At 40.1% G+C, this 72,089-nt stretch overlaps 1 protein-coding gene across 1 annotated transcript; it reads left to right on the top strand.

The window, feature by feature from the left end:
- The first annotated feature begins 11,632 nt into the window (after window positions 1–11,632).
- lingo1a (leucine rich repeat and Ig domain containing 1a) lies at window positions 11,633–64,786 on the top strand. The gene is made up of 2 exons (XM_041796487.1): window positions 11,633–12,134; window positions 58,586–64,786. Exon 2 carries the CDS (start codon window positions 58,598–58,600, stop codon window positions 60,443–60,445), a length of 1,848 nt encoding a protein of 615 aa, XP_041652421.1. The 5' UTR covers window positions 11,633–12,134; window positions 58,586–58,597; the 3' UTR covers window positions 60,446–64,786.
- Window positions 64,787–72,089: the final 7,303 nt, after the last annotated feature.

The raw sequence follows: 72,089 nt of genomic DNA, 5'->3' as shown, positions 1-72,089 counted from the left end.
CTTAAAAAAGACCAAAATTAAGGCTTAATATAATACTAACAGAAAGTAATTTCCGATAAGAGACCTTGTGCAGCTTCACTGTGAAGTGAAAAAGAAAGTAAGACATTCACCCGCGCTGGAAAATAGTATGTATTAGCAGGCTCTGTACTCAACACCTTCTAACCTAATTTCTGCTGTTGATATAGATCAGCTCACCTTTAGAGTGTCTTTTTCTGTCCTCAGCCTTTTATTATATAGATGCATCGTAAACTATTGTGCTATAAAGTAGTCTAGTGCAGCCATGTGTTAAATCCTCACTGGCTGATGTACTATGAACACAATGCAGCTTACAGGCCTTTTTTATGCACCGAAGACCTTCATTTTTACATTAACCATTCCTATAACAGTTCCCTGATTACCAATTAGTATTTACTACATTACTAGGTAAATACCACCTTATTCTTAAGAAATAACTGGATTTTTACACTTGTTACAGTATCATAAGTTATTACAAGGTAGTTAATCCTTAGAGTTCACGCAGGCACATTTCTCTATAAATCATTTGGTAACGTTTGAACAGTAAGTCATAGGTGCTAACATGTTTTTTCCTATGAAAGCTCTGTTGTGCCTTTCTAATCATGTCTTCTATGCATACTTAGCTCTAACAGAACATTTTCTAGTGAACCCAAAACTTGGCTGACTTTCCAGAGTCTCTGAGGACAGCGTTGACGTATATAACAATATATGACACAGTTTATAAAAATGTTGATAACTTTTGAACCATAAGTCATAGAAACTTACTCTTTATTTCCTCTGAAAGCTGACCATTTTGCAGTTCATGTTTTACCATCGATATCTCCGTAGTCCTAAAGGACGCCGTTGTAGCAAGCCTGGAACCTCTGTGACTTTTCAGGGTCTTTGGAGATTAAATCCACAGCATTACATCCAATAATAAGCATCTTTTTATCCATTTTTTTTATCCATTTTTGATCATGTACTTTGGCTTTCTTCAGTGGGCAGCACCATGTTTGTTGACATGCAATGCATTGTGGGAGGGGCAGTCGACCCTACTGCTTAGAGGAATGGCACAAATGAATCTTACTGCAAAAAAGCGCATGGACATTTTCTTTGCATATATGTAGATATTTTTAAAACTGTTCGTCACAGAATGTTTTTTTTCCCTGTTTTGTCCCAAAGAGATGGGAGGACAAGTCCATGCAAAGAAAAGTCTTAGTCACTATTGTTAACTGGGTTATCAATAAGAATCTGTGAGTTTCAAATTCTGATTTGTTTTTTCTTTTGTCTTTAGAGTCCTATAACTTTTTTAAAAATTCAAGTGACATTACTGCATTATATATATTCTTAAAGCCCAGGTTGTCCTGAAAAAAGGATGTATGGAGCTTGACTGTGCACCTCAGGGTTGATGTTTTACCAGCTTTTTAAGACAAAAAGTCTAGATGAGACATGATGGTGAAAAAAATATCAGTGAGCTCTAAGGGTTAATTAGGGCCCACTAAAATAAAGTGGGAAGAAGAAAAACGCTAGCGTTTCAATAGGATCGTCCAGAGGTTGGTGCTTGGATCCTATAGGTGGTTGCTAAGGTTGCTAACTCTTCTTGGCAGATTTGCAAACTAACTATGTTTACTGAGACACCTAGAGTACATTAACAGGTGTGCTTAGATGTGAAATCAGACCAGTGGGAGAGCATGAAGTGGTCAAGGAATGACATGAAACAATCATGCTCTTGTGACAAACCCTTATTTCTCAACATGTAGAAAATGCAAAATATCAGTAGGGTGTTTGTAATTGCCTCTAATTTTATTAAAGCCTTGTCAGTCCTGTCCTATTCCAAAGGTTATCACAGGGACAAGCAATGGTAAAAAAAAAAAAAAAAAAAAAAAAAAAAAAAAAGCAGCATACCTCTAGTGAATCCTGCTTTCACCTCACGTGAAACACCATTAGAAATTCACTCTTACATTTCCATACTGAGAGGTGAAAACTCATTCCGAACACCAGAATTTAATTTGGCTGAGAGAAAATGAATTAAGGTGGAGTGGAAGCTCCTCTCAGTCACAGGCACATTTCAAGATTTCGTTTAAAACATGTCTGTTCTTCAATACAAGGATGGCAACTCTATTATAATAATGCTGTGCAGAGTATTAGTATCTAAGTAGGAGTGATGCTCATTAGAATGTGGAGCTTATCAATACAGTTCAACTGCAAAATGAGTGACAGCCTTGCAGGTTGGTATGCAAACCCATTTACCCACAGAATAAAAGGGGGAAATGATTCTGTGGTGACAGGAGAATGGTTATTTTATCATCTCATCATGGAGCCATCTATCTTATTGAGGCACGAGTGGTCATGTGACAGACACCCCTCACACCCAGTAGAACAAAAGATTAAGGACAAGCATGCGTGCCGGTGTTGAGAAACACAGCAGAACAAATTAATTATTGATGGGATGCTTTCAAAGCCCGTGGCATCACTAGGTATCCGTTGTTACCTCTGTTGTTGTTTGCAGCTCTTAGCAGGGTGGAGAGGATGGAGAGGAGGCAGGCGGGGATAAAGACCATGAACTTAGCCTCTCTTCTCCCTCCCATGAAGTGCATGCTGCCAACGCTAATTTTCTCTTTTTTCATCTCATTTGTTCCGGGTTTTATTCATCCAGTAGGCACATTTGTGCTGCTAAAATGCAGTTAATGGTTGGTTTATTTGTTTTAAACCATTAAAGGAGCAGCAGATGTAGGGCTCACATGTGCTCAGATGACAAATGTTGCATCATAATTTGGAAAATATTTATATCACTCATTACTGTGTGGTTGATAACACGGGGAAATATGCTGCAGCAGGCTAGCAGTCTGAAACATGCATTGTCAAGAAATGTGAATAAAAAAAGCATTAACACCAAATGAGGGGAAGAAAATATGAAACAAATCCACTCATCACAATTTAAGTGCTACAGCCTTTAAGGATATTTAAGAATATCTTCATTTTTGCTGAGGAGAAAGTGAGACCAGATTTATAGATAACTACACCACAGAATGGTAGACTCCGGCTGTCTCGTTCATGGTTCCTTACTTTTGCCTTTTACCCTATGTTGGGGTGTAGACCATCATTGAGAGCCCTCCAGTGTCAGCTGTTCTGAGTTTTTTGGTTCCAGGTAAGGCTCATCCTTTCTGAGGTTTCGACGCCTGGTGTTTTTTGGGCGGCCTCGTTTTCTCCTTCTTTGTGGATTCCAGGAAAGGAATGTCTGGTGGTGCTTGTTGCTGGTTTTCTGATAATATGCCCTCTCCATACCCATCTTCTTCTCATGATCTCATTTTCTTCTGGCAGTTGGGCTCCATCCAGAGATCTGAGAGGCTAAACAATGTGCTGACCTTCTCTCCTTTTTTCCTACCAGTTTGATCATTGGCACGTAGCTGCTTACCAGCAGAAGGTAAACACAGCTGTGTCAGTGTGCGTGCATAGCCAGCTGATTATGCCAGTGAGTTGGCAGAGGAAGGCTTTATGCTATGGAATTCTCTCCATTATGTTGAGTTTGGACAAAAGGGTTCGCATTGAATTGTCTGTGCAGCTGTTTCAGTGAGGCATACTGTATTACACACAGGCTGTGAGTAAAACTGTATGACTCACTCTGTATGAGCATAACCCCACAGGATCAATGGAAATCTGAAGCAGCAGCTCATGCATTGTTTACTATATCTCAGGAACGTCCATGGAACAAATCGTGATTTTGCCGATCTACTGGCAGATTTTGGCTTCTACATACCTACCAGAACATTTTTAATCCGGGCAATAAGTGTGGTGTGTATTTATAGCTTTGATACTACAAATCCACATCACTTAATCAGTGCTAATATGACTTTATATTATGCTTTTTCAATATAAAACTTAGCAGTCTTCCTAGCTGTCCTCCACTGTGACACCGGAAGTAAAAGACAACAACTTCCTGTTAGCCTGCCGACTTACCACCATGCTCCAATTCTGTCCTCTATGGCAGCGTTTCCCTACTATTTTTCCTCAGAGCCCCCCTCAGCATAGATTGCATAGATCCATGCATGCTTCCCTTATCAAAAGACCTTTGTATAAACTTCTTAATAACTGATTTGTCATGGTTGAAGTCATTATTTACAAACTAATTTTGTCAGCCTCAGAGCAGACAAAGCCTCGGGCCCCCCCTAAGATCATTAGCGCCCCCCATTGGGGATCCTGGACCCCAGATTTGGAACCAATGCTCTATTGTGATAGTGACCAATCAGAGCCAACCAAAGATAAAAATGAAGCAAGATTGTTACCTGCAGTTGGAAAGTTAAGAAAAGTAGTTCTTTATAGCCCAAATAAAGAAAAAAATGATGTTTGGGCTGCTAAAATTCAATTAATGTGCATTTTACATACTGGAATACTAAATGAGTGCAAAGTGTAACTTGGTTTTATGGAGATAAATGATAGTGACTATTTCTGTTGTAGATTTATTATAAAGTTATTTATTCTCCAGATAGGCAAGGCCTGCAGGAACTAAATAAAGATGTATAAAGGTTTGTTCGTTGAACTGAGTGTGATTTGCATAAAGTTCTATGAGATTCAACCTCTGTTTTGTCCTTCAACTTGGTCTTTCTGGGCATATAATGTCTGATATATTCATCTGGTGTCTTTGCAGCACACATATTCTGATAGCCTGTGTTTTTCTGCATAAATCGGTGTTTTTAACTTGGTTGTGCTTAAAAGGGGTGAGATTTTTCAGGCATTTTAGCATAGAAAATGCAGGCGGATTATAAAGGCTGCAGAGTTACAGACCATGGGCCCTAAACTAGGCTGTAAAATAATAATAAAGTCTCCACATTCAAGCCAGATGTAGAGTATGCTACATGCTAACTGTCATGTGGAAGTAGTAGTTTTAGTAAGGCAACAGTACCCTGTACTTTTCTTGTAATATCATTGTGTTATGCAGTAATGTAAGGTTACTTTTAAAAGTTAAGCAACCCAACACTGTTGCATGTGTAATCCTCCAGATGGATCCTTCATTACACGAGAAAAGAAGGATGCATTTGTTGGAGCTGTTGAAATGGGACAGCCTTCAACACTGCTGTGATATCAATCAGTCTTCAAATGTCACCTTCTGAGGATGCAGCCCCTGAAATGGGACAGAGTATCACCATTATATCAATCAAAACCCAGACAAATTTAGCACAGGTTTTGGATTATGTTTTATCTAAAAACTGACTTCTTGCAGCAGATAACTTTGCTAAAGTAACCCCTGCTAGGTGTGTGTACATACCTCAGCTGTAATTCTCACAGTAGTGTTAGCTGACTTTGCAGGACTGTTGGTGTTTTCTATTCTTGGAATATTCAGAGAGCAGTGAGGAGTTTTAGCATAGAGAAATGGGGAGTGGATGCAGCATGATCTTTCTTCAGCAGAATATTTTCATGTCTTCATTGTTTTTTTACTTTTATCGGTATCTTTTAGAATTTCCATTGTTACTGAATTTGTAGAATTCAGTGGAATTCTTGTGGAGGCTTTTAGGGCATTTGCCCTTTTTAGCCTTCATATTAATGTCATATCCATAGGGAAGTATAGTTGCATCCTACTTTTAGACTAAAGTAGCTGTAAGTTACTTCTGCAGCTAACTTTCTATCTTGTCAGGTCCTGTGTACTGAACTGAAAAAGAAAGAAGCCTGTGTCCCCCCCTTAAGGAATGGTTTCACAGCCCGACACTGGGAAACAGCTCTAAAATACAGAGAAAAAGCCCTGCACTCATAGCCAGGGTGCCTTGGCCATGCGTGAACTGATGCTGATGACATTCACATGTAGCTGGGATGCCTGAATGGCTTAAGATGCTCTGAGGGTCTGTGCAGAAAAGCTGGAGGATGCAAGAGGGACAGAGACACATTTCTACACTGACGAACAAATACTTCAGTGGTTTTTTCTCTCTGCTCACGGCGTTGAGTGAAAACTTGACAGGAATATGCACGCAATGAGTGCGTTTGATAATGCAGGGTGGGTTAGGCGCAAAGGTTTTGTTATCCGAGATCTCTTTCAACCACTTGAAAACACTGCCGTTGTATAATTTTCATGTCATGATAAATAGACAAAGGAGGTTGTTGAATGCATTCCATAAAGTATGTTTTTCAGTTAAAAAGAAGTAACTGATCCCAGGATGAATTAAAGCACATCAGACTGTCTCAGACATCAGCAATGGCAAAAACAAAGCTAGGACTGAATGCCTGAATGACGGCAGCAGTGGTCACACTTAAAATGTTTACACCCTTTGCTTTTAGAGCGGCCTCCCACATTATCTGTTTCCCACAGTTAAAATTAAACGACTTTTGGAGCACAAATTTGAATGAGCATTGAGAGACATCTGCAATCAGTATAATTAACCTCTTGTACTGATATTGAAATTGATTTTATATCATAACGCTGATTTGCAAATGCATTATTCACAGCAACCATGGATATACATTTAATTTAAAAAAGAGTCAAGCAAGATGTTGAAGGACTTGGGGATGTGAAAGTCTGTGTGGAGATTCAAAAACATCCTGTTGCAACAAGCCCAGAAGTCCAATTGGTACCAACGCTAACAGCCTGGCTACAAAAATGGCTTTGTGTTGAATGGATCATGTCTTTATTGGCACATAACGTTTTTTTTTTTTCAATACTTATCGATTAGGATGATATAAAGGTTAAGGAAAGAGATGTACCTGCTGTCTGGCTGCATTATGAGATGAGTTGTATACATACACAACCATAAAAAATGCTTATTTCTGGAGGATAAATCCAGAGGCCATATGAGATAATATACTTCTTGACATGTGGGATGTAAACAACATGGCAACTCTTCTAAGATTAGAAGCTACCGCAATGATCATCAGTCACTAACAGCGACATCATGACCCATGAACATAACACTGTCCGCACATTATTCACTCAGTTTGATGAACATTCTCCTCTGTGCATGGATATAGCTGTCCCCCGTTACAGTTGACCACCACTGAGTGACCATGTTAACCCTCTGAGTCTGAACTTGTCCCATGCAACAAGTGACATAGTTTATAAAAACGTGTATAACTTTTGAACCATAGATTGTAGCCTTTTACTTTTTCTTCCCTCTTGGAGGTTGCTGTTTTGCCATCCCAATGACGCTATCTATGCCTTCATAGCCCTCACAGAAGATTCACTAGCAAGCTTGAAACTTCAGTGATTTTCCATGGTCTTGAAGATTAAATCCACACCAATCAATCCAATACAGAAGGACCTTTTATCCGTTTTTATCCAGTCTTTGATCTTTTCTGCCACTAGTGGCAATGCTATGCACTATTTTATGTATTTGTCTCCAACAATGCTTTGTGAAAACTGTAAAAGTCCTTGTGGAGGCTCCTAACTTACTGAGCGAGGAGGCTGAAACAGTGGAAATGTACGACATTTTGGGATGCCTTGGAGGCTGCCATCGAATCTGTATATGTGAGTGGTGAGAGCATGGAAGTTGTAGACCAGTTCACCTGCCTTGGCAGCATAATCCGTTGATCCATTGACTACAAGGCTGAGCTCAACTGCAGATTTGGACTCGAACTCGGGGAAATGGGTTTGCTGAGGAGGACAGTGTGACATTCCTGGTATCTGAGCATGCGCAGTAAAGTCAGTCTTTAGGTCCTTCAGCTCTTAGAATACTCTTGTGAGGCCTGGATGTTGACTGATGGCCAGAGATGCTGCCTGGACTCCTGGTGTCTCATGCAAACTTGCTCAGGAGAGCTAGGATGGAAACGGCAGCTGCACTTTTACAGGCACCAGGCACGCTTTGGCGGTGGGCTGGTCCAGATGCCAGGGGTGACCACAAGTGTCATGTTGCGGATACCTGGAGAGATGGAGCCATCAGGAGAACAGAGCAGTACAAGACCAGTGTTTATGTAGTGAAGTGTCGATCCGGCATATGCTTCCATACCTGACCTGGCCTGACCTAAATGCCCTGTTAATGGGCTGTGACAACCAATGGCAGGCTGTTCTGTTGTCACATCATAGTTTGTCAAACTGTGCAGTGAAGAGCTGCACAGGTCATGCAGGAATAGCTCATTATGGAGAGAAAGAGAGATAGAGAGCCTGTGATGTGGCCTTCTATGTCACTGTAGACAGGAACTGCTGTGAATAGTGGCAAAAACAGAGCCAATTCAAAAAAGCGCAAGGACTTTTATAAATAGAAGTGATACTACTGCAGCCCACATGTTCTTATAGCCCGGGCTGTACTGATGAAAAGGATTTTTAGAACCTGACTGTGCACCACAGGGTTGATGTTTTACAAAAAGTCCAGGTGAGACAAATTTGTTAAAAAAGCAAAAGGCTCCAAGGATTTACTGGTAACATTCAGTTGTTCAGTGACAATAACACATCATCATCACCATGGATAAGAATAGCCTTAGATTTAATCCAAATAAACCCCAGGCCAAAAGTTCTTAGCCTTACCCTTGACAGGAAGTTAGTGTGAGACAGAATTTTCAATATTGGAACCACCATCCATGGGCTTCAGAAATCCATTTGAGAAACCAGTCGTTGACATCACTCAAATTTTGTCCATGTACATTATTTGGCAAGGAAGCAAAATTTAAATTCATTTAAAGGAAATGAGCCTCAACTAAGTGACCAATGATGTGACTAGGGAACCACATTATGGTGCACCATAGTTAATCTCAGACATTTCAAATGGCTGCACAAATTTCCATCTTAGATCTGTTAACCATATAATGTCAATAGAAATCTGACACTGGACTCAAATCCACCATAGCACTAGTTATTCTAAAATAATGCAGCATAATTAAAGATATATAATGAGCTATACTATGTAATATCTGTAGTTGGTGGTGAAAAACAACAACCGTGATTGTCTGGGATCTGAGTTCAATAAGTTTGGCTCATTATTAAGGGGAACTCAATGTTTATTTCTTCTCTTTGCAACACTGAATGAGAGAAGTGGGAAAGGATTTCAGACTGCCACAGGCAACAGCTGATACTCCACCAGCTCTTTGTTAAATTCTGCTGTCTCTGTTGCTAGGCTTAGCACTCCATTGACAATTATATTCACTGTGCTGTCTGTTGCTACATCTTTGTAGGACCAATACCAAATACCTCTGTTGACTTTTTTTTGCAACAATATTTAAACAAGTCACTGCTTGACAGCTGTTTAGAGTGGCCTACAATGCTTTAAATCAATTCTGATTAGATCTGATTTATATTGTCTTATCATACAATAAACCAGGACCTGAGTTGGGTGCATATCCATTAATCCATTAATTGTGTATTATTGATGCTGATTTTTTTTTTCCATTAAAACATTGGCAATACAATTTAACCATGCTAAAGTACTTGAGTCCTGTTGTGTCATGTGTAATGCTGGACATGGAGGGGAGAAAGAAGTCTGCAATAAAAGGTTGAAACTTCTTTACACTATGAGGCGCCAGAATGATATTGACTTGCATTGTAAGTGACAATGAATGTGCACAGGGTTTATCTACGGTCTAGTCTACTCCAATGCTAGAAAATGGATCAAAATACTACAGCTTGGCACACGATTAATCCATTAGTCATTAGTTATCTGTGTTCATTTCCTAATGATTATCATGTTTACTAACTTCTGGTATATTTGATTTAGATTAGCATTGTTACTTGAATTCACTTCTGCCAACTCAAGTTGTTAGCCTAATTAGCACCTGACTCTCTAAAGAGACATGAAAAAAAAAAACATTTTTCAAACCCTAAACTCAGAGGTTGTAGCATAAGTGGCACATCTATGTCATATAAAAAGCCAGACATGGAGGGTAGAGAAAGAAGGACTAAAAAATTTTAAACCTTCTCATCACTGTGGGTGTATCAGTCCAAAGAGGTCATGGTTTGGTTTGTACCTCAGTTTTTGGAGTCACTATTCAGTATGGATTTGGTTTGTGCATTAATCTGTTAATTGTATGTCATTGATGCTGATTTTTCATTAGCTATTGAGGCATTCCCAGTCCACATGGGATATATAATTCCTTCAGCAAGGTCTGGGTCTACCCAGGGGTCCTCAGCCATTTTGAAGTGCCTGGAAAACCTCCACATGGAGGCGACTAGGAGGCATCCTGATCAGATGCCCCGATCACATCAACTAGCTCCTTTCGAGACAAAGGAGCAGTGCCTCTACTTCGAGCTCCTCCGCATGCTTAAGTGCCCCCCTGGTTGGCAAAACACACTAAACTGCCCTCTTGGCTGGTTAAAACATGATAAACTGCCCACTTGGGTGGCAAAAAGGCGTGTTTAAGTACCCTCCTCATTGAATTAAATGAGCCAAAATGCCCATCTCTGCCAATTCATTGTGAAATTCTACTTGGGCTTACTTCCAGATCACCTCTAAAGTAAAGAAAGAGTGAAAAACTTCTTTATTTGTAGATTTTCAATACAGACAAACATGTAACTGAAGTTTTCAAAGGGATAAAATCTAGTATGACATTGTGAAAAGTGGATCAACAGCTGCTATGAATGGTATTAACCCTTTAACAGCTATTGAATTGAACGTCTTTGTTAAAAGGATTAATGATCAATGAAGATAAATTTTTGATTAACTGTGCCCACCTCTGACCAGGATCTGCTCATGCCTCAGCAGAAGAAAGTGTAAAGGAATCCATCCAATTTGCTGTCCTTCTATAAACCTTAGCTCTAATCAATACACCAAGGACATTACATTTACAAATGAGCCCTATCACTCAGCCGCTTAAACTGACTTAAAATGCATCAAAAACTGACTTTATTCATCATATATTGATCCAGGGAAAGCCAAAGCAAGTCCAATGATGCTGATCTTCCCTCATTATCATATACTTAGGAACTATCTGATCTCCTTCCACTTTGGCATGACATTAAAGAGGCTGAAACGAGAGCAGCAGATAGGACAAGATAAGAATTTGCTCCTATAAAACATTCAATCCTGCTGCTTTTTAAGAAACCCTTCTCAATCTTTGCCTGATTGTGCATGAGATCCTCTTTTTTTTTCCAGAATCACAGGAGACAGACAAAGGATCAGATATGTATGAGACAACACACTCCAGGGCCCTTCCTCCTGCAGAAAGAAAGCTTGTGTTGTGCATGTGTTTGTGTTGCACTATCTGAAGCCCACAGTGCCATCAGGCTCTCAAAAGAGGAACTGCTACCTTAGATCCACTCCAGAATCTGATTCTGATTTTATTTATGTTTGCAAGCAGGTTGCTGGGGGGAAATATTTGCAAGTAGCAAGGGTAATTCGAGCAGTTTTGTTTTAATCTAACCCCGGAGGATGTATGGAGATGCGTCCTTTGCGCATGTGTCCTTGCGCGTAAATGTTTTGCGCACAGGAGGAGGATGAAATCTGGATAGACGAATTCTGACAGATAAGGCTGGTTAACAAAACAGCAGCAGAGTCTAAATAAATGAACAGAGTGCATGCGTGCTGTGATCAAGCACATACAGGCGAACACCCCCACGCAGACACGCATACTTCTACCACGCACTCACACTTGAGTAGGACACCGGGCAGAGTGCGTTCCGCCGATCATCTCCGTCCCTCCCTCCCTCCAGCAGGCGGATTGCCTGTGCCACTGACGACAGCCAGCAGTCACACACACAGACACACACTGCTGTGCTGTGTTGGTGAGACTGCATCAAGGAGAGAGAACTGTGCGAGCTTGCATCGGGAGCGGTGCGTGGGAGTTGTTCTCTCTCTCTCTCTCTCTCTCTCTCTTTCTCTACCTGCCATTTGCATTCCTTCTTTATTCTCCACACTCATCCACGGACGAGTTCGGGCGCACAGGGAGTCCCATTAAACCCAGGGAGGATCGCGCTGTGTCTCTGCTCGTCGCGCGTGCGTGCATGTGTGCGCATGTATGTGTGTGGGTTGCCTGTTTTTTAACTACAGCTGTCATCTTTAAAGCATCGGTGCTGCCGCTGTGGAGAAACTCATTGGGAATCTGCAAAGGAAACGACTGGCTGCTGTCTTTTTTTTTCCCACCCTGCCTCTTCTTCGTTCGCTCTTTTTTTTCCCTGAGAGCTGTCTTTCAAGGCGATGGACTTGAGATAGTGCGTCTCAATTTGAGTGTTGGTGGCTGGGAGTTGCCGTCGGGGAGAAATGCGAAAGGATGCTTGGATTCAGTGAAGCCTACAGCAGGTGAGTATCCCATGAAAAGGCGAGAAAATGGGGCTTCTATTGCGCATTTTTTGGGGGGGAATATTTTCAGCGCTCTTGTGCCGATGCAGTTAAATACGAGCTCAGGCCAAGATTTTAGAGGTGGATTTCCAGAATGCAGCTAAATCGGGGCTCTCTGGGCTACTTTGAAGAAAACATCCCTCAAATATGTGGATTCTAGTGCGCCAGTGGCGACATCAGCGCACACTGGAGGCTCTCCTGAAACTCCTCGGATCTTATTCTCGATGTCAAATCGGTTAAAATATCCTGATGATTATCGGGCAGAAGCGGTTGACAGGACAGAAAAGAAGGAGAAGGAGAATGAGGAGGAGGAGGGAGGGGGGTCTTGAGTGTGGTTAGGCGCGTCCTCTGCAGGTAAAAACGCGTCTAATCCACTCAGAATGAAAATTAATTTATAGATTTGTTATCCGCGCAACATTTCGACAGTGTAATCTGCTTTTCTGGTCATTTCTCTGCGTATGTGTGCCTGTCTGGGAGGACGGAGGCTTAAGCCATTAATCAAATGTAATTGTCCCGCGAATGTGTGTTTGTGAGTGCGTGAGAGAGAGAGAGAGAGAGAGAGAGAGAGAGAGTGGTGAGTGTGTGTGGGAAAGGGGAAGGGGAAGAGAGAGGGGGGGTTGAATTGCAAAAATGTGATCTTAATCTCGCCTTTCTTTGCCCATAGCTGGGATAACATTTCAACATTTCTCTATGTGGGCAAGTGAAGCAGTCGTGATCCTGCCCATATGCCATTTAATTCATCTGCAAAAGATGGCTATCTGTTAAATGGGCAAGAGCAAGCTCCTGCTGCAATGGACTCCTGCGTTTTTATTGATCCTCAAGAGCCACTTTTGGATATTTTTTGGAGTGGTCCTTTAACAACACAACAGTCCTGGGATCTATATATAGCTCTAAGTGCGACTACACAGGACGCAGGATGGAAGTTGTGTGTTCATGCTGCCACACGCCTTCTGTTATTTGTTATTCGAGGCAGCATATGCAGAGAATATAGGCTAAGACAGGAGCCCTCCCCTGAAATTGTCACCCTCCTGCACTGCCTCTTCTAATGACACACCAAAAAACAGTGTGCGGCAGAGTATCAGAAGACTGTGTGATGCTGAGCCTGCGGACATTCATAAAGTGCTGTAGCTCTATTGGTTATAAATAGCCGGAGGGAGCGGACTGCCAGATAGAAACAGGAGCAAGCCTCAGCACAGCCTTTATCTGGGCTCGCAATCCGGCATGATAGATGGCTGATACACTCTGAGATATCACACAGACACACGGGCAAAGGGTGTGGCAGAAAAGGTCTTCATAGGTGCATTATCAGAGTTCATCTGAAATACCTCTACTTCTCTTTCTCTCTTTCTTGCTGTGCTTCAGGCACTCTAGTGACTCCAGAGTGACCTTGTCACACGTAATGTTTTCCTTTCATCCCTTAAACGACACTTAAAAGCGTGAAAAATCCAGTTTTCAGGGGGTTTTTAGTCATGATTCTGCTCCACGATTGGTAAGGGATACTGCTGACTCAATCATGGCTGCCTCACAACAGCTAAGACGCTACCCAAGTGTGTGATCGGCTTTGTCCAGACGCCCTGGCTGCCTTCATTAAACAAATGTGCAGGCCGCTGACCTTGGCAATCTCCCAGAAGTCGATAGGATTCACCTCCCCAACACTGCAAAAGGCTTTAGGGCACGTAACAAAGACCATCCTTTTCAAGATTATGCTGCTGTTGACATACTATCAAATTGCAAGATGCTGATCAATGTTTGCAATAAGCTCAGCCTCTATGTGCTGTGAAACAGAGTGTCAGATGTCAGAAGAGAAGAGCGCTCCTCATATCTTTGTGAAGTCTCATTTCAGTGTTTGTAATCAACTTTAAAGGAGGAGAGTGCGTGCATCATTTGAATCATTCGTGAAAGGGGATCATCTCCAGCACTGATTCATCAGCAGAGCGAGGCAAGAGGAGCAGTCGAGACGGCGTGGGTGTCGAAGGTGTGGACCCGTGATGTCAGCAGCGTGATGACTGACCCGCCTTCTCACAACACGCTAAATGACCAACAGTGTCAGTGAGCGGGCTAATGCTGGCTTATGACGTGCTGCCGTGTCTCTTGGAGACATTCATCCTGGGTGTAAAGCTGACACCTCCGCCATCGACAAGGTGTTTATTAGCTCCCAGTTGTGAGGCTTTCGTGCCTTCTCCGAGCTACGATGACACAGTGAGGAGTTTTCACCCGGGATGGCAATTATGTTGTTTTCATAAGACCAGGCCTGCCAGTCCACTTTATGCCAGTGCCTTGATACGACGACGCCTGAGGCTCCGTGGCGTGTTTATAAAAGGCCTGCGGTGGTATCATAGTAGCGGTCTGATGAGTGGGGGAGGGGGGGCGTCTTGTTCACAAGTCGCTGTTGTCCTTGGTGGTTGTCTTTTGAGGAGGATAAGCAGAAAGAGAAGCTGCACACACTCTTTGAAAGTCAGCAGAATTTCTTTTTGTCTTTTTTAGCAAAGTCTCAGCAGAGCAGGCCTTTATACTGAAGAGTCTGTGTCCAAGACAGTGTAGAGCACATGACTGATCAACATGAGTCTGGTTCTTCTCAGGCTCTGCCTGTGCAACTACTAAATGTTGGCAGCTAGGGCTGGGTAACTGAGAGCAAATTAGATTGAATTGCAATATGGTATGCTGCAAATAACAAATCACAGAAGTAGTAATATTTCCTCTAACTTGAAATTTGTCAAAATACCAGTTTATCACGTTTTTTTTGCAGCAGAGATTTTGTGCACAATTTCTTGTTAAAGTATGTTTTTTCTCAATCATAACAAGAATGACATAAAAAGACCTTTCCCTTTAATATAGCGATTGATATGGATCTTGCAATATGAGCCAACTTAATGGTAGATAGTTTTTTAATCATTCTTCCCTAGTTTATTCCATCTAATATTGTGTTGGTTATAATATAGAGTGATTTATTTCCTGTCATTGTTGAAAAGTACATACCATAAGGAACTTAAAACTGATCAAATATTAAATTGTGATTGCAATATTAGGGGAAAAAAACACAATTAGATGTTCAGCCCTACTCCCAACTGCTTTGCTCATGTTAGACTAATGTTGGCTCTCTTCATAATATTATTCTCACTCATTTCCGCTTTGACCAAACTGCCAAATGTAACTCAAGTCACACCATGTTATTTTATTTTTCTTTAACACTGCAGCTGCAGGGTATCATTCATAAAATATACCTGCACAATTGTAGCATACTGTGCCAACATACTGCATAAAAGAAGTGGACCTGGCCAGTGGATTTAAAAGGAACCCCAATGCAAAAGCACTTACAGCTGCACTCTTGTATGAGGCAGGATGGGGGGCTCCTTTTGAAACCAAGAGAAATCAAAACTAAGCGGACGTAGGTGGAAAAATGTGTGCTTTAATTATCTAATTTGTCTAAACATCTAAAATTGTCCTAAATGGTCTCAAGAGTCTACTTTGTGATGCCATTATGTTTTTGTTTGATCTGTTTTTAAATAAAAAACAGGGTCCTGTTTAAATGCAAATCAATGCATTGATTATGCATAGTGTGTTTAAGGGCATTGATTCACAACCTTGGGTCCAAGTCCCCCTTTAGAGGCTCGGTCCACTCAGAGATTGGCACAGTTAGATTTGCATATATTAGAAGATTCATAATTGATGGTTTATGCACAGATCTTGCAAGAACAAGTATGTGTGGGCCAACTCTTACGGGATTTTATCAATAAGAACACTTAAGATTGATGTTTAATTTTTCTGTCTGAGTCCTGGGGGGGCTTAGTTCTTCTTACATACAAGCTGAGTTGAGTGGTACCTAAGGGAAAAAGGGAACCACTGATTTAAGGCAGTGTTGCAGTCTTGCTCCCAAGGAACCACCAAAATTGCAAAAAAAAAAAAATATATATATATATAATAATAATAGGCCCAGACAAAAGAGATGCCGTTGAGCTTGACCTTGACTGCTGAGAGACACATGTATGTTGACGTGCTGAGTTTGACTCTGGCCACCCTCCTCCCCTTTTCCAGCTCTGGGTTGTGGCACATTAGGCCCTATGATGAATCCTTAGGGCCCTACTTGCCTAAAGCTTAATACCAGGTGCAAGGCCCAGACAAAACAGATGCCGTTGAGCTTGACCTTGTGACAATGTGTCAACATGTGTCAAGCTTGATCCTTGTTGCCCTCCTCCCCCTCTCCCTCCTTAGCGTGCCTAAAACTTTTGCATATGACTGTATGCATAGTAAGTATAAGAAAACATAGTTTAAGAACCTCAGAGTAGACAATGCCATGATGAGGCTCTTTAGCATGCCCTCTCTCCACACACCCCATGAGAACCTGTGGTCAAAGGTTTCTTTTTATTTGCTTCAATATTTGCTTCATTGACTGGTTGTATAATTTGTCCAGTTTTTACATGGTCTCACTTGTAACTTGTATCTGAAAATGTACTTTAAAAATAATTATTTATTCATATATTGAGGTTTATTTCATTTATCACCAAAAAAACACAATTAAATGCAAAAAAAAGTCTAAAATTTTTGAGTAAAAAAAAAAACAGGAAAGGAAATAAACTTACACAGTCGACTCCTTTTTACAAGAAAATTTTAAAAAAGCCCATACCAAAAAGCTAATAAATAGAATAAGATAGCTGCAGGCCAACACAGCCACTCACACCCTGTTATTCCTAAGTAAGCATTCATTTCATACCACTCAATGAAGATCTCAAAACCTGCCACAAAATTCAATAAATCTCATCATAGACCTCAACACATTGGTTCTGATTGTTCAACAGAGTTATTGACAGCCTGCTATAATGCTCAAGTCTGTAATATAGACCCTGTAAAGCAATATGCGTCCAATCCATTGACCAAACATGGTCATTTCTAGATATAATAAGGTGAGTGCCACAAAGCATTAAAAAATATTGTAAATAAAGGTGCAACAAAGATTGGGTACTCTTCAGAGATAAGGAGACCGAGGTCAAAATACAAATAAATAAATCACTGGCTGAAGTATTTGCAAGAAAATCCATATTAAAAGAAAATCCGTGGCTCTCTGGTGTAATATAAAATTTTTATTAAACAGGGATCTGTGTAATGCACATCAGAAAATATTCATACCAATATACACGGATCATGAGAAGGCAGGTGACCACTGCCTTGGTTTCGGGTTAATACATTTTGTGATTAAACTGATTTTATTGTGGTGGCTTCACTCACTCGTAGGTTCAAAAATGAAAACGGCCCAAAAAACCTCGACTCCAGGATCGAAAGAGGGACCAGGAAACAAGCGCTAAAAGCTCCATCTGTAAATTCTGCAGTGGAGTGTATTATCATTCAGCCTGGTTTACTGTATTTAACAACGCTGTGATTACAAACATTTTTGCATACAACTCGTTTGTTGACCTCCACTTTACTATAATCAGAGTCATTTGTGAAATCAATCTTGTCTGCATTGGACTTAATCTTTTTTTGTTGGACACATTAACATAATTATCATAAAAACAGATCAAGAATTGACGCAAACTGGTAACCTTGTATTTATCACATCCATGATACAGCTTCCCTATATGACCAGAGCAGCCTGATGTAGAGCACAGCTATCCACATTTGATTGTCAGTCTAAGTAGCTACATGACATCTCTTTATTCTTATTATAATGGATCTGAAGTAGTAGGGGCATCTGAAAGGGAGCATCTATGATTAAACTTCATTACTGTTTGATGAATGCTTTATTGAAATGTCATTGAGGGGGTCTAGTCTTGTTGGAGGGGTATCAGAGACCCGTATAAATGCCAGGCATTCACATTAGCCTGTAGGGTCCATTCACCTTTCAAGGATCCATGTTAGAAAAGCTGATACAAGTGCAGCTAATTCTGATCAGCCTCACAGTGTCGTGAAAAATGTCTTCAGAGCATTTTTGCAAAGGTGCCTGGGGAGAGCGATTTCACCTTGTGTGTAAAGGAGTCCGTAAAGAAAAGCTGGATTACCACATGTTTTCAAAAGGCAAGCGACAGCAGGAATAGATCCTTGGCTAAAGTATGCATAAAGGACTGTAGCAGCCCCCACAAGCCTTGACCCTATTCAGACTGCATGCAAATAGAGCCTCTGTATAGATTTTATTCTAATAATGCTTGACCACTGCCAGCATTCTGATGATCTCTTGAATATGATTTTGAATGCAATCACATGCATTTACATTAAACAGATGCAAAATCCTAATCACAGCGAGAGGTGAGATAACATTCGTGAGTGTCTTTGAGGATGAATCATTGAAAAAAGGCTTAAAAGGTTGAGGATCAGAGGTTGGGGAGGTGTTGTAGTGCGTGCAGCGAGAGGACATTTGTATTCACTGCAGAGGGACTGATCAGAGCGTATGATGGTGCCCCTGTTGCTGGGCAGACTCAAACTTGGACACCCATCTTTTAGATAATTGTGTGAATTACGCTTAAATCACTCTACTAAGCTGCTAGTGGGCCGTAAACCACATTTCCTGAGGCAGTGGATGGCCTCAGACTGGCAGCTGGGGATTGAAGAGTGGAGCTAAAACATCTGTGTAGAGATGCTTAAGGAGGTAGCAGAAAGCACTGTTTGATTTCCCTTATACTCTTGCTAGCAATACCCATAAACTACTGCTATTAACCTGTTAAGTCAATGTAGGGTCTCTGCTAGAAAATTACATGGCCATTATTAATAGAGGCCAACTCTGTAAGTACAAGACCTATTTGAATAATCCAGGCATTATACTAAAGGGAACCCTTGGGAGATTGGTTCAGATGTTTAAGTATATGCTGCATGGTTAGAAGAATAAAGTTGGCACAGCAAACATAAAAAAACAACAACAACAAGGCAATTTTAGACTGATTTTCCCTTACGAATTATGCAGTTAAATCCTCAAAACACTTGCAAAACTACAGAAAAAACATCCTAACTAGGACTGTTAGCAAATGGATTAATCACAATTAAACTACAGCAGCATCTCCCTGCAATCACAGACAGCCACTGCTCCTCAATGTTTGATTTCACTGAGGCAGCTCAGTGGACAAGTCAAAATCATCTATAATTTTTACTGTTCTGTTATTTTATTTTCAGTCCATAACTTGTCGTGCTTAAGTTAAAGTCATTGATCAGTCTTCTGGACTGTAAATGTCTTTGTGGGAGTTCTGAACTTGCTGAGTGAGGGGGCTTCCGGTCTTACTATTTTCTTGTGAGGCCTAGACCTTGATGGCCTAAAGGGGGCTGCTGGACTCCTTTGTGACATCTCTCCTATGGGTATCGTTAGGAAGACCGAGTGTCCGATGCTGACACGCTCAGGAGAACGAGGATGGGAATGGTACCTGCCTTTCTATGGCGCGCTTTCCAGGGCCTAATCCAGCTCACCATATACTGGTTGCCCAGGACCTGATGGGTCATGGGGGGGCGACCACGTGCATCAGGAGGCCTGAGCAGTACAGGACCAAGTGCAGAATCGGCATATGCTCCTATACCTGAAGTCATAATCTCTGGTGTACATTTAGTTCCTTTTGTTTTCAAAATAAAAGCAAGCCTGTACCCAGACAGGAAGTCGATTATGCTTAGACAGAACAAAAGTCCAAAATGAACCAAAAACTCTTTTGAATGCAGAACAGCAGAAATACAAATTGGAAAGAATTATTGAGATAAATTACAGAAATTCTGAGATTACAATTTAAAAATTATAATCATTTGACAACCCTAATCTTAACATTAGCTGTGCAAACTTTTATGCTAATAAAGCAATCCATGACAAATTTAGAAGGTTTTAGGCAGAATATTCAAGCAGATCTCCAAAACGAGCCAAATTGTCACATTTTGGGCACATGTGGCACCGAGCTGTTTGAAATTTCTTATTACATCTCAGTTATTTGTCAGCATAAGTGTCTATTACAACTAAAAAACACATTTTTTAAAACTTATTTTGGGCCTTTTTTAGCTTTTTCTCAAAGATGCACCAATTGGGAAAATTAAGGAGATACAATATTATCAATACGATATCAGAATCAGCAAATGAATGTGAAATTTCCGGGCCTTCTTAAGCCCTGTGAGCAATTAGATTTTGCAGCTAGATAGACCAGACACCAGCATAGAATTAATCGCACGGATAAACACCGGTACCTCATATTTGTTTCTCATCATTTGGCCAATGGACAGTGTTTGACATCAGGGCTGATATTGGTCCATGCCAACGTTAAACTGATGCATCAGTGCATCGCTACCTTATTTGATAAGATAGCTGAAGAGAGATGATGGGAAATATGGGGGGAAAGACTGGGGCAAATGTAGGCACGGACTACGAGAGGCCCCATGATCATAAATGAACTCAGCCCTTTCTTCTGCACCAGCCTGTTTTCTGACCATTTGGAATTTTCAAGAGAAAATGCACTAATGAGAAGTGCAAAATTATAAACAATCTTATTATAGTGGCATAAAAGCTAGAAAAGCTATAAAATTCACAATAAATGTAAATATCTGTGTGAATGGGAGCATCATTTATTACATTTTCATTTGAAAAACACCAAAAATAAGTCATGTGATGTTACTGTGTAATTTTAAGAAATATTTTCTGATGAATAAAACATACATTTATGATCAAATATATAGATTTTGTCACATTTTGAGAGGCGTTTGTTGGTAAAACAGGAAAAAAAAGAGACAAAAACAATCCAAAATGGCATAAAGAATTTTTTTTCTTGGAGTAAAATTGTGATTTGTTTTTAAATAAACTTTCAAACTCAGTTTTAGATAACTCTAAGTCATTTGGTTACCAGATGACCATTACAGTGTCCAAATGGATATTTTGAAATCTGCCTGGACACCTTTACTCAAAGAAAAAAAAAAAAAAAAAAGAAAGAAAGAAAAAACACATCGATAAACAGTCATTTTTTGTTGGTTTCACACCAGGTTATAAGTAGGACTTTCTGTGATAAATAAGAATGTAAAAGGGGTTAAAAAATGGATGTTGAGGGCCTCATGCCTGTGTTCATAGGATCCCTTCATTGCTTAATTGCACTGGCTTAAAAGTTACTCCAAATAGAACATTAGTGGGTTTTTTCCCTTAAAAAAAAAAAAAAATAAAAATAATTACAAGACCTGTTAACATTCAATGAAAACAGTACAGGAGCTGATGTTTAACTCTTTGTTGGAGCAGATTTATTATAAAAGCAAGATGCAAAAACCAAAACGAATTGATATTACTGGGATTGCCTGAGTATCAGCTTTAATATGACACCTCCCATGTGTGTCATTAACTTGCTTGGTGTTTAAGTTGTGTTTGGTGTAGGACAGGAAATAGCTTTCCAATAGTGTATTTTAAATCTGCTGTGTAAAATAAATACATTTCTGAATGACTAGCGTGCTCTTTGATGCACTTTGTGATGAAGCTCGCAGGCAGAGCCAGAGTCGGCTCCGTGCGGACTAAGCTGGACCAAAAACTTCATACAAATTGGCAAACAAACGTGATGTTTTTTGGGGTGTGGATTCCATTCCCACTCTTTTTCACAATGTGTTCCCTTTGCAATCCATCTGCACACAATGAATGTTATTGTCTCCTTTGATAACAGCATGTTTAACTAGAGACGGAATAAATTGTTGTGCGCTGGTGATGATTAGTATTGTGCAGCAAAATTACAATATGTTCCATCTGTTCTCCTGCAAACACTTATTCAAACAGAGATATTCACTAGTGACTGGAAACCCAATTCAGGGACAATAGGAGTCCCACTTGTGCAGCCACTCTTCAATGGAGTGAGTACATTATATCTTCCATAAGTGGGAGCAAGATTAATGTTCATGCCCCACCTTGCTGCTGTAATAGCAGTTAAAATGCGTCATAGAGAGCTGGAGTTCACTGAGTTTGGTGTTCAGACACTTCTACCTCTCTCTCCTTGGTTTTGTAAGCTGGCAGAGGCTCTTCTCAGAAGTGAGGTTGTCATTTACACCAGGCCTGCTACAGGACTCCATATGAATTAATCATTTTGGATATCTTTTGGGTAGTATTTCCAACCAACCTGCTCACGTTGTAGCAAAACAACCCTCTCTGTAACGAGCTAATTCTGTTTAATTAAGGCCTGAATATGTCTCAGAACTTGTTTTGGTGCTGTCGTTATTTCATGCCACTCAGTAAGTGCCATTAACAGCCAGTAATCCCATTAGAATTCATTAAGAACATGAGCACCCCTGTTCAAGTGCTGCCTCTGTATAGAAAGGCTACTCTCTGTGATACTTGGATTAAAGCGTTCTTTGATAATTCCAATATTTTAATGTGCCTCAAGCACATTATCCCCCTCTTTTTCGGTCAGATAACTTCCATTGCTTTATCCAGCAACTGTCTGATCCATTCATCATGTGATTCAAGACAACAGGGGCCGCACTTTGAGGTATAAAGGGGCAGAGGCTTTTAGTTCCCTAAAAGCTCCCTTTTCTCCATCTCTTTGGTGCTCTTCCTCATTCTCGCTTTTGCTGTTTAACTCCCCTAAAAGCTCTCTTTCTCTCTCAGTCTGTCTGTCTCCTCTCCCTCCCTCATGCTGGCTTTTTCTTTCACCCACTCGCTGTCAACGCCAGTAGAGAGAAAAAAAGGGATGACAGAACATTGTAACAAAGAATTGCTAATACTGTCGATAGAGGCGAGCGAAAGTGCAGGGAGGAAACAAGAGGTCGGATTTCAGGTTATCGACCGGCCTGGGTGGCATGAGGAGATGTAGGTTTTACCAGACGTGAAGAAGCAGAAATGCAGTAAACCCACTTTGATATGAAAGAAAGCTACATGAGACATCTTTCCTATCATATTGTAACCAGGCTGATCTGTATTCAAGTGCATGTTCTGTTTATACTCTGCGACAGGTCTATGTCTTTTTAATTATGCCAGCTGGGATATGCTTCCTGCCTCATATATTCTGTCCTTTTTTTTTTTTACCATATATGGTCGCTTTCTATCCCTGCAGCTTGGTTCTGATTAGTCGAAAACATTTTCAAAATGTATCAACACTGCAAACTTTGAGAATCCCAGGGTGAATAAGGCCTGCTTATTTTAATTATTGTAATTGCTCATTTTACCCACCCACCCCCCAAAAAGCCATCATCATTAGCTCGAAATCATTTTAAAAATAATGACAAATTCCCATCACAAGTTTGCACAGCCAAGAAATGTGTCAAAACTGCTTATTAAATCTGACCAGACGCCAAAAACCCAAAGTGCTCTATTAATAATGCTGAGAAAGCAAGCAAGAAAAGCCAAACAGCATTTCAGACTCATGAATCCATACCCACAGATGTTATCATATCATCCATTATTGGTTTAAATATTAACTGTTGAGAGAAACTGCAGCAGAACATTTTACCACCAGTGCTTGATCAGCTCACTGTATCGTCCAACATGGAATTCAGTGGCTCTCAACTGGTCCAGCCTCAGGCCTCACAACCTCTATCAATGACTAAGGCTGCCAGCATCAATGCATTCATCGTGATGCAATTAAGATCCATAATTAGTGCATTATTTTTAAATCAAGCTGCTTAACTGTCTCATTCAGCACATTTTCTTAAAGCAACTGCAACGTCACCAAGCAGAATAGGTCCACCAGTACTCCTAATGTCTACTTTGAGTTTAAAAACCTAACAGACAGCTCACGTCATCTGCACCTTGATTTTTATCAAACATGTAACTATATGAGAGTTACATAACATAAGTTCCTTTTTCTGTGGTTGCGTTCATATCATAATCTTCTATCCATCCAAAGTTCCCAATTTTCTTTCCAAATAAAAGCAGGAAATCAGTTATCCTTAAGGCCTGTTCACATTAAGAACAACGCAAATAAATGGTACAAAAATGCGAACAATGCGTTTTTGATAACACATCTGGTATGTAAAGTAGTGTTGTACTCAAGACCACACTATCCGAGACCAAGAATTGCCCAAGACCAGAGTGCACCTAAACCAAGACAAGACAAAGACTTCTGAGGGTCAAGACCGAATCAAGACTGAGACATTAAAAATCAGGTCTTGAGACTGGTCTCAAGACCAAAACCTTTCTCCAGAACTACAACTCTAATATAAAGACCTTAAGTTTAAGACAGCACTACAATCAAAAATGAAACCAAAACCCTTGTAAATGTAAATAGTGGAATTTAAAGTAGTTAAAAGGTGAGTCCCATTTCTCCCCCTTAGCCCTTGTCTTAGCCCCTCCCCTTGTTTTTTTCACGTTCATGTCAGGTGAAGGGGTGCCCCAATTCTCTTTGGAATCGAGGGCCAGGTCTACGCCCAAGCCTACATAGCCCTTGAAACAAAGATTTTTCAGGACCACACTTGAACCAAGGGGTATAATGAATTTTCCACCGTACACAGCGTTTACTTAAGAAATGGCAAGTTCAGTGGACTACCGTTAAAGGAGGCACATAAAAGTAAATATTTTCAACATTTATGAATGATTATAGAAAAATTCACCAGTTGTGTTTTCTCATATATTCAGTCTTAAGCTGCTCGGGATGGGAGTTTATTGTGTTTTTGGTATGTTGTAAACCAGGGCTGCTTATTGTATAAATTGAGAAGAGATCCAAAGTATGAATGAGATGGTTGAAGCTTTGTTGTCACCTCTGATGATGCGCTGTTTATTGACAATGTGTGATGATGAAGTGGCGTCTTGCTTCTTAAGGGAAGATTTTCACACCTACCCCTCACCACTCTGTCTCTCTCGCGGGGCAAGTAGAAGGGGAGGACGAAGGGGAAGGGTTAAGGGGAGTAAATGGGATTGGCCCTTATTCTAATTAACAATAGGAATTCTGAGATTGAGTGGGATTTTTAAAAAAGTGATCATTCTACAGCCCTAGTAATGAAAAATTGTGACCCAAATTTAATTTTGAAAACGTTTTTCATTTTTGTTAAAATGGTGCAGTTTAGACTTGAGATGGAAGACACTTCACAGACCAAGACATGGAGACATTTCCTCTAAAATAAAAGCAATTTTTACCCCCCCCCCCCGAGGCAGAAGCACAACCCACAAAAAGTTGCTTTCCAACACAGTTCTGGATCCCAACACACCAGCTGAGAACAAAGGCTTGAAAGCATGATTATATGAGCAGTGTGTTAAATAGACCCTATTCCCATGTTCCTGCCACGTCAGGGTGGGAAGCTCAAATGTTGTTATCACGTCAGACTGGAATATTCCAAGGTGTCAGTTGTGACAACCGGAAATTGTTTTCAAGTATCTCTGTGACTAAAAATGAACCACAAAGACCATGGATACTAAAGATCTAGAGAGACACTGGACCATATTTCATGTTAATAAAGATTTTATTCACCCATTAGCTACTACGGGATTGCAGCTAACATCAGTGCTTAGCCAGTTATCATTTACATCTGACGTAGTGGGTTTAGCATGTAATAATCAAAGACATTAATGATGATGTGAAACACTTTTATTTACCACTGAACTTAAACTTAATTTGTGCTTACAGCTTAGCATTAGCTGTGTAGCTCTGTCTTCAGGCTCTGCTGTTATTAGTGTATCTGTATCATCTGTTCTGCTATAGGCTGTTTGCAATCACATGATCCTAAATGCCTGACAGAGGGCCTGAAATGGGGGACAGTTTACAGCTCTAAATGGGCCTAAACACCACAATTATCATGTTTACATGCATTAAATAGGAGCCCTACAAAAAAAGTGACTTTTTCCTGCAGTTTTTCCAATTTACCTGACCAGGATGTTACTCAGTCTTGCAGACCTTAAAGCATCTACCACTGCCTTGCCAGATTAAAGAGTGAATGAACAACTTAATTTCAAACTAAATGAATTTAAAAAATGTAAAAAATAAATAGCTGACATAATTAGATAAAAGTAAAACTTATATATTCAGAATTTTTTCCATAAAAAACAACAGTAACGTTTTTCATATTACGATATTCAGCGCTATCAAATAAATAGAAAAATAACTCACAGGAGATAAGAGTCTTGAGGAGTCTCGTACTAGGGCCCTGGAGAATATGTAAAAAAATCCTCACTGAGTTAATTGAATTTTATGCTTGATTAATTTCTGACTTCTCAGAGAAGCCCAGGCATTTTTATTACCTATCAGATTGTATTCAGAAGTTTTTTTAGTAATTTATTGATCATATTTATTAGATAGAGGTATCACAAAAAGTCTGTATAAAAAATGATAGAACAGGCTTTAAGGAGTTAAAAAGCCATAATTACCAAACGAAGAGTCGTTTGGGAGCCAAACAGCTCAACAGAATGATCTGGATCTTTAAAAGAGACTGATTTCCGTGAGGTTGGATGTACATCAGCTGAGGAAATCTGGTGTAATGTGCTAAACCACGGGAAAAATGTACTGAACCAAACTAGACCATACCTGAGCGTTGTGTGACAACTTTAGCTGTGAGCATTTTTTTAAAAGCTTTTTTGCGTGAATATTTCTTTTCTTTCGGGAAACAAAAGTAGCCTAAAAATTGAGAACGTATTTATTTCCACACTTTAAAAACAGTTGTAAACATCTCAAAGTATGACCTTCCTGGTTGAATGTCTCTAAGCAGAAATCACTACTAGCCCCCCATCTGGAGTTCTCCCTTGCAGCGTAAAGTCATCTGCAAAGAATCTATATAGCAGTGGTCTTAGCCGTAACATTGGGGGCATTGGTCCAAAATCAACTCATTTTTTAAAAATCCGTCTTGGTATACTGTTACCTCAGCCTAAAATCAATGTGTTTGAATTAACATAGTCCTTGTATATATTGCAGCTAGGGTAATCACATGGCTAAATGCTAACATAAGCTGTGATCTGATGGTAGCTAACGGGTTATCAAATATAAAAAAGGTCTAATCCGTCATGATTTTTATTGTACTCTGACTTTGTAGTTGAAGGAAAAAGCGTGATAATAGATGTCAGGAAGTCAACCTTTACATGAATCGCATAAATACAACATTTGAGCTTCCCATATTGATTGTACATCATCATACCTGTCATCCATTGTATTTCAACTTCTTTAAACTTGAAGGTATTAAGCTTGGCGGTATAATGAGTTTGATTAAGAAATATAAGTGAAGATCAGTTTTGAATTTTGAGGCATTTTGAGGTCTTTTTGCCTTTTTAAAAGGTTTAATGAGCTCTGGGGCCTTCAAAAAGCTAGTATCAGACTGTAGTCATGTGGTGTTTGACATCTGAGGTCATATTTATAGATATGTAGTTGTTTGGTGGATTTTCTGTGTTAAAAACATGAAATCTGGCTGTCTTTACCAGCTTAGTCAGGGTTGATTTTCCAGGAAGACAGATGGAGATTCTCATTTAGTCAAAGTGTTTCTCCTTTCATTTAGAAAAGCAGAAAGCAGGAAGCCTCACTCAAGGACAGAAGGAGCAGAATTACTGGTGGAGAGCTTTGAGATTTATGTATGCGGCTCCTAAATGCACGATGCATTCAGTTTGGATTATTTTTCTCATCTCACCTAAAAGCTACACATAGCTCTGACTTTACGAGTTTGACAAGGTGAAGTTGATCGATTGCTTATGTATTTCCCCTGGACGGACATATTTAACTCCGGCTACTGCCCGTCGTATCCTCTAAAGCTGCAGGAGGATGAGTGGGGGCAGTTAAAGCGGTGAAATGGTGGCGTGTGGGCGGATGGGGAAGGTGGGACTGATGAAAGAGCCAGGCAGCGATCAAAAGCGAGAAAATGAAATGGCATTTGACCTTGCTGGATGCCGGTGAGTGACGTTCAGCCACAGAAGTGCAAAGTAGTTTGGGAACCTGTGGGAATCTGGAGAGGGGAGAGAGATCAGGTCTGCAGAGCACTGGGGATGGTCCAGGCAATTTAACCCTCGCCTCTCCATGCTGGTTCAGCAAAGTTCAAAAGTGTAAAGATGGGAGAAGTTACAGCAATGATGGAATGAGTCAGTTTAAGGTGCAAAATCGCATTACTTCTCGAGTACCATACAGTGAACTATGTTATGGTTCTCACTGTGCGTTAAAATCTTGCTTATGATGTGAAATAATGGGCTCTGTAAATTTCAGTTGTGCCCTAAAAAAAGGAAACCTCAGTAGTAATCTCCCTCCACAACATAATCCACCCTCACCCTGGTCCTGAACCTGTGGTAGATATGAAAATGTCAAATAAATAATTCATCTCTTTTGCATTTTTTTCTGCTTGCTGCTGCCATGTTGGCAATAATGAGTCAAACAGTGATAAAGAATGTGTCTTTTCCATTAACCATGGCTGGTCCAAGAGTCTTAGATTCTACAAACAGTAATAACCGTGGCATTTCCATCATCAGTGTTTAATGGAATGGACAGAATTGGTAACAGGCTTAAACCAACAAGATACTTCATCAATAATTCATGGATCAACTCTTGTATAACCAATCAGTTACTGAGCATACACAAAATCAAACAATAGTCAAGGACACATCAACAGGGATGGCTGGCAATAGTAGGAATATGCTCTGTATATATTAAACAGCAATGATGACAAATAGTTTTTATATCTAAATTATTATAATCTCAAAATAGTTACATTTCCTCGGCCCAAGCTAACAGTTAATTGAGTTTCAATTATATTTCCAATTTTGGCTTTACATTGTCATGATGGCAAAATTAAATTATTTCTGCCATGTGTGCTGTGTTGCACTTGTTTTTTTCCCATCATTTTTGTCATGTGTGCAGAAAAGTATGTGCTCTGTGCCTCCAACTAAAAAGCTCTCACTTAACTTTAAGTGAAGAGCAAAGGGAGTCACAGCAGGTAGGAGGCCTGGCTATAAAAATGGATTTGCCAGTGAAAATGTCCAGAGACAGGCCCTCCCAGATGAGATTTATTATGTAACATTAGCTTTACCACGCCAACCAAAAAAAGCTTTTACTATAATTTAAGTGAAGAGCAACAGGAGCCATAGCAGGCCTGGCTACAATAATGGCCGGGCCGGGCCCATGACAAGTCCAGAGTCAGGCCCTCTTCAGACGTATTACTATAAACACATCTGTGATTGAACAGCGCTTTAGCGCTCCAACCAATAAATCTCCCTTTAATCCTCTTCTAGCCACTTGTGCGTTGCACATATACTGCTATGGGTGTAACATTCACAGAGGTCATGGTTCAGTTTGTACTTCGGTTTTGGGGTCAGAGTTCATCTACAAAAGAGGAACATAAAGTCCTGGATGTGTAATTCTATATTTATCTCACTCGTTATTATGATGTTTTAGACCAGTGCAGCTTATGCTTTGTTCTATCTAGTGTTATTAAGAACTATCAGTGATAGTTGGCACTGTGTGTGATGTATGAAAACATGAAAAAATAAAGAACAAACAAAGAAATATGCAAAATAAAGAGCAAAACAGAAATTAACAGGCTAATATCTCCTGATTTGAAAGAATGAAAATAAAAAATTAACATTAAATGCAAATTTAATATATGCATTTTAAAGCAATGTGTCATGTTTAGTATTTACAAAGGTTGCTGTGACACCATTGTTGGTAAAAATGCTGATGCAGTAGACACTCTTGCAAAATCCTGGCACATGTGTGTCGGTGATGGATCTCAGACTGGCTCATGTAAACATAGAATGGGATGTTGCAATGAGGTCTGAGCAGGGCGCTTGAAAGCACACTCATGGCACGTGTACTCTACTTCTAAAGGTCCGTGCATGGTCTTAGAAATGTATTAGCACAAGAGGCTTTTTGAAAACTCTTCAGTGATGAGGAGAGGAAGAAGAAGCCAGCAGGTCTTGTTTCTCTTGCAGCGGGAGCCAACTTTTCTTCTTCGTGTGTTTTGTTTTGCCGGCCTTTTCCTCTTCTTTGTTTGTTCTTTGATAGCAGTTAGCAAACATTACTGCCAACCATATTGGCGTATAAATCCTTGTCACATCTGTCTGCTCTTTTTAATGGTTTGGATGCATTTTTCATGTGAATACTTGCACAACACCATGACATGGTTCAGGAAGGATTTTAAATACCATTGCACGCCAAACCACTGCACAAGGCTTGGAAATCTTTAGGCTTAAGTCATTCAGCCTGTTGGCCACTGACTTTTGATCGATGGCACGATGGCTTTACACATCCATCTGGTAAACCTTCCATAGACAGTGTTTGGGAAAGGGCAGAGCCTTTAAAAAAAAACTCGGAGTGTGATTGGATGAACGTTCTGTCTATCACATCTTTACGGGCCAATCAGAGCAACAAAACATGTGACGTTGTAGCCGCTACTGAGGATAAAATCCATAGAGAACTGCATAACGCAAACCATGGTGACTGTTGACATGTCAGTACATGACTTTTGTTGTTTTTGAAAAGAAAACAACTCACTGCTGTTCTTTGTTCTTCTTTTGACGAAGAAATTTTGTCAAATTCTGATAAAACTGACACTTTAGCAGCATCCATGCTAATCTCTTCTGCCATAATTGCACCGGCCTCTTTTCGCTGCTTGCTTAAGTCATGACTCTGCCACGCCCAAAAGTACTGCCCGTCAACGCTGATTGGTCCTGTCACTTTCTAACCGGGCCCAAATGGTTCAGATGGGAGCCTTGCAAGATGGATTCGCCAGTGAGAAACACTGAAAAGGAGAAATCCATCTCCTTTGCAAGGTTATTTTACTTCATGATGTGAAGTAAAATAGGTCTTTTTTTAAGTTACATGACCCTGATGCTAGCTTTGTTAGCTCGTTAGTGCATATTCCCATATGTGCTAGCATCAAGCTAAGTAGCTAGGATGGTCCATTTGTAAGAACTCATGACCCTCTGGAGAATTCACCAACCACTGCATTGGCCCAAAACCAAAATGCAGTAGGTTATCATCAGCATATAAGAGAAAATAAAGAGCAAAACTATTCACAGGAGAAGATTCATGAATGAAACAATCATTTCTTATTTAAAATTTCTGCACGCTGTTTTACCATTGTGTTAATAAATCAACAAATATTTTTAGTTTTAAATGCAATGTTAAAGTAGCACATCATTGAACTTCTGTAATGTTCCAGTGGTTATCTCACAGGCAGGAAGGTGTCTATTTTTTGTTTATCCACCATTCTTTACACCCATCCCTCAGCCAACTCTATAAATAACCCTGTCTTCAATCATCCTGGCTGTCCAAATAAAGGTTCTTTGGCAGGAATCTGTATAGATTTTCCAGCACAGTTAGCAGTGTTTCAGCACTGCTGACTTACGTCTCCTCTGTAGATGTCACACTAGCTACATCACAACATGGCTAACATGGTGAGACCATGGAAAAGAGACTCTTTAAAGTCTGTCCACAAGCATATCATCTGGCTGTCAGCCTGCTGCGACAAAGACACTGCACTTTGCAGGGGGAAACAAAGGAAAAAGACAGTCACATTCTCATTCATTAATTAAAGCAGAAGTGGCAGAACTGATCTGGCTTCCTCACTCACTCACTCTGAGGTTGGATTGTCTTTGATATGAGCTGCACCGGAAATCTAATGAGGATTTTCTAAGAGGTATTAATCCACACTTAAATGCACCGTTTTTCAACGCGGTATCACATAACAGAATAAAGTTCTCCTGCCTTTTTTCTGTGACTTCTTTCAAAAGGTGACCAAGTGTTGACAGGGGATTTGCGGTGTCTTTGCCAACCCTAAAGCCATCTGGTATTACTATACGGGGTCACCTTGTCATTGATCCATGTGTAGCATGTGAAATACCTAGATTGTCTTTCTAAAAGGGAGATTCTGCTCCCTCTCTTAGGATTAGCAGCGCTTGTGCGATGTGATTCCTTTCTTTACACTATCTTTATGACCTCGTCTCATACTACAGGGAACCGAAGATAGGGAACGGGAGGATACAAGGACAGCTTAGACAAGTAATTTTGCCTTTAATTGCTCGAACCTCCCTTGAGAGCTATTGCTTAAGTACTCCAAAAACTGTTGTTGTTTTCCTTCCACATAATCTTTGATTATATGAAGGTCAGCATTTTTTCTCTAAGCTTCTTATGAGAGAATTTGGAGCAGGTGGATTGCTCAGAGAGATGAGACGATGCTCCCCTGTTGGAGTTAAGAGCGGGCGTGAAGTGCCCCCTTTTTTCCATCCACTGCAGTTACTTTGCTAACCTCTCGCCTCGACCATCTAATACGCGGCAGTCTGTTTTTTTTGTCCTGCTTAGACCTCATTTCTGAGTCTATATCAATAGCGTCATTATGTAGGGTTTTATCTAGCTAATTAAGGCTTCATCTTTCTGGGCAATCTCTCAGAGGACATGGATTAAGCTCCCCTATCTCTGCACTAGAGCCACGTTGGGGTCGACAAGGCGTGCTCCGCCTGTGGATGGGGGGGAAAGCATTGATGTGTGGTTGTTTTGGTGAAATTGTACTCAGAAAAAAAGGATGAAAATATAAATATTGGATGTTGAGAGTGGGAATCAAAGGATTTATTGATAAGCTGTAGTATAGGTTGTGGGGAATTCTATACCACAGTGCACTGAGTTTGTGCCAGCATCTCTCTAAATCCTCAAGATGCTGAGGATTGTTTTTGTTTTTGATGGATTCAAGCCTTGTGAGAGCTTATGCACCAGCTTCAAGAGTGGAATGAATCCCAATGTAACCTGCAATGCCTCAGAAAAGTATTCATCCCCTTTGATTTTTTTACCCTTTTATTGGTTTTCAAATTCAATCATGGTCAATATAATTTTGCAAAAACAATCTTAGCTAATGTCAAAGTGAATACAGATTTCTACACAGTAATGTCAATTACTTAGAGTATTCAAGATAAAATAAGTGGCTGCATAAATATTCACCCACTTTTAAAATGACTGACCCAGTTCAACAGAGGTCCAGCCAAGTGGTGCTAGTAGTCTCACAAGTAGTGAAATAGGGATCACCTGAGTGCAGTGAATGTGTCTCAAGGGATTGTAATATAAATACTCCTGTATCTAGAAGGTCCAGTCACTAGTCATTAGTTTTCCTGGCTACCATTACACCACAAAGACAAAAGAAGAGTTCAGTTAAATCCATCATCAAGACATAGAAGGACTATAGAACATGTGCAAATCTGCCAAGATCAGGCCATCCTCACAACCTGAGTGGCTGTGAAAGAAGGAGACTAGAGAAAGAGTCCACCAAGACAGCTATGACCAGTCAAAGCTTTATTGGGGATGTTAAAGAAAACTCAGGTTACATCTCCTCTAGAGTTCACCAAAAGGCATGTGGGAGACTCCATGGTCAAGTGGAGGAAAGTTCTTTGGTATGTTGAGGCCAAAATGGGGCTTTTTGGCCATCAGACAAGACACTATGTTTGGCAGACACCAAAGACAGACACCATCCCCTCTGTGAAGCATGCTAGTGGCAGCATCATACTGTGGGGATGCTTCTTGGCAGCTGGCTTCTGAAGGTAGAGGGTAAAATGAATGCGGCAAATATAGGAAAATCCTGGAGGCCAGTCTTATTTAGTCTGCAAGAGAACTATGGCTTGGGAGAAAATTTATTTTCCAGTAAGACACTGACACAAAGCATACGGTGAAAGCTACACAGAAATGGTTTAAAGACAAGATGAATGTTCTGGAGTTGCCGAGTCAAAGCCTAGACTTTAGTCCAATGGAGAATTTGTGGCTAAACTTAAAAAGAGCTGTTCACATCTAATTCCTGTGTAAAATGAAAGAGCTTGAGCAGTTTTGTCAAGAAGAAGAGTGAAATTGCAGTGTCCAGATATGCAACGCAGACTCAGTGCTGTGATTGCAGCCAAAGATGCAGCTTCCAAATTGTATTGACCATGATTGATTTATGAAGGCAATAAAAGGGTAAAACAGCCAAGGAGGTGAATACTATGATAGGCACTGTAAGTATGGTAGTTCTCACAGCCAGTATGTGTCAATTGTCCTGCCTCTTCTATCAGCAGAAAGCCATTGGAATCAATAACCTAGCTGACCGTAGCCTCTGAACAATTCATTTACAATCAGTTTGCATGCTTCAAAAGGCGCCATTTCGTTTGCATTCACTATCAGGTGATTCATCTGAGCTGAAGCTGCGATCCTGAGTCACTGTTTGCCCATGCAAGAGCAGCTCTGTATGAATTTCAAATGCACATTTGTTTTGGGTCTAGTGTCATTATATTTCATGCAGATGCAAGCCTTGTTTAGCATGCACATTAAAGCAACATCCAGTTCACCCCTGCCTTAAAAATAGAGAATGACCTCAGTGATACCCCGCAGACTTGTCCTTAATTGTTTACGAGTTGATATCTACCTTTTGTCTTCTCCCGCTGCAGCGGAGAGCAGAGAAGAAAATTGTTTTGTTTTGGTGCAGAAACACAATCTGCCTCAGAGCTTTAGCCGGCTCATGTGTGGCTCTCATAATGCACCTCTAGTTTTTTGATAAAGCACTTATGAGACAGTGTTTCTGTCTGAGCCCTGGCCTTTGAAGGAGATAAATCCTTAACGGGTAAACTGAAGTGACTCTGCTGAGGCAGTTTTATGCACACGTCTGTACATCCGGGATCCATAAATCAAAAACAGCGCAGATGGAGAAGTATTTTTTGTACTTTTATGCATTGTTTTGAGATGGAATTGCATCTTGGATCTTGTTCTCTGTCACCTTGCTGAGGGTGTGGTTTCACAGGCAACCGTTTTACCTTCATGAAATACTGTCATCCTTTCTGGCTTAGAATTGGGCTCACCTTCATGGATGTCCTACAAAAACAAGTATTTGAAAGAACTATGCCATTTTAGAAATGAGAAAAATGACCCAAGGCCGAAGCTGGGAAGTTGTATTAATACTTATTTTCTTCTCCTTTGTGATGAAGGTGTGAGCATAGTCAGAAGAGATGTGGTACATTTAGAGGAGAGAGGAAGGCCCTGGGACATCCATGATGCTATTGTTGCTTAAATAGAGATGGAGGTTACAGACCAGGACTGAATAAGACGTCCTTGATGGAAAAATAGTTCCTTGAATCATAAAGGAAGTTTTTATTCTTGATGGCTTAAACAAGAATAATTATTCACCTGGATGTCTCATAACTTTCATCATTTAAAGGAAGTTTCTGTAAAAGGTGCATGTCAGCAGTATTTTAAAGATTACTGGCTTTCTTTTTAAAATTACAGTGATTTTTCAGAAAGGAAATTCTTGAAATAATGATAGTTGAATAATAAATTTGGCTAGGAATAATAGAGTCTCAAGTCTATAAAAAGAATGTTTTTCCCTTATCAACTAAAATGATTATAAGGCATGCTAGATGTTTTTTTTAGATGTCTGCAGATAGAATGGTGTAATATTAGCCATGCTTGGGGCTTTACCAGCCTTGTTATTTCTAGGGTTGGAAACTAACTCATTACATTTACTCAAATCATTGTAACTGAGTAGTTCATTTTGGGTACTTGTACTTTCTCTGAGTACATTTTGAAATCATTACTTGTACTTTTACTAAAGGAAGCGTTGGACACATTTGCACCATGAGTGAAGTTATCCACTGAGTTAAACTTCCGACCTGTTTTTAGCTGCTCCTACATTCTTCATCGAAATGCATTGCCTTGCAATGGCGTTGACACTCTGCTTTGTTTTTTTTCCAGAGGAGATCCACCATGTCACGGATTTGCAAGGCTTCCTGCAGTTCTGTCATATTGTAAAATATTTAACACTTTCAAAAGTGTTTTATATGCAGTGTGGACCAAATGGACACTTTTAAAGTGTTGAATTTAAAGTCTATATGAGTTTAATTAACAATACTGCTGCGTATTCTTATTTACTATGGAGGTGTGACTTTGCCTGAACAACCCGGTTGGAGATCCAGTCTCTTGGTTTTGGAACTCAGAAAAGGATTATAAAAGATTATATCTTACTGTGCAACTTTTCATTATCTACTTAGTGGTGTTGTACTCAAGACCACATTATTGAAGACCAAGACTTGCCTGAGACCAGAATGCACCGAGACCAAGACAAGACCAAGACTTTTGGGGATCGAGACTGAGTCAAGACCATAAAAATCCCAGCCCAGAGTCAGATCTGGTCTGTAGCTCCACTCCAAAATATCATTGCCTCTCTACCTCACCAGTTTCTGACTCTATTCATGGTCCTGTCTTTCAAATGGAGGCCAAAAACAACTAAATCATTAAAAAATGTGAAGGTGATGGAAAATCCATCCATTTTCTAAACTGTTTATCCTGTTGGGGGTCGCAGGCAACTGGAGCCTATCCCAGCTGTCATTGGGCAAGTAGTGGGGTACACCCTGGACTGGTTGCCAGTCAATTACAGGGCTGCTGGAAAAATCATGAATCCTAAATATTAATTTCTACAATTCTCAATCTATTCTTAGAATCCAAAAATCTTATTTTTCAAACATACTGTTTTGACCTAAGTATTTTTTTCGCCCCTAGCCAGTTTGAGCACAGCAAACCCACTGCTGGCATTTTCTGTGCAGCCTCTTCCACTTTTGGCAAGCTGATGTGTGTCAGTCCTGGCTTATTTGCTGCTCTTGCTCTCAGCATCTTTAATGTTTACATGAGTGAGTCTGATACACTGACATACTGTCTGTGCTGTCTATGGATCAGTAAGACATTCAGCCCTTCTTTAATCTTGCAAAGCAGATGGATTGGCCAGACTCCATGTCTGTCATCAGGTAAATTCATCTTGCAAAGCTCATTAATTTTGCCAGCCGGAAAACAGTTACCCAATCAAATTGATTTGTGGAGAATGAGGCTGTAGCTACAGGCAGGGTTAAGTTGTGCATGATGCTGATAACAACGTCTGCCAACAGTGCAGCAATTAGCTCAGATGTAGTTATAGTGTAGCTGCAGTTTTATCAGAGCTGGACCACATGCCTCATTAAAACAAGAGCAAAGAGCTGAAATGTTGCCCTGACAGAAAAGATGTTGCCTGTTTCCCAATAGGCTTCAGCATGAATTTTATCCACCAACAAGCTCTGGGGTTCATAAACTATGGCAGCGTTCGCCTGTAAAGCTCAGGTTAGCACACATCTACCATCTCGTTTTGTCTTGTCTGTGACAATTTTATCGCCCTTTCCTGTCGGAAAACTGTGGATTGCTCCCTCTGGGTGAAGAGTGAATTTTTGCCTCCAGTGAAGGAGTTCAGGTATCTCAGGGTCTTGTTCATAACCGAGGGTAGAATGAACCATGAGATTGACAGGTGGATAGGTGCAACACATTGTACTGGACTGTTGTAGTGAAGTGGGAGCTTTCGATTTAGAGGTTAATCTATGTTCCAGCCCTCACCTATGGTCATGAACTTTGGGTAATGACCGAAAGATTTAAATTGCAGAAACATTTGGTCAAAATACGCTTCCTCAGGAGGGTGGCTGGGCTCAGCCTTACCTACAGTTTCCACATACAATAGCTGGGCTGCAATCTTTTGGCCAATTGTACTACAGGGAAAATTGCTCCATCTCTAGTTTGTCAGAGCAGTTCCACTGCCTGTGCTCTAGTTTGGTGCTGGTGTGTTCCTGAAGCGCCACTTCACACCACTTTGCCAGAGATGTGTCAAAGGTCTTTTTTAGCATCGCCAGAAAAGTGTGCAACGTATCCGGTCATCTTCAAAATACAACACTTCCTTATGCAAGAGCAAAAGGTTAAGTTAGAGATAAAAAGCCACTGAATTTTACATGAAACTGCACATCCTTTAAAGCAAACATTGACCTTTAAACTTCATAATGTACTTGCCCATGGCAGAAGCAATAAAATCATGGAATTATGTTGGATGGAATGACAAATCAACCCCAAAAAAGCAAAACAATCCACTTTTGACATACTATTCCTCCTTGAACTCGCAGTTCTCTGTCCACTAGTCTCAAACTGATCAGGGCTGCGCTGCCAGTGTGGGAGGTCGCTAATCTAAGCAAGCAAAGCTATGGTGCTTCAGAGTGCGGTGCAGTGCAGCTGTTGTATGTGGAAATTGCAGGTTAGGTACAGGGTGTGGAGCTCAGACATCCGGAGGGACCTGCAAGTAGAACTACTGCTCCTTCGTCATGAAAGGAGCCAGTTGAGGTGGCTCCCTGTGGAGGTCTTCCAGGCATGTCCAACTGGGAGTAGACCCCTGGGCAGACCCAGAACTCGATGGAGGGATTATATATCCCACCTGGCCTGGGAGCGCCTCAGAATCAGGAAGCGCTCTCAGGAAGAGCTAGCCAGAGAGAGGTATGTCTGGGATGACTTCACCTGCTGCCGCTGGACCCATCTTTAGATAAGAGGAGGAAGATGGTTCAATGGATGCAATGTATTGTCCTTTTTAACATTAGGTAATAACGACAGTTCCTTAGTGCACAGTAGACTGGAGAGGGCCCTGAAATGAACACCTGTTACAACAAACAGAGAATGTATTTGAAATTGGGAATCCATTTGAAAATGAAATGAAAATTGAATGCAATGCATCACTTTTTATTGGATGTGGGTCCTGGGGGTGGGGCTCAGCTTTTGGGAGTCAAGTAGGTGGATCAGTCTCCACGGAAGCCCATTCTTATAGATTTCTGAGTGAGTTATTATGGTCTGTATTTTTTTCAGTTTGGCATAAATAAAAAGTGTTGCTTGTCATTGACTTTTGTAGGATTTTTGCTTATTTTTTTTCTCCAGGAAACAGCTTTTACAGCCTGACAAGCATTTCTCTGTATTTCTTTTTCTTGTACATGGATATTGATGTATTATAATGAATGTCCAAAACAATCACTGCATTATAGAGCTCATTATCCATTTACTTCTCCGCTTCAGACAGCATGGGCCGTATTCTCTGGCATCCGATCGCACTGCATTAGTGTGGCATTTTCTGCATCGAGGTCACCTCTCTATCAACTAATTACAGCTCATTTCCCTTTAAAGGCCTCACTGTGAGCTGCAGGGCCCGCTAAGAATCGGGGACATTTTCTTCAGCACACTGTGAGGAAAGCCTGTAGATGCCAGTCACAATTAAAGTCAATATGGCCCCGAGCAGCTCCACACTGTGCCCATCACAAACGCTAGCAGCCAATAAGACACAGGCTAAATTATTCATTCTGAAACGCAGGCATGTTTCCATGTTGACTCCCTTAATTGAGGAACCAGTGTAGCTCGCGGTGCAGTCGGCGCTATTAGGGCTGCATCCCAAAGACGTATAGAGATGAGATGGTTGTTCCATAAGCTTGCAGAAGAGCTCGTCCAAGTGCAAACACCCCCTCCCCCCCCCACCCTGTGAGCACAAACAGTCCAAGGGCAACTGCCAAATCTACTCACTTCATCTGGGGGAAACAACTCTCACAAACGGAGTGAATATGTTCAGTCTTCACGCTCACAAAATGTTCATTTATCCTCTCTCCACCCTTAAATTAAACTTTGGAGATGTTCAGAGATGCTTCTCGTGTTGGGTTTGAGAATTTAATGGCTTTTTAGTTCATAAAACATCCCTTTCAGCCATTTTTGAAGACTGTTTCAGTTTCCATGAGTGCTGTCTTTGTCAAATTAAACCCGACACAATGTTTAAGCGAATGTTGATGTGCAATATTAAAGGAAGAACTTGAATTAGCTTGCGTAATATTAAGTCAGCGCTCATAAAAGATTAATTCAGAGTGAAAATGTGGATTATTCAAATAAGTTTGGATGCCCTGGTGAGCTGACAGAGACTTTGTTTGCTTTGAATTTTATTTGTCCCTCAGCTTAGGGTTGTGAACTTTAATCGCTAAATTTCTCCCTCAACTGCCAAACATAAAAACGTATAAGTAATGATATTCAGAATGAGCCATTTAATGTGAGTATTTAAGTGAAAAACTCAAATCTGAACTGGCAACTCAGTCTGGCTTTTTTTTTTTTTTTTTTTTTAAATGTGTCTGAATGAAAATTGGATTAAAATTATGCCAAGAACAAGAGTGTTTTTTTTTTGTTTTGTTTTTTTTAGGTTGAAGAAAAGATGGGTGATTACATAAGGACATGTTTGCATGGCTGCTCATCAAAGCACCAATTGGGGAACCTGTTTATTTGCCTAAGCTGCTTTGCTTTGTGCACAATAGCCTATGAATTCATTATAATAATAATGATGAGACGTCAGTGTTTCTTGCTGATCACTTGCTTCTGGGTACATCATGCTGGAGACAGAAAAGGTTTCTTAAGTTGGGATGAAAAGGAATTGAATTACACACTTCACAAAAGACAAGTGTGTTTCTTAAAGTTGTCTGAGATGTCATATGGGCCTAGTCATGCTAAATATTTAGTATTTTTTTTATATGAAAGCCAAGAATCTTTGAAGAATGAGAAGTATTTGGGGCTGTTTTTATTGAAGTTTTGATACTGCCTCGGGGTCTGCTTGGTGCACTGAAGATCTAAAGCAGAGCACAAGTAGCATGAAATATTTATTTGGAATAACCTTTGGTAGGCGCGTGTCTGCTGCAGAGATGATGGAAGTAAATGGAGGTGTTGTTTGCAAAAATCAGTAGATGAAAAAGCAGGAGTTATCAGAAGCTTGACTTTATTGGTTTTAATATAATAGTATCATATATATCTATATAAAAAAAATGCAATTAATTAATATGAATGAGCAGGACTGCATTGCAGGTAGAGTTACTGTATAATCATGTTTTTAACTGATTGCATTTATTATTATTATTATTATTATTATTATTATTATTATTATTTTATTATTATTATTTTATATTTAAATGTATGTCCTTGATGAACCCCTCAATCCCTGTCGATTATATTTGATACACACTTTTATCGGACCTCTATCTAATCAAAATGATCAAAAAATAACTTTAAAATCTTGTCTATACAGGCAAATAAATAATGAAAATGCCCTCCACTGGATTATGGGTTGCCAAAAATGCCTGAATGTTAAAATGTAATAAAAAAAAAATATATATATATATATATATATATATATATATATATATGCAATTTTCTGGCAATTTCTCTTTTTTGGGGGGATTTTGGAGGAGGTTAAATAAATATTTCAGTTACAAAAATGTGAATTTTCTGGCTATTACTTGAGTTAACAGGCTTTAAGGGGTTCACGACATTCATTGCTTGTTTTATCATCACAATGCTAGAGAGGAAAAACTTAGGAACAGTGACGTGTAATGTCAGTGTGATTAATTTGCTTTATAGAAAAAATTAACGCCTTATCTTAATGTGATTGATTAATTGAAATTAACATGTTATTTGACAACACTTATATGAACTTAGTCATGGTCGTACGTTTAAGGCAAGTAGGGTGCTAAGAATTCATTTCTAGGCCTGACACAACAAACCCCAGGTGAGAAAGAAAGAGGGGGCAGAGTAAAGGTCGCTTAGCCGCCAAGGTCAAGCTCAACAGCACGTCTTTTGTTTGGGCCTTTTTCGCCCCTGTTGACAAGCCTGAAGACCGCAAATGGTTTTTGGGCCCTTGGGACATCCACAGCTACATTATATTATTAGAATGAGAATAGTCTTAATTGTCAACGTACAAGAAATTAAACTGAATGCAATCCTTGTAATGCCATAAAAGTAAAAGGATTATTTACCCATGCCCCGGTAATATGCAAGGACATCCAGAGCATCCTCCTACGCACCTGATGGTGTCCTTATTCACTATTACATGCCCTTTTTTCAGTCTCAAATTTTGGCCCAAACACACAATATGAACAGGTGCAGCCACACTTGACATCATCTTCTGTTATTGTTTGACTGAGAGACCCCTGGCTGCAGAATTACATTCTGTTTGTTAAAACAAAAGTTGTCCAGAAGATGTCTGATGTGTTTTTATCATGAGGATAGACAGGAGAAGCAATCAAACACTCAAAGCATGCTTCATAGATCAAGAAAGTTCAGCTCCCATGCTCGAGATGCCACTCTGTCAGTGCCTAAACATATTCCACTTCTCAAGCCGCCACAGCATCCTTCTTGCTCCATTGCTCTTTCTTTCATGTGTGCATGACTTGAATTAGTAATGCCAGGAAGCTAAAACATGCATCCACATACATAAACTGCTCCACACTCAATCTTTGGAATAAAATTATGTATTTTCCATCCTTGTTTCTCTTTGCAAAACCACCAGTAGTGGAATACAATTCTGAGCTAAAATGATCCATTGTTCTTACAAGACACCTACATCCATCAAGAGTGATGATTGCACCTCATGAGATGCAGAAAACACTGAGAACAGCTGCTACAAAAACTAACTTGAAGCAGGGATTTTCTAATAAGTCTCTGGGACTTGGTTTATTTTCTCAGCAGTGCTAGGATGCAGTTGGATACCTCCACAACCAATCAGGTCAATGACAGGAGTGGCATATTGGTCGACTCCTTGGCTGACTAGCTTCATAATCAGTTCTGAATATATTTGACATGAGATGATTGAGCAAACACGAATTTCCATTTGAATGTAAAATGTTCCCCACTTTGTTAAAAACTATAGGATTTGTGCTGATGATGCCATGCAGCAGGAATTAATTTCTGCCTAGAGAGACCTACCAAAAAATCCATGTTTTGAGCTGTTTATGACCATCCCAAGTTTTCAAAGTGCAAAATTAAAAACATTCTTAATTCTTGAGCTACTTTTGTGTCCCAGAAGAAGAGAAATATTCACACACAAAGAACGTTTATTAAAACTCATGGTGAAAAGGCAACAGGCAGGAACTAAAATAAAAGTCTGTGTATGGTACACATTAGTCACACTCAACTCATGTACAGTCCATTTCTACAAAACGATCTGGCTACGTCCAGCACAGTTTTTTCCTGGGTTTAGCACATTAAACTCTGATCCTACCCATGTTAGCTCACCTGATGTCTGTCCAGCCTAGCTCGTTGTGATGGGAAATCTGTATCTTTTAAAAAATACAGATCATTTGGCTCAGCTCAGTAGAGCTGGTTCTTTGGCTCCCAAAATGGTCCTTCATTTGGTCACAGTTTGGCTTTTTAAATGTGGATTACATAATAACAAAGGATGTAGGAAAGGAAATTGGCACTCAAATTGGAGCTAGCTACTGTGGCTGATAAAAATAAAAGAACAGGCTACTTCTTCACTTTTCAGCCCGTGACCCCCAAAATAGAGGCGCCAGAGACCGGGAGCCCCCACTGTACCTGGAGGTGGTTGAACCCAGCCATGCATATTCAAGAACAGTGCAGACAAGGCTGTCCATAAGGGGGGAGGAAGGGGGAGGTCTCTGGGACCCAGCCAAACTGGGGGCCCATGGAGGTTAGCAAAATCCTGGTCCATTGTAAAGTTAAGCTGTGAAAACCATATTTTATATTTGGCCTGAATAATAACCACTTTTATCAAAGAAACAAATATCTTTATTTATTCATTTGTGCGGTGAATAGGCTTCTTTAAATGAAAATAACTTTTTTTTTTAACTTACATGAAATAGGTTAAGAATTGTTAAAATTGGCTAATAATGGCAAAAAATGATGGAAAAGGTGGTGAAATTAGATTTCTTAAGAACATATTTGGGTTAAAGTGGCAAAAACAGGCACAAAAAGTGATAAGAAGGGATTAAAAAGTGGCTAAAATGGCTTTTAAGTACAAAAAATGGTGGAAATTAGGTGGAATGGGATGAAAATTTGAATAAACTGGCAAAAATGGGTTAACTTTGGTTAAAATGGGTAAAAAGGGGTTGTAAAAAGTGGTTGATAGAAGCAATAATTGTCAACATAGGAAGAAAGTGGCAAGATTTGGTTTAGAAGTGGCAAAAACAGGCAGAAAAAAGTGATGGAAAGGGTTTTAAATGGACAAAATGGGTTTTGAGTGGCAAAAATGTTTAAAAATTTGCTAAATTGGTGTTAAAATGTGATGAAAACATGTTGACATTTGGTAAAGTTGGTGTAAAGTGGCAACAGTTTTATTTACATAATATTCTTAATTTTTTTAAGGCATCTGGTGACCCCCTCACAGTGTCTTGTGACCCCAAAGGGTTGAGAACCACTGCATAAATGTCCCCCACTTCCTGCCCCCATTCAGGCAAACAGGAAGTATATGCACAGCAAATCAACCATGGATGGCATGGTACCATGCTGTTTCTATATTGTTTTCTGTGTTCCTACCCAGTACCATCAGTCGGACCAAAACTGTGGCTCAGACAGAACCCTGTAGAACATTTTAGGGTTATTTTAATGCAAAAAGACACACCAAAAACTGCAAAATCAGTGGAACAAATCAGCCACGAATTTGTATTTGTCCTAAACGGTCATGGTTCAGGCGTCATGGTTTGGTGGATGCAGTAATACTGCTATGTCTAAGTTGTGAAGCATGGCAGCACACGGTAGCAAAAATGCTGACAACTGTTTGTAAACTGTTGTGAAGCAGCAAACACAGAAGAAGGGACAATAAAACTACTACAACTACTTCTTCTTAAAAACACCTGTACAGGGACTTTGGGATGGCTGCTCAGTATGTCATTGAGAACATGGTAAACATGTTAATGAATATAAGACAGCTTAACAGAGAGGAGCCAATTACCAGCGAAGAGTCCAACAACTTAGCCCCGCTGTTATTTAAATAGCATAGAGGGTCAAAGACATCACAGAGGCTAATACATTTTAAAGGCTTTGTGGGCATGGCTCAGAGTGTTTATTCAAGGTGCTCCAGCAGCGTTACAGCATCCCATCCCTTCCGTAAATAAGCCTGTGCTCTTTATTGACGAACATGAGTAGTGATTGTGCATGAATAACCGCTGGCTATGACCAATGTCCAGATCTAAATTGGGAAGAGGAACACAGATGCATGCATCCTAGACTGTTTGGCTCTTTTAGCCTGTTGAACCGAACCGTGACCCTGTGACAAACTGAACCCTGACTTCTGTGATCGTCACACTCCTCGTTACAGAAAGGATGTAAAATAAGACTAAAACATGAGATTATTGCTGTACATCTCATTTAATTGTTACCAGATTTGGTGTCCGTTTTGTGACCTTTCATTAAACTCCAAAGTTTGTGGTCTGTACATTTGAGAACAGCTGAGCAAATTAAAAACGAATCTCTTTGGCCCACTGCTTGAAACAGACTGTCTTAAAGCGCCTCATGGGGCCTTGTTAGTGCTGGCCTTTCTATCTTGCAAACTAAACAAACTAGAACAAGCCAGGTTTCTTCCCACACACTGAAACACTCATCCAGGACCACTATCCAACGTGAAATAACAAGTAGAAGCCCTGTGACCTTCACCGTGCATTTCTCGCCATGGCTGCAGTGTTTTGCAGTTTAGCCGGTGTAGTGGCAAGTGTTTCTCCGGAGCAGTGAAGGTTGGTACATCCCGCGGTGCACGGAGAAGAGTTCATGTGTAACCGTGCGCCCCCCTCCCTCGGATATAATCGGCTCATGTCTTGACAGCTCTGTCAGCAAGTTGTCCTCAGCTTGAAGTTCAGGCCTCAGTGGGGGGTGCAGCATTTTGGGTGAGAGCCATACAAAGATAGGAAAAGTGAGGCACAACTCATGATTAATTCTTGAAGATGTGGTGCAGAATGTCTGATGTAGTTATTAAAAACGACAGGTAGTGCACCAGTATTGGCATGAACAGCACACCTGTATGTGTCTATGTATTCATAGCACTGAGCCCCCACTTTGAAAGGCTTTTTCTCTTCACCATGGAGAGAGAGGAGGCCATTGCAGTACCTCTCTCCTGGGGAGTTCAATCTTTCACAATTTAGCTGTTCTGCTTACTTCTCTCTGCTCCCAGACACTCCAAATGTACTGCAGCTGCTATAATAAATACACCTCATTCTTACCTTGTCAATACTACTGAGTTCCGGACAGCAGTTTGGATTTTTTCTCCTATACCTCTGGACTACATTTGGTTTCTTTCCACCATCATGGAATATTGTGTTTTGCACACAGCCCTCATTACATTTCTCCATGACCAAAGTCAGGGTCTTTTGATCCTTGGTCCTTCAGGTCTTACTATAGTCTTGTGAGACCTGGGAGTTGACTGATGGTTATAGGCACCGACCGGACTCCCTTGTGACAACTTATCTTCTGTGCCTATTGGTTGTCATTGGCGAGACCGTGTCTCTAATGATGACATGCTCATGAGAGCTGTGATGAAAAGGGTCAGCTGCTTGATACAGGAAGAGCAGCTGCACCTTTACAGGTACCTGGCGCACTGTCCCGGGCCGATCTAGCTCGCCACACACTTGGTGTCCAAGATCCGGCGAACTAGTCTAGATGCTGGCGGCGACCGCATGCATCATGGAGGGGGCGGCTGGAAAGGATACCTGGAGAGATGGTGCAATGGGCCTTGCTCAGGAGGCCAGAGCAGTACAGGACCAAGGTTGGCGTGGTACCGGGCCAAAGCGGCATATGCTCCCATACCTGACCTGCCTGTGATGGGACTAACCAAAAATATATTTAAGTAAGGTTTTATTTATGTATTTGTTTATTTTAATAATTATTTGGTGGCTTTAGCCTGTATTTGTAGAGTTGGACAGTGGATAGGGTCATTAGGACAGGTGAGAGTGGGGAATGACATGCAAAAAAGAGGCCACACTGGACTAGAACCAGAGCAGCTTGCAAACATGGCCTAACCAAACCAGAATACAGTATTACATTCTATCACATTATGCAAAACCAAAACTGAAATGAGTGAAACTTACTAGTACCTCATTTTTTACTGTGAATGCACATGGTTCTGATATTGGTATGGTCCTGAAATATCACTATCAGTCCAGTGTGATTAGGACTTTTGGGATGCCTGCTCAATCATCTGAGCCACATTCACCAGGACAGACTTTTTCAGACAACAGTTGCACAGTCATTCCTGTAAGCAGGGTCTAAGACATGAGATAGATTAATCAACAAATAGAAGAGACAGATTACAAGAGTTTTTTTTCCGCAAAGCTTAGAAGTAATACACTACATGGACAAAAGTATTTAGCTATGATTGGTAATTATTGAATTAAAGTGTGTCAATCAGACTCCCCTAATCAATGCACAAAAGCTGTATAGCATGAGCCTCATGAATGGGTTTCCATAGCAGAGCAGCTGCATGCAAGCCTCACATCACCAAGTCCAATGCCAAGTGTCGCATGAAGTGGTGTAAAGCACACTGATACTGGACTGTGGAGCAGTGGAAACATACCTTGTTACCTGACTGATTCCATTGCATCAACATTGAAGTTTGGGGTAGTAGGGATAATGGTATGGGGCTGTTTTTCAGGGTTTGGGCCAGGACAGCCGTAATGCTCCAGCACGCCGAGACATTATGGACAATGTTTTCCTTCCAACTTTGTGGCAACAGTTTGTGGAAGACCCTTTTCTAGTCCGACATGACTGTGCCCCAGTGCACAAAGCAAGACCTAAAGACATGGTTTGATAAGCTCCGTGTAGAAGAGCTTGACTGGCCTGCAAAGAGCCCCGATTTCAACCCAATTGAGCACCTTTGGGGTGAGGTGGAACAGAGATTGCGAGGCGGACCATTTTGTCCATCTGTACATGATCTCATAACAGAAATCTAACATCTTGTGAAAGCCTTCCAAGAAGAGTGTAGGCTGTTCTCTCTGCAAAAGGGAGTACATGTATTTGAATACAAAGTCATTACAGTCCCTGTTGGTATAGTGGTCAGACAGGAAGTACTACTATCTCACATTGTTGGTTCTATATTCAGTGGTGGTTATAGGGATTGTTCTTGTGCTTTAAGAGCAAGGGGACTAGCCTATATTAAACTGAAGTAGGGATTTGGGTTAGGCTTGTGTTTTCCTTGTGATGCAGGCTTTTTTAACAGTCATTTAAAGACATTATTATGAGTCTTCTTTCATCTACAGTTAGATATACATCTTCGGTGATATGAAGAGAGTGTGTTTACCTGTATCGCTGTCATATTTGCAATTCTAATGAGTTTTTTCTTGAGATCATGCCGCCTACGCTTAGCTAAGGTGACATTTTATAATGGTTATATAAACAACACCACACTGTTTGACGGGAGATATATTACGTTTAAAAATCCACTGAAAGAAAACACTGTCATCTCTGATATTTGAAAGGTTCTCACTTAGATTAGTATAAAACAGTAGGTATTATTTGTCTAATCACAAACCAAGTTTAACATCATTAGAACTTGAATGTCAATCCAGTCCTGCTTTGATCAGGAATTTAGGCAGGATTTGTGTAAGTTCTCTTTGCAAAGTATTGGCAGGCTCTCTTTTTTTTTCCCCTTTTGGGTTTAAAATGAGTTTGGCTTCTCATTAGTGAGTTCTGATTTTTCCAAAATTGAAGATAGAAAAGTCAGACTTTCTTGAGGCCGTTTCTCTTTAACAAAAACTCCTCAGAAGTGCCAATTAATGGTGATTCTCAGAATAGAGCTGTGGAGATGAGACTAATGAGCGAAATAATGATGGAACTTCACATAAAGATTCAGTTTTTCTCTCTTAAGCACAGCAACCAAACACATCTGTTAAAGAAAGGCAAATTAGGAGTCTCAGTGAACTCTCAGAGTTGTAACAACTAGAACTGCTGAACTCTGCTCCTGTTTGGAAATACCAGACGTAATTACTTGCTATTTGTTGGTTTCATTTAGAAACTCACACTGCTAGTAAACATACTCTGTTCAAAGTGTGCAATTCATCTTTGCAGGTTTGAAAATAATTAGAGGAAAATGCACAGCAATGCCATTTAACCTGTGACCATAACAATGATAATATACATAATTGATTTTCTCCCCTTACCACCCACATCAGTCAATAAGGTCAGAGTGAGAGGGCAACAGCCCCTGACGCCTCAGGGATTTAGTATCTAAAGGCTCAAGGAGCCTTGACTAAGGCCAGAACACACACAGATTCTTCTCTTCATGACTTCAAACCAAATGTTTTAAACTTGGCACATTAAGTGAAAATGTATTAGATATACTGCATAGCTTTATTGAGGACTGAAACGTCACACTAAAACTAATTGCTGTCAGTATTGATTCCTTAATCAATGAAAAAAGTACCATTGATCATGGTTTAGCTACTGTAGCAGGTTGCAGCTGCTTTCTGCTCAATTTAGCATTTTCCTGCTCCCACAGTGCTGGAATACAGGCACCACTGCACCTTTGAGTGTCTCAGCAGACAATCACCTGTAATCTGCACATTGTGATATCAAATATTACACTTTTTTTTTTACCATTACCCTTTTGCTTAGTGCCAGTATAATTTCAGTTTAAACATACTGTATGCGTTGCCATGTAGTGCACACACAAGGCAAGCTACCAGTCACAGTGATCGATAGATAAAAGAAGTAAATAAAACAAGACTGATGCCATCATTAATATTTTTCAGTGTCTTTCTCCTCCAATATACTCCCCCTCTGCATCAACACATCCCTGCATTCTGGTCTTCCACTGATCAAAGCAGTGCAGTAAGTCTTTTCTGGTCTCAGAACTTCTTCTCCCTGCTTCTGACACAGACTCAACACGTGTTCCTCTGAAGACAGGTTTGATCCTAGGAGGAAGGAAAAAGTCACACAGTGCTAGATCAGGTGAATAAGGAGGGTGATCAAGTGATGTGACCTGAGCACAGTCTGAGCTGGGGCATTGTCCTGAAGAAGAACGACACCATTTTTCCACATTTGTGGTGTCTTTCTTTTGACATTTTTCTCACAGTTTTTCTAGATCCAGGGTTGATTCACAGTTGACCCTTCTGGTACCCACAGTGGCATCCAGTGTGTCTTCTGCTACTGTAGCCCATCTGCTTAAAGGTTTGACATGTTGAACATTATTTGAGCGGTTATTTCAGTTACTGTTGCCTTTCTATCATCTCAAACCAGTCAGCCCAATTCCCCTCTGACCTCTGACGTCGACAAGGCATTTTCATCCAAAGTCACTTTCATCTTGGGTCTTCCCCATTCTGCTGCTTTGTGTGAACTTCAGCAAGTCGTGTTGACCACGTCTACATACCAAAATGCATTGGGTTTCAGCCATGTGACTGGCTGAATAGTTATTTGTATTAACAAACAATTGAACAAGTGTACCTAATAAAGTGGCTGGTATAACTGTGACCCACGTGGTTTTATCCTCATAAACACACTCTCTTTATTTGATAGCCATACATCGCAGCTGTTTTATTTTTCTGTGTTTTTTGGAGGTCCTTTATCGAAAACGATAAGTTAAAGTTAAAAATGGTTTTCATTTGATAAAGTTGAGGTTGTGATTAAAAAATGATAACACACATGAGCATGATGAACATTTTTTGAGTGGTTATATTGTCGAAAGAAAATATTGGCAAAAATAGCCAATGGATTTCTGAGGAATGAAACGCAAAATAACATCGTTTATACATGACATAAACGGGGATTAATTACGATCGCCTATCAGAAATCAGTGATTAATGACAATTACAATTTTTGATTGTTTGACAACACTTAAACTTGATCATTCCCAGTGTACACAGCCTTGTTATGAAACCATGTTTTTTGAAGGTTTTCTTTGCCTTTTTTTAGAGATAGGTCAGTTTATAGAGTTGGAAAAAATAGAGAGAGAGAATGGGGAATGATGTACAGGAAAAGACGCCAGCTTTGAGGAAGCAGCCTACAACAATACCAGACTCTCAACTTTTTTTTTCAACATTCTAGGAAAATGGAGCAATACTGATAAATGCCTCAATGAATAGGTAACAAAAACCTAGTCCTAGGTACCCAATAGGTACCCAATAATGAGTAAGTTCTTGTTTTTATCACCAGTCCTACACATTGGCCCAATTTAACAAATATGTTGGTAATGTTATGGTACAGAAATACAACTTAAACGAGGCTGTTATACTTTTGGTAGCTTTAGGTCACAAATATGACTGAAGCCCTTATTTTTCTTTAAGCTTCAACAATATTCCATGTTATCTATCATTAGAATAACCAACATGGCATTGTTTTAGGTGTCAAAAAAATCACAAAAGTTTGTTCAGTTTCATCAAATGCAACCGTTACTTTTCTATGAACTTTATCTTGCAAGAGTTTTGAATAAAGAAAGACAGGAATTAAACGGGAAGTCTTCTTAATGTCTGTCTTATCCTTTAATAGTGTTGCCAAATTCTTCGAAGCACTGGTTTCATGTGAGTGTACTGAGGGTTACTGACCCATGATGCCCTCTTTGTCTCTCTAGGGGAATGTCTGTATCAGTCAGGACAGCACCTGCACAGACTCACTACATGACCCCTTCAGGAGGTGAAGTTCAGGACGGTGAAACTGACGAAATGACCTCTTTAGTGGGTGAAGTTCAGGTGGGACGTGTTGACAGGTTCCATGGCAAAGTTTTTGTAAGGACAACAGCTGGCCACTGTTGGAATTCTGCACCTTGTTGCACCCAGCAGCTTCTTCGCCTGGATTAGGGCTTTACTGTCCATCTGTCGGGCGTCGGCTTACATTTAAGCCCTGCCATTTCACAGGCCCGGCTCCAGCCAGCAATCCCACCAGGCAGCTTAGCTTCTCAATGACACAAGAGTAACCTTTCTGTGGAAATTCAGCTGGGTGACATTATAGCACTGTGAAAGTGATCTTACTCCAGGAGCTAAAGGTCACACACTCCTGGTTAAGATGGATTTATACAAAGTATGGCTCTCGATACTCATGGACTGTGCCATAACTCCACGTTGCTACTTACTGCAAACATTTGGAGGAAAACCATGGTGTGTCTTTACGTTTTATTGTCAGCATTCACAATCAGAAGTCACTTAAAAGCAACAACAGTAATTTGGATTTAAAGGCAAACTGCCAATATGAATTTGTCACATTAGAGAAAAAGGGAATGGGAGAGAGGTCTCTGCTTACTGCACACTGTTTAAGTGTTGTTAACATGCAAGTAGAATATTAAGTACAATGCTCCCTCTGTCCATTCAGGATTAGCCAGGCTGCTGACTAAGGACTTTAAAGAGGAGCGGGTTTTAAAAGCGTTTAACACTTTGTACTCCAGATAACGTCAGCATCATCGCAGGGATTTCCTTTCAGCTTACAGGTATTTAACTATGGTATTTAACAAGGCTCACGAATGATGTCGTGTGACAGTTAAACCAAAGCTTTGGGCAACAGTTAAGTCTTAACAATAGCCTTCTCCACTCACGCTTCATTGTACTTACTGTGGTGATGCTGATGAGGGCCGACAGCCTCATTCAGACACATGGAACAAGATTTAGAGGGGTGATAGCATGTTGTTTACGGAGGCTTCATGTGGACGGAGGGAATTAAAACTACTCAGTGCAAGGAGTAATGGAGCCAAAGGGTTTAAATACAGTCAAGTCAAAAACAAGTCCAGAGATTCACAGGTAAACAGAAATGGTTTTAGCTTTCCATTAGGGCTGTACTTTAAGTACCATGAATGTAGGACTCATTTGTCTGCAGGTTCCCACACACATACACGGACGCTAATGCTAGCTATGCAACACCAAAACTCAGACTTACCCCAAATGGAGAGACAACTGGCTGTAATGCGACTGCCAGCCACTGGGAGTGATGTACCAAAGTAGTAACAAATGGGTTCTTTGCTTTGACAGCACGCAGCAGCCGATAACTCTCCTTGGGGGCAAGAAGGGATTTCTGCATCAAGATAAGCTACCAAAAAGGCCACGTGAAAACAACTATGCCAAGCTTTAAAAGTGTGAAAGTATAAGTAAGTTCAAATTATGGGGGAGCTAATAGGTGCTCAGCTCCCCTGAGAGCCTTAATTTGAGACATTTAGCTCTTAAAAGTTGTCAACATGTAGGTTTATATACACGAAAGACCCTGTAAAGTGATTAAAAGAATCTGTATTTAGGTTTGCTGTATGAGGGGTCAGTGTGTTGTGAACCACTGGGCCAAATTTCCTTCAAGAAAAACATCTCTAAGTTTATAAAACTAAGATTCAAAATCATGAAAAATGAGGCAGTAAAATCTGCTCCAGGATGGTGTGGGCGTGACGGTTGATTGAGCCGAAGCCACGCCCACTCACGAGAAAAAAAAAAGCCTCGACCTGACTGGAGGAATCATTTCTATTGGACCTGTCAACTCTCTGTATCAGCTTCCAGAGAAAAAAAGCCAAATTTAACTCCCAGTTTCATTTACTCATCTTGTATTCACTTCTTCAGGTATTCTTTATATTTCATTTTCGGAGTGTTGTAAAGTTCAGTCCCCCTCCTGTTTATGAGACATTACAAAACTTTAGCATTGCTATCTAACAGACAGGATTAGACTGTTGAACTCCATGACTAAAGACAAGTGAAATATGGATTAAAACACCTTCAGCAGGTAAGATTTTTGTTCCTGCTGCATCTTGTTCACGTGAAAAATAGACAAGTACTCAATGCTAATAGCCTGCCCCCTGACCTTACAGTGACCTTATGATCAGAGCACAGCTACATGGCTCTGTGCCTGAGCAGAGACAAAGTCTATTAACTGGCTCTAACTCTGTTCTGATGCTTTAAATGATCCACAGACCACATAGATTTGGTAATTTACCCCACAATGAACAAAAAACAGCATTTAACTGACTGTTAACTTTCAATAAAGGCAGTGACATCAGCAAACAACAGACTGTACTGAGATTGACTGCTCAGAGATTTTATATCAAGGTAGTCTTAGGGGGCGAGGTCATTCCCTGTTGTGGGCCCGTAATGTCACCAGTTCACATATTTGCCCCGCCCTAATTGAACCAAACCAGAAAAGAGGTAAAAAACGGTCTAAATCTAAAATTCAGTCACACATTGATCTCAGTGTTTTCACACGTTTACAGCAATCTTATTTCAACATATCTAGGGTGTTGAGAAACACATCCAATAGTATAAATATCTTAATAATCTGTATAATTTTTTTGACCATATGTGCCTGTAAATATGTGCCGAGGTATTTGACTGTTTGTTTAAAATTAGCTGCAAATGTCAGGTGGTGCAAACACTGTTTCAGGTGGTGCAACTGCAAAAGTGTCACTATATGAAATAAATAATATTATTTAAAGCTCTAAGAATGACTACTTTTTTTTTACTTTATAAGGTAAAGAAGGCATCACATATTTAACAAAAAATATGTACAGTTTAGGTGCACATGTTCCAAGTCAGGTGGTACAACTGCTATAAAAAAAAAATAAAAAAAATAAAAAAATAAATTCTCAATTTTATTTGGAGAATATGTTCTCCACGTTCTAAATATGACAAAAGTAACAGTGTGTCAGAGGATTTACCTGTGTAATTTGACATTAGTTGCAAATGTCAGGTTGCACAACCACAATAAATGCAGTCTTGCATGTCATTGATCCACAAAGATACCTTTGATTGAGTATCATCTGCATAGAAGTGCATGCAACTTTAAAATTAAGAGCAATTTCATTATAAAACTGATTTGTTGTAATTCTTTATTGGCCATTTGTCCCAAAACATGAGCATTTTTTGAGAAAATCAGGTCAAAGCAGGTATAATCACACCTACATGTTTACAAGATGCAAATAAGTTTAGATTTGAGAAAGCCTTTCCAATAAACCCGATTTAAATCAGCTGTAACATTCAGCACAGACAGTCTGGGTTATTTTGTACCCTGAAACATGACAAATATCTAATTTACTGTTTAATTATGATTGCACATACACTGATGAGATGGCTATTTGTATGCTACTTTGTTGTTAAAGGAGCACAGGCCACAACCCACTTCCTCATACCAGGCTACATCTTCATTGTGCTGGTGGATGCTGTTATAAATGCATTAATCTCACTGCTCATTGATCCACTCATTACTGGTCTTGGACATGCAGGTCCTCATTTATTGAGCGCCGTTGTCTTATTTTTCCTCCGCCGCATTCAATTCTCGCAAAGCACGCCCCACTCTCACTTCACCTCAATTAATGTAATTCTCTGGGAGCCCACTGGAGTGCTGATGGGGAATGAAGGAGTGCATTCAGAATACATGGCTGTGAGGGGACGATAAGACCAGATCATTAACAAAACAGGGCTGCAAATGTTTACCCTGTGGATGGCATTCTTCATCTTAATGTGTCCCTGTCTTTACTGGTTTTCTTGCATATTTAGAGCCGAAACTGTGCGCAGTAAATGTCGACGCTTCACTGTAATGAAAGAAACATGGGCGCACATTTGGAAGAAATTGCTGTAAAAGCTCTACTTACATTCTTAATGAAACAATATTCAGATGTAGTTTGATGGCGTAATCAAGCGACCCAGTGTGAAGGAGTGCGAGGGATCATTAAGGAGCTCGACTGGGATCTATAACCTGCTGAAGTTGCAGTCATGGAGCTTTACCAACAGGGGATTATGATTTGATCACTTTCCTGATTGGGTTTCAGTGTCACTGCTAATAGAGTTGGACATAATAGCATCTCATTGACTGATATCCAATACGCAGCAGCCACATGATAGAGGGTGACAGATGGAATTGAGCTGGTGATAAGGCCACTCCTCCTCCTAAGGTGTCTTCCCCCATGCCACTCCATCTCAGCGTGCTCAGCACCAGTTTGATCAATGTAGGTTAAGGAGTGAGAATGACAAAGTATGTCTGGAGGCGGTGAGGCTGGAGTGCAGGTCTCTGATCTCAGATATACTCGGCCATCATCGCTGCCTGTTTTCAAACCGCTTGGTTTCACTTGATTACAGATTGTATCATCAAATCTCCAATTTGATCTTTGACCTCAAAGGGAATAAAATAAAATTGAGTTCAGTAAATCTAACCCATAAACCGACTTTTTCTGAAGAGTCTGATGTCCACTTGTCTATTGGGTGGGAATAAGTTATTAGTGGTGGCCACAATGGCGGTAACACGTCACTCTGTAATTAACTGTCAACCATGATATCTCAGATTCCTCTCCACTCCCCTCTGCAGTCTCAATCTGTCACATGTAATATGGTGCATGAAATCTCCCCAACCACAAAAGCATGCACCATCTTCCCTCTCAAACCTTGTATGAATCGGGAAGAAGCACCATGTGACCAAAAGCAATCAAGTGTGGGGACAAATTTAGAGCATGAGATGAAACTGCATACCACTGGCAAAATTCTATTTTTCTGACAGCCATCATACATAGACAAGAGTCTCCCAGAGACATGCCTTGATGAGTGCAAATTAGATGTGAAGGATTTTGTTTCTGGAATTTTTTCTTCTTTCTTGCACATTCCATCATGTCAGAAGAGCACAATCCAATCCAACGTGTCTGACTGTTGGACATAAAGTCCTCTGAGCAACCATTAAGTGATGCATTTAAACTTTAATCTTTCCTTTTTAAGTCCATATGCCTTTTTTTAATGTCTAGACTCCTTCAAACAAGTTATGCATCAGAATTGGCATAAAACTGCTGTCATGTCAAATTCATTTTATTCTGAAAATGGTGCCAGCATGGCTGCTTGCATTTAACTTGAAGTGTGTTAGACGGATGCTGATTTTCAGTGCTGGTGTGTTAGTTCTGTTGAGGATTTTTTCATGAAAATGGTCAGTTTTTGTTTAGCTTTTGTTAGTTTTAATGTTAGTTTTAGACATAGACAATTCTTCCCCAAGTAGACATCTTATCTTTTGACAGCCTACGCTATCCATGCTTTGGTAGCCCTCATGGAGGCTTTTCTAGCAAGCCTGGAAGTTTGGTGAATCCCCAGGGTCTTTAGAGATTAAATCCACCCCAGTAACTCAGATACTGAATGTCTTTTTTAAATATTTTTGATCGTTCTGCTGCTAGTGGCTAATGCTATCAGCCATATTCTTTTGCCACATAGATCAAATTAGTAATTGATATGGCAAGATTATTTAGTGCAAGTATGTGTATGAGGTGAGGTGTTTTATAGCTGTGATTTAAGTGAGTTTATAAAGTCAATATGTACAACTTTTCTCCTTGAAAAGTTTTGTTTTTTTTCTTGTATAGTTGCGCCTTGAGTGGCTCTAATGCCCCTTCATATCAAAAAGATGGGATTTACTTCAACAGCATTAAAATGACAAGGTACATATGGGGGGGTGCAAAGGAAAATGGTTGGGAAACACTTGTCTATGTCATTGGTTCCTAGCATTTAGTCCTCCCCTAATTGTATAAAAGAATAGTCAAGCCCCCACAGGACCCAAATAAGGAAATGTGATCATTGCTTTCAAAAATCCGCATCAGTTTTCATTGTTTTGAACTTTGCACCTTTGCACCCTTCTTATCACATTTTGAAATTCCATTATTTTGTAATTTAAAAATGTTACACTGTTTATGTGTGAAGTTTAAAGTTTGTTTAAAGTTAATTTACTTCTTTTTTGGATAAAAACCGTAGGGATTATGATAAGAACTTGACCATGGAAAAAGGAACATGTTATGGATTGACAAGGGAATAAGGGAACAGTGAAAAAGTAAATGTTTGATAACACAAGGTTCAGATGACTTCTGGCTTGTGTACTGAGCTGTCTGTGATATTTTATTTCACTTAGTTTTAAAAACACACAGTCCTCTTTCAGTTAGTGGTTGTTTTCTCTTGAAAGATGTCCGCGTTATATAGTTTTTATTATTCTGTTAGTTCTAGATAACGATTATAACATTGCTTGCAAACACTTGGCATTAATCCAGGTACTGTGAGGTTTCTTATACTCTTAAGCCAAGTATTAATCTCTCAGTATCCAATTACCTGTTAGTGTATGGCCTATATTTTATCCTAAAAGATTGCATGAGCCGAGAGTCAGCCACAGCACATGCATCACACTTGCCACCATCCATCTTAGATTGCATCCTGCTGCTACTGCTGCTCCATACGCCCTCCTATTTTTTTTTTTTAAGTCAAACAAAAGAATCAGGCTGGAGGTTGGAAGAAATGAGACGTGGGGGTAAAGAGACTTCATGGCACCACAACAAACCACAGATTCGCTGTGCATACGTGTCTCTGACACAGCATGAATTGGATTACCGTCTGAAAAATGCAGTTAATTCCTCTCGAAGCTGCGCCCCTTCACTTTATATCATGGAGATTGCATGGACTGATTGATTGTCCTCAAGGTGTGCTGTGGAAATTGTATTCAGCTCTCTGCAGCAGACAAAATGAGGTTGCAGTGCAAGATTTATGTAGATAACAAAAAAATGTTTGGCCTTTGATTTTTCAAGCAGGTATCAGTTCTTCCCCTTTTCTGTCACAACTCAGGTTGATAGAATGCTGTGCATTCACAACAGCTCCTCACATTGAAAGTACCCTCTAAAGCTCTCTGCAGCAAGTGGAGGATGCAGAATTCAAAAGTGTCAGCACATTCAATTATGCATGCACATACCTTATTCCTTGTAACCGCCCACCTCTATTCATCTTGAATCTGTGTCATGAATATTGCAGTAAGATTCCTATTCATCTGTTCTATTAAGAACTGTGTCACAATGCTGTGACGCACTTTCAGCACTTAGGATTGTTAAACTTGCCATCTGCAAGAAAATAAACACACTGTATTATCATTTTAAGAGCTTTATATTGCATTCATTTCATACTGCTGTTCAGTGCTTTCACCTTATGATGTGAAACTGACCAGGGAGCAGCAAACCTGATTTAAATTTCTCTTTCCATTTTTGGGGTTATGCTTTTCATTGTTGTATTCAGCTTGGCTCACAGAAAAAGAACACCACTCAAATGCTTTGTGTGCAGTTTGTGTGAATCCCCGACTAAATGTTTTCTCTTTCTCTCTTTGTCTCTCCAGGTAACCGATAAGATGGTGGCCCGGGAAGCGACTGGGCACAGCTACCTGGTGGTTTGCTGGCAGCCCATTCTGATCCTGATGCTGGGCACCGTGCTGTCTGGCTCCACCACAGGCTGTCCATCCCGCTGTGAGTGCAATGTTCAAGAGCGCTCTGTGATGTGCCACCGCAAGAAGCTCATGACAGTCCCTGAGGGCATCCCCGCAGAAACGAGACTGCTGGACCTCAGCAAGAACCGCATAAGAACCATCAACCCTGACGAGTTTTCTACCTTCCCAAACCTCGAACACCTGGAGCTGAGTGAAAACACCATCTCCACCATCGAACCTGGAGCTTTCAACAACCTTTATGGCTTGCGGACATTGGGACTGCGCAGCAACAAGCTCAAGCTGATTCAGCTTGGCGTCTTCACTGGCCTGAGCAATCTCACACAGCTGGACATAAGTGAGAATAAAATCGTTATCCTGTTGGACTACATGTTCCAGGATTTGTACAACCTGCGGTCTTTAGAGGTGGGCGATAACGACCTGGTTTTCATCTCCCACCGGGCTTTTCATGGTCTAAGTAGCCTTGAGCACCTGAGTCTTGAGAAGTGCAACTTGTCCTCTGTGCCAACAGAGGCTTTCACCCACCTCCACAGTTTGATCACTCTCAGGCTACGCCACCTCAATATCAACGTCATACGGGATTATTCCTTCAAACGGCTCTATCGACTCAAAGTGTTGGAAATAGCCAACTGGCCATATTTGGATACCATGACACCAAATTGCTTGTATGGATTAAATCTCACCTCCCTGACCATTGCAAATGCCAACCTGACCACAATTCCCTATGTAGCCCTGCGGCACTTGGTTTATTTGCGCTTTCTTAACCTGTCCTATAACCCCATTCACACTATTGAGGGGAATAAGCTCCACGATCTTCTGCGTCTGCAGGAATTTCACCTGGTAGGAGGCAGACTGGCAATGATTGAGCCCTACTCTTTCCGTGGCTTAAACTACCTGAAGATTCTCAATGTGTCTGGGAACTCTTTAACCACTTTGGAGGAGTCTGCTTTCCACTCGGTTGGGAACCTGGAAACCCTTGCTTTGTATGATAACCCACTGGCCTGCGACTGCCGACTGTTATGGGTTTTCAGACGGCGCTGGAGGCTGAACTTCAACCGGCAGCAACCTACCTGTGCCTCCCCTGAGTTCGTCCAAGGCAAAGAGTTTAAGGACTTCCCTGATGTTCTTCAGCCCAACTACTTTACGTGTCGCAAGTCTCGGATTAGGGATCGCAAAGCCCAGCAGAAATTTGTCGACGAAGGAGCCATCGTTCACTTTTCTTGCCAAGCGGATGGAGATCCCGCCCCTGTGATTATGTGGCTGTCCCCGCAGAAAAAGTTCATCACCACCAAAACGATCGGAAGGCTCTCGGTGCTGCCGGATGGTACCCTTGAGGTGCGCTATGCTCAGATCCAAGACAATGGTACATATGTATGTATAGCTAGCAATGCTGGTGGAAATGACACCTCTCTTGCTCACCTTCACATTCATAGCTACTCACCTGATTGGCCACACCAGCCCAACAAGACTTTTGCCTTCATCTCCAACCAGCCAACAGAAACAGGTTCAAACGATACAAGAGCCAATGTCCCGTTCCCCTTTGATATAAAAACGTTGATCATTGCAACCACGATGGGCTTCATCTCTTTTCTCGGTGTTGTCTTGTTTTGCTTGGTGCTGCTCTTCCTTTGGAGCAGAGGTAAAGGCAACACGAAGCACAACATCGAGATCGAGTACGTGCCGCGGAAATCAGACGCTGGCATGAGCAGCAGCACGGTGGATGCTCCTCGCAAGTTCAACATGAAAATGATCTGAGGAATTATTGAATTTTGACTAGAAAAATAAGACAAATGGAAAAGAAGACATTTTCTTTTCTCTCTTACAAACCTGTGGATCCTGGTCTGTTAACATAGAGTAAAAATGTTTCTTTCCTGACTGAAGCACTAGAGAAGAAGGGCAGTTCTTGACTTTCACCAGTGAGAGGGAATGAGAGCACAACCAGTGCGACAGGGCATTGGTGGTTTCTACGAGGCCTGTGTGGGCATTAATTGAAAGTCCGTTTGTCATAAGCAGTTCATATTCCTGTGGATTTATACTGGGAAAATATATCAGAAAAGAAAAAAAAACACTTCAAGCCGCCACACTCAAGAGGCAGATCATATTTTGGCCATTGCTGTTTTTGTCTGTATTTTTTATTTAGTGTCTTTTTTTTCCAGGATTAGAAATGAATGAGATTTGTATGGATTGATGAGCACATTACATAACATTGGTGCATTTCATGTACATCATCAATACGTCAGTGTTATAACTGTGTTTGGTCTTTTTCTTTTCAATAGTGATGATTGTTCTGTAATCCATCAAATGTATATCTGTGTCACAAAAAAATACTTGGTATAAATGGTTGAAAAGCCCTTTGAAAGGATTTGAAACACAGAGCATACACTGAATTTAAATGTCACAACTGAAGCAGCTAATTCTTATGACCAGTCAAGTACTAATGGTACTCCACTACAGTTAAAACTGGTCATCTTATGACCGAAAAACTGAAAGGTGTATAAAAGCCCATCTATTCATTCGTTATCTACGCTAGTGGTTCTCAACTGGTGGGTCCAGACCCAAAAGTGAATATGTCTAAAAGCCTTTAAATACTTTTGTTCCATTATCTGAGGTTTTGACATCAGAAATGATGAATTATTTATGAATTTTCATTGCATATTTACCCAAAACTCAAACATTACTGGATTTTTTAAAAGAAAAGTTGGGTAGTTTTCCCAAGAAAGTTGGGTTTTATTTTCTAGATTTCTTTTGAGAGTTGTCTTTGGCATTTCCCCAGAAACTTTTGATACTCTCTCTGGGACTTTCCTCTAAATATAAAAAAAGCATTGCCAGGACAAAGAGACTTTAAGTACTTTTAAATTTTAATTTATTTAACCTTTATTTAGCCAGGTTAGTCCCATTAAGATCAAAGATTTCTTTTTAGGAGAGACCTGGCCAAGAATGGCAGTTATAGAGTTTTACAAGTCAAACACACTCAGACTTTCACAGTTCACAATAAATAATGGGTACAGTAACAGGAAAACATCAGCTTAAACAGTGGCATACAAAGAGTTTGGTTCCAAGAGCTTTCTCTAGAGATGTAAAAATACTCACAGTCACCAGCTTTTGCAGTTTAAGTCCAGTCTGCATGTTGTATCAAGCAAAAGTTCTGGAGAATCTAAAAGCCTTCTTTCCCGACTCACTCAGAGAGGAAAGGTAGTCCAGATTTTTGACTAGAATGGCTTATAAATGAAGCCAATGTCCAAGACGACACATACTTAGAGAATGTAAAGTACAATCGTGAGTAAGAAATCGTGATGAATCTCGAAGCTCCATGATACACAATGCCCAAAATGTAAAGACTAAGCAGAGGCATTCATGTGCAAAATATCACCATAGTCAAGTATAGGTAAAAAGGTAGACTCCACCTGTGTCTTTATGACCCTAAAGGAGACAGGAAACAGGACCTACTTCTGTAGTAAAAAACAAATACAACCTTCACCTTGTAGCAACACATTGAATGTGTTCCTAAAAAAACACATTTTCACTGAGCAAAAAACCTAAATATTTTGGAGAAGGTACCAGCTCAATTTGTTGACTGCTCTTTGTAACAATTTTCTTTTCATTGCCTGTGAGGATGCAAAGAACATGAGTTTTATCTGCATTTATTACAAAGTTGATCCTGGACTTAATCAAAAGCATGCTGAAGATTTGTAATAGCTTGTGCAGGCGTAGGTGCATGGCAGTAAATAACCATATCATCAGCATACAAATGCAATGAGGAGTTGGGAATATTCTGTCCAAGACAATATAGATAAATAAATAACAGAGGGGCCAGTACAGAACCTTGTGGCAACCCCTTCATAATTGAACAGCCTGGGTTCTACCAGGCAGATAGTTAGCAAACCAACTGATAGCATGCTCTGAAAACCCAGTAGCCTATGATGGTTCAATAAAACACAACCGTCTACGGTGTCAAAGGCCTTGGGGAAGTCAATTAAAAAAACAAAAACACTGTTGGCTGTTAAAGGCTTCAAGAGTGCCACAACTGTCAAGGCAGCAGTAGTCATACTGTTTTATTTTTTCTGAAAACTGACCAGAAATTTGACAACAGAGAGTTGGAAGCTAGGTAATCTATGACTTGATCACTGATCGAGGATTTGAGCCCTTTGGATAATACTGACGCTTTGGAGATAGGTCTGTAATTGTTTAAGACTTTTTTCCAGAAACATATAGAAATTTAAAATACTTAAAATTTCAATAGAAACATAAGGGAATTTTGGGAATGTTCTACCCAAAAGTGTTTGGATTTTATCTGTGATTTTTCCTGAAAACTTTCAGAAATTTTCCTCTTTATATTACATGTTCTGTCTTCTTCAGTCTTTTTGTTCTGTCACATTTCTGTATGAGGTCCAAACAGTACCATCCTTTATTGAATAATTCTGATTGACTGACAAATGCATCAGAAATTTGGGTCGTGATTTGTCATTATAGAACTTGTGGTGGGTCCCAAAGCTAGACCAGTTGAGAACCACTGATCTACACAGCCTGTCTCATTCAGGGTTGCAGGGAACTGGCGCCAATCCCAGCTACCATTGGGCGAGAGGTGGAGTACACCCTGGACTGGTCAAAGGGATGGCACAAAGAGGCAAACAAGCAGTCACATTTAGGGGCAATTTAGAATCACCAATTAACTGAACAAGCATGTCTTGGTATGTGGGAGAAAACCCACCCAGACTCCACACAGAAAGGCCCTGTCTGATTGGGATTCAAAGCAGGGCAAGGTGAGGCTAACTCTTCTGCCAGCGTGCATTTGGAGATATAAGGATACTTGCAGATAACCTTGATTATTGATACCAATTGGCAACAGTGCACTGTAAAAATATGCCATCTGAGATGACTGCATTTGTAGAAAGATGAATAAAACAATGTAGTGTTGACATCTAGAGAAATCTATTGTTCAATGTGGCTTTTTATGTAGGATTTTAGCCTCCGGGGAAATGCTCTGATCGAGCTTTATGAGCCCTGTAAATGATATCAGTATCAGTGTCATTCATCCCTAATTTTCAGATGGAAGCCAGACAGCGCACAGATGGATAGAAGGGATGATACAGAAGGGAATGAGGGATGTAGCTGATATGATGCTCTGCACCGAAAATAAACTCAGCATCTATCCTGCGGCTTCTCCATCAAACAGAATGGTTCGTATTGGCACCTCGATACGATGCGTGTTTATCCCAGACTCTTTTAATCACATTTCAATTATGTAATGGTATTATTTTGTGCTCAACAAGATTGTGAGAATTCAAACTGTGGTGCTCATGTTTTTGGATACAATGTGCTCCTCAAGCTGTAGAATATTTCTTTCATCGTCGATTATGTTTCTTTGTTTTACAAAATTTATTTATGCCGATGCTCCCCCCCATCAAAGCCATGGAAATACTTCCTTCCAGGATCATTTACAGGTTTGCTGTCCCTGGAGAAATGTTCACCGTTTGTCAGGGGGGAAAAGAACTGCACCTATTGTGCTCCCAGGTGGCCTGCATATCAAATCTGAGGTTACAGCCTTACTTTTCCAAGTACACACTGTGGACAGCTGGGCTTTACAAACGTGTGTGAGGATAAAGGCTAAGTTATTTATGACGGATGACATTACAGACAGCAACACAGTAATGGGCTGAAAGTATGGACAGAATATGCAGATGGTTGGAGTGACACAGATGGTTTCACCCATGGAGCAATCTGAAGCAGCTTTGGTGTAATCCGTTTTGCATAAAGGAAAAAAAAAACACTGGATATGGCTCATGGTTCTCCCTCTTGCTGATTATGAATGCTCTCTTTGTTCAAAGTGTGGCTACTGTACCTAGCCTTTTTCAGTCCCGAGTGAACCCGGGATCCTGTTTTTCATTTCTTTTATTCCTTTTTTTTTATTTTTTCACCCTGGACTATATTGAATATGTAGTCCAAGCCAACTTTTTACTAAAAAAAAAGGTACTAAAAAAGAAATCTATGGAAAATACATTCAAATTGTTCTGTGCAATAAAGGTAATATGCAGATTTTTTTTTTTTAATTAACAAAATTTTGTTGATGTTGAATTGTTGAGAATATGGTATGTTGTATTAAACAATCTATGGACTTTTTTAAACACATGATGGTCCTATCTTGATTTTAAATATATGATAAGAAGAGGTGAAAGTCAGATCTTAATACATGCAGAGTTCCCACAAGATAACAATCAATAAGCAGGAGTTTTAAAGGCGAGACATGTGGATGCAGACTTCTGGGGTATTGGGCTCATCTGTTGCCGACCACTATAATAGGGTGATCTTAAACATGGGGTGTCATTTTTAATCTTATCCCCCTAACCCTAATGCTAACCCTAACCCTCTTTGGGTTGTCCTTAGTTTGTCGTGTGTCATTTTTAACTTTATCCCTCTAACCCTAATCCTAACCTCCGATTTCCATGTACAGCGTGCGCGCCACGCACTGAAGTGGTTTGGTTTTTCCTTAGTTTGTGTTGTGTTATTATTTATATTTTATCCCCCTAACCTTAACCCTAACCCCCTTTCAGATGCCTAACCCTCTTTGTTTTTTTCTTAGTTTATGATGTTTTGAATTTAAATTTCCCTCCCTCAGTAAATTTTCAATTTTTAATCTTGAAGTTCTGCAGTTCCTGAAAAAAACCTTTGCTGTAAGCTCTGACAGCAGGAGGAAAACATGCATCATTCAGTACGTCATTCTGGTTACAGCTTGGGTAATGTATGTCACTTCCAGCCCCACAGACAAGGTCACCCCATTTTAGGGATCTGCAGCCGGTAGGCCCCACCATAGAGGTCTGCAGCCAGACCCTTTTGGCTTAAAGACACCTTGCTATCACTAAGGTATCCTGTTTGGTTTCCCAGTCAAATCCTGGACAAAGACAAGTGGACAAGACAAAAGCAAGAACTAGTTTAATTGAGTAGGGATCGGGTACGTTAGTTTCAACAAGTCTGACGTGTTAATACATTTAAATCAGCACTACACTAACAAGAGTGTAACTACAACTAAGAGAAAAGGATTTATAAAGTAAACACAACTCCGTCTGGCATTTAAAAAGCCCTTTTTTTATTATTATGACCAGACCACAGAAATTTTAAGTATCTAATTTTATAGCTGCAGATTCACTACCAAATCAGCAGTGAAGAAAACAAGATTTAAACACGTTTCAGGTAACTGAACCGCATTATGAAATTCCTTCTCCTCATTTCAGCGAAAAACTAACACCACTTTCCTTGTAAAGCCGATGGATTGGCCAGATTCCATGTCCGTCTTCAGGCCAATCCATCTTGCAAAGCTTTAAGCTGAAATGCTTGTTCCCAGCCAGAAATCATCCGGATCATTCAGCATTATTCGAGGCCTTAAAGATGGACCTGGTTAGCCTGTAAACCATGATGACCGATTAGCATAAATGCTGGAGTAGTGTAACCTTGCTAAGCAGATGGATTGGCCAGATGTCATGTCTGTTGTCATGTAGATCCATCAGTGTCGCTGTAGTAGCATTATTATCAGGACTGGAAAACATCTCCTCATCAAAAGAAGAGCAAAGGATCAAACTGAAAGATTTTCTTGGTGGAAAAGATGTTCTGTTTTTCCACCAACCTGCAACTGGCTTCACCTATAGTGAACAATGATAACGGCTGCTTTTTTCATCGTTTAATGAATTTGACAGACATAATGTTTGTCCAATCACCCTTTGAGCTTGTTTGAAAGGTTTTGCCCCTCTTAAACAGTGTTTCCCAACCTTGGGTCCAAGCACTCTTTGGGGGGCAAAGATCTCAGGGGGTTAAGGACCCTGTCTGCTCTGATGTTATCAAAAGTAGACGTACCACATACAGCCATGTGTATAAGTTTGAGGCAGCTCGAACACAAGTCTACACATGTTTTTCACTTGGCAGCCAAGGTCAAGCTTGATGGCGTTGCTTTTTTCTGGGCCTTTTCGCCCATGGTTATATGCCCCAAAACCGCCAGCAGTCTTTAAACCCTTGAGACATCGTCAGCACTATCAGGGTTTTGTGGCAACACTACCACCCTCCCAGTGACACCCAAGGCCTTGCCTCATTGCCACATTAATTCCCTTACTCCATGCTAAAGGTGTAGACTTTGTTATTTTTTCAACAGATTATTTAACCATGCCTGTGGTAATATGCAAGGACATCCAGAGCACGACTGGGGTTGTGTCCATCCTTGGTGCCCTCAGGCAGGCTCATTCACATCGACACCTTCCTTTAGCCTCAGTTTTAAGGCCCAAATATTCTGCAAAGTACTGTAGTTTAAAAAAATATATATCTTGATTAGTAACATAATACATAACAGCGTAAAGGACTGAAACAAAAAAAAGGATTTATTATTTTTCTAGCAAAAAAGTCAAAATTTTTGGAAAAATACAGAAATTCTTGAAATTATAAAGTCATGTATTTAGAAGAAAAAAAAACTTGGAATTTCAGAGTTTAAAAAAAAAGATAAATTCTTGAGAGAAAAATCAATTTCTGGGTTTGAAAAATCCCAGATTTTGACCTTAGAAACTCAACAATTTCAGGATAAATTAACAACAGTGTACAGTCAAAACGTAAAGGAAACCAAACCTAGCACAGTGGTTAGATTTTTTTTCTTTTTTTTACATTAAATGCAAAAATATATATAGTTTGAGTTCACATACATTTACAACTATTAAAGTGAAAAAATTGCATATTTTTTTCTTTGAAATGAACAAATTTGTAAGCTTGAGAATTTCAAGGTTTTCTTGAAAATTAACAGATCCAGAGTATTATTATATTTTTTCTTCTAGAGTTGCCCTAATTCACTGTCATATCTAGAGAAGCACTCGGAGCGCGCAGACCTCCGCCAAGGCAGCTCAGACCTATCTCCCAATAGTAAAGAATCCTTAAAAAAAATTGCTGGATCCAGATGGTGATCCGAATCACTCCCAAAATCTAATCAGTTTTTCCTTATGCCATTTCTGACATTTCCTGAAAATTTCATCAAATCTGTCCATAACTTTTTGAGTTATGTTGCAAACAATCTAACTAACAAACTAACTAACCCAGCCAATCACATAACCTCTTTGGGGGAGGTAATATGGTTATACATAGTTGTAAATCTAACAAGGATATGCAGGCCTAATGTGTTGGGATTCTGTCAATGAAAATGATTAAAACTGATGTGTAATTTTCCAAGTGGGTCCTGGGGATGGAGAGTGGGGGGGGGGCTTTGATACCTAAACCACCATCTATGGGCTATTGCCCAGAAGGATGTGAAATGTATCCCATGCCATAAACACTATCTGATTTGTCAAGCTACTATAGTAGCCGTTTATGAACATGCAAAAGCTGCCATAAGCATAACTGGTCCAAGGCCAGATGTGCGTCTGCTACTGTCTCAGATGTGCTTAGAGGGCATTCTGAAAAAGGTGTTAGCTCCAATAAACCCAAAGATGTGGGTAGGAGTGTCACAGGTTTAGAATAAAAAGCTGATTTATTTAAAAACATACAGTATTTGATGTAATTTATCTTAAATATTTTAGTTTCCAAGGAGTGTTTTGGCAGTGTGTTACGGCATTATTCTATTCTTTTTAAATCCTGTTTATTTCTTATGTTATTTCTTCCATGAATATAAAAAGAGTCTTCGGGCTTGGAAGCTGGCAGTGCAGCACTTAAACAACAAAAAGTGGTTTTGTGTATGGTATGTGTGTGCTACTGTACCTTTACACACCTAATGGTTACTGTCCAAGTTTAGAGGGAGGTTTGGATAACATTTGGCAACACCATTATTATCCAACATTTTTCTGTTGTTGAGATTTCTGATCTCCTTCGTAAACATGTAAGTAGAATAAAGTTTAAACCCCCTTTACATTCGTGCCTCTAAATATTCGCTAAAGCCTCTCTAAATGAACAATTTAACATTTGATTTCTCTAATTAAAGAGAACATTCATTTAGCATCATATGTTTCATATCTAATTGCTTGTTTATGGAGGTATTAGTAACTCACTTTTTCCCTCGCCTGGCCTCTAATTATCATTAATTAACCAACATTAGAGAAGGATCACAGCCATCAGGATAAATACAGGGAGAATTCTTAAATCATGTTTCATATTTCTAATGTAAAAAAAGTATAGTGGTTAAGTAATTAGTATGTGAGCTTCAAATGAAGTAAAATAATGGTATCGCTTTTTACCACTGAATAGTAAATTTATTCTGGGATGTCTCTATGAGAAAATTAGGCTACCCTTTGAAGGTTATGTGAAATGACCAGGGAACGAATAGGACAGCCTAGTTTCATAAAACACAGAGCTGCTCTGCATTAAGTTCGGATCTCGGTCCCAATCCTTTTTTATTCCTCTTCTTTGGGTCTTTGGTTAGGACTCCACGGGGACTTTTGGCGTTCTTTCTTTTTCCCCTCAAGCTGTATCAAAGCACGCTCATTTATCTTCTGACTTGAAAACAGACAGGCAGAAAAGAAAAGGAGAGAAGCTATTCTTGAGGCCTCAAAGCCCCGGGGAGTAATAGAGACATCCATTCTCCTCACTCCTCAGATATTAGATCTGTGCTTAAAATTCTAGGTCAGGAAAAGGCTGATGGATTCTGACACTGCGCGACACGTCGCCTCTCCTCAAACTGAGCATGAAAACACCAACACACCTCTGGGTGTTCCTTACGCTCACCCAAATCCATGTGCTTAATGACATCTGGGAAACACTGCATGTAAGCAAACAAAAGTGTGAATTTGCTGTTGGCAGTGTCTCAGTCGCACAATAGGAGCTTCAGATGCTTAAAATAAAGACAGTCATTTGGGCTTTGTGTTTGGGTATGAAATCTAAACTTGTGGCTGGGAGGCTGTTTCTCATATCCATATCATATCCATATCAAAGGATCCAATTTGAGCCATGTTTATACCAGAGACTCCATATTATCCCTACTGTATGTTAATTCATCTGTTCCAGTAGCTGTCAGTCAAGCCTTGGCACAGTTATTCAATCCTGTGAGCACCAGCTAAGCCCGGCTAGGAAATGGTGCAAAGAGATCAAGACCTTTTGTCTTATTTAAGACGTCAAACATGGAATTAAAAAACCTTACATGATGACAACTTCCATCACGTAACTGTGTTAAATAGCCGAGGTCATCTGTGTTATGCTTGATCCTGGCACCATCCATATAGTTGTACACTCAAAAAAAACTGTGGCTTTCATACGTATGATAAGAAGTAATTTACTCAATTTTACTCAATTGCACATGTTTTTAACCTTCACTCAAAACAAATACATAAAATCAACAAGGTTTAATCTTCTTTGGAAAGAATTCGAATGAAACACACCAAACAAATGTGATTGGTTCTCATAAAGGTTCAGCCAGTAGGTGGCAGCACATGTCTGTTTTGTGTTTGGCGGGTCTAACCAAAGAGGAAGAGCATACAAGTGGCACTAAAATAATCTTTAAATTACAGTCTTGCTCTTTGACTCATCATGGACTTAAGTCATGAGTTAAAACACCTTCAAAGAGCTGTTAAAGATGAATCGCTGCAGTGCTGGACTCAAGATACACCGACCACACTCGCTGTCTGTTGCTGTTATTACAGACAATAATCTTGAAGAGGAGACAACTCCAGTTTTATCTGTTAACTGTGCTTTATTACAGCAGAGTGGGTTATAATCAGTTTGTTACTCAGCTGCTCTAATGAACCCATTTTGCCTCTCTGTTACCACTTTTCATCATTTTTTCTGCCTATTTTTGCCAACTTTCACCTTTATTGCCTTTTCTCGCTCTAATTTAATTATTTTTTTTCTTCAAGATATTTCAGTTCCTTCTGTCTTCTCTGGTATCCTGACCTTTTGCACATCAAGGCTTAGATGTGTAGTCTGACATTACTTTCCAAGTGGTTTAGTAAATGTTCCCAACCACATTTTAAACATTACCGAAAAAGGTCATTCTGATTTAGGAAAAGAGGTTTACATTATGAAACAGGCTATATTTTACTACTGAATAAATCAATATATATTTTTATGTTTTTGTTTCTTTGATAAGAATAGTTACTATTCAGGTTGAAACCTGGTTATCATACATAAACTTCACAATGGACCATGATTTTGAAGACTTCCATGGGCCCCCCATTTGGCTGGGCCCCAGAAAGCTCTCCTCTTACACCCCCCTTATGGGCGCCATAGTAACAACTGAGCTTTAAATTTTCTTAATTTGTTAAAGTTATCTTTCTAGTTGAGAAAACCATCGTTCTTGTCCCAACATAATGAGAGAAATAAGTCCAGATTTCAAGATAATAAGAATTGTCTGGGCCCCTGGCAAACCCAGAGACTGGGCCCTCTCCACTTGTGGTTTATTGACGATATCAGTGCATGTGTGTTGGATCAGTCGTATGGGTGCTAGTGTCCTGGCTAACATTTACCTTAGCTATTGGGTCTGATGCTGAAGTTATCTATGCCACTTTTTAACTGCTTTGGCCACTTTTTCAGCCCATTCTTGTCCATTTTATGTGCCATTTTTCATCAAGTTTGCACACTTTTTACCCATTTGCTTGTTTTTACTCATATTTGAGACATTTCAACCCCTTTTTAATCACTTTTTCCCCAGCCGTTTTGCCACGTTTAATCAACTTTTTCCACTTTCTATCTTTTTTTTTATCTCTCTTCACCTTGTACCTCTCATAATCCTTTTTCAATTTTTAACACATTTTTGCAGATTCAAATGCATTTTTGCCACTTTGAACCCATTTTGCCTCTGTTAGCCAGTTTCTGAACTTTTAAATACTATTTCACCAACTTTTACGCCACTTCTTTAACCCTTTCCCCCACTTTCTGTCCATTTTGCCTCAGTTAACCCTTTTTTTTCTATTTTTCTGCAATTTGTTACATCTGCTTATGAGAGGGTTTGCATCTATTAACCCCTTTTCAACACTTTTCTATCTGTTTTTTATAATCTTAAGCCATTTTGGCAACCTTTCATTGTTTTTGCCTCTCTTGAAGCCATTCTTTGCCACTTTTCCTGCACTCTTTGCAATTTTAACTTATTTTTTACCTCATAACCCATTTATTGCCATTGTCTGCCTGTTTTTCTTTTTTAAACACTTTTTTATTTTCAATCAATTTTTGCCCATTCAAACCCATTTTTGCCACTTTAAACACATCTATGCCACTTTCTACTTTTTTTTCTCCATCTGTTAATTTTTTCTTGGACTTTTAACAAATTTTTGCCAATTTGAACCCATTTGTGCATCTATTAACCCTTCTTACCCCTTTTAATACTACATGGCCCACTTTTCTGCCCATTTTGCCACAATTAAGCGACTTTGCCATTTTTGGACCCTTTCCACCACTTTGTTGCCCATTTTTTCCCTACATTTTTTTTTGCCTCTTTCTGCCTTCTGTTGCCTTTACTTAC

The sequence above is a fragment of the Cheilinus undulatus genome, linkage group 9, assembly GCF_018320785.1.
Source record: "Cheilinus undulatus linkage group 9, ASM1832078v1, whole genome shotgun sequence".
In the NCBI taxonomy this organism is placed as follows: domain Eukaryota; kingdom Metazoa; phylum Chordata; class Actinopteri; order Labriformes; family Labridae; genus Cheilinus; species Cheilinus undulatus.
Note: the sequence above shows the minus strand (reverse complement) of the source record. Positions and strands in the feature narration are given on the sequence as shown.

Excerpts from the sequence above, each read along its gene's own strand:
- lingo1a (XM_041796487.1), top strand. The coding sequence starts at position 58,598 with ATGGTGGCCCGGGAAGCGACTGGGCACAGCTACCTGGTGGTTTGCTGG.